General features: G+C 43.0%; 1 protein-coding gene across 2 annotated transcripts; it reads left to right on the plus strand.

The window, feature by feature from the left end:
- The first annotated feature begins 19,060 nt into the window (after nt 1-19,060).
- Nucleotides 19,061-40,165, plus strand: SMAD5 (SMAD family member 5). 2 transcript variants are annotated; one of them, XM_080627156.1, is made up of 8 exons: nt 19,061-19,215; nt 23,715-23,764; nt 28,442-29,015; nt 30,284-30,535; nt 31,632-31,751; nt 32,368-32,589; nt 35,037-35,293; nt 36,217-40,165. In XM_080627156.1, exons 3-8 carry the CDS (start codon nt 28,613-28,615, stop codon nt 36,358-36,360), a joined length of 1,398 nt encoding a protein of 465 aa, XP_080483282.1. In that variant the 5' UTR covers nt 19,061-19,215; nt 23,715-23,764; nt 28,442-28,612; the 3' UTR covers nt 36,361-40,165. The 2 variants fall into 2 exon arrangements, with proteins under 2 accessions (XP_080483282.1, XP_080483281.1); XM_080627155.1 differs by lacking the exon at nt 23,715-23,764.
- Nucleotides 40,166-60,948: the final 20,783 nt, after the last annotated feature.

Genomic DNA, 60,948 nt, shown 5'->3' on the forward strand with positions numbered 1-60,948 from the left:
TGAAGTCTGGTACCTGTCCTTTAAGCACAAGCTGCATGCAGCCAGCAATTTTACCCTGCAGTTCACAGTTATTCCCATAACAAATGCATCAGTAAGAGCTGCTGATTTTATTTTCATCTTTTTAGAAGAGTAATGGATCAATCTAAATATTTTTTCCCCTCTGCTTTTTACTTTAGGGGCAGAAGACAGGGTGTGAAACTTGTCATTGCATGTAAGTAACTTGGTATCTACTGTATAGGCCAGACAGGAGCTGATCCAGTGCATCAGCTGGGAAGCAGAGCTTTGGTTTCACCCTGGGGACAGACATGAGACCACTGATTTCTGGAGGTGGCATCATGCAAGGGGTACAGCCTGTGACTTCTGGCAAGGCACAAGACAGCACAATGTGTCTGGACTTTGACCTGCTTTTAGAGCTGCTGGCATCCTGATGCTGTAGATGCCAAGTGAAATGAAGGACCTTGCTCAGAGCACTCAAACCTGACCAGATTTGCTAAGCAGACCCCTGGACAAGCTCCATCATGCTCCTGATGCTACCATGAGTAGCATCAAAGCGAGCAGCAGAGCAGCTCTGTCCCTTCCCTGTCAGCAGGAACTGACAGGGCTGTGTGTGCAGTGAACTCCTTTCCTCTGCAGGAGGTTAGCCTGAGATGCTGTGGTGGGGCCACCCTTTGTTCCAGGCAGAAAGCTGGTGCAGGACCCACTTCCTGGAGGCAGCGAGGAAGGAAACCCTAAGGAAGGAAGAGTAACAACACTCTGAGTCATGACCTAAGTCTCAGCCTGCCTCCGGGCAGCACGTGTGGTGCTCACCACGAGTGGGGTTCAGGGCAAAGTGACAACAGATGCTCCTGCTTCAACTATTGTGAAGAAACTGCTCTTAGATTTTCAACTTAATGTTCTAGAATGTAATGTCTAGGCTGGTTTTAAAGGTGGACGTCTGAAGGGATATATAATGTCATGGCTTGTTTAAGAAATGTTAGCGATGAGCACATGTTAGTGAATCAGGCAGGTAATAAAAGCTGTACTACCGCTAATGCACCATCCTGGTTTGATGTACCATCAGGGTTGGTGGCTTTGGCCAACACCTGAGAGATTCCAAAAGCAAATCCAAAAGGGAGCCCAGGTAAATAAGGACACTATCAGACTGAAGAGACTTTGCAGGCTTTCTGTGACTTAATTTCATCTTGTGCGTATACAAAATCCCTCAGTCATTGACATTACTTGTTTTAAAGAGCTGAGGAAGAGTCAGGAATGCACAGCAACTTCTGGCTTAAACTGCACTGAGAGGAGCTTTGAGAGGAGGAAAATGCCCTTTCCTCTTCTTCTTTGCTGATGCTCCATCCTTGACATGTACCACAGTCCCTTCCAGTCAGGGCTGCTCGCTGAGGCTACACGACCTTCACATACTTGATATTGTGAAAGGAATTTTGGGTGTTTTCCCAAAACTGAACTAGTCAGCAATGTCTACTAACCAAAGGCTTGGTGCAGTTATTTAGCTGAATGGGGTAATGAGTTCTAATAACATGATAAATCTGGCAAATCTGACATTTTCTGTCTTGGAAACAGGATTTGTTGACAAGAACCTGAAGATTATCAGTAACAGGCTGCCAATGGGGTTTGACACTGGTCTGCCCTTTGCTCTGCCCATGTAAATTCTGACACATTCGGTCTTCAAAGAAATCACAGAAGAAACAAATTTGAGGTGAAATCAATACCTAGGTGAAAAGAATGCAAATACTGAAAAACAAGGGCAGCACAACATCGAACTCCGCTAACTGGAGAACTCCGCTCTCCAGCCTCTGCTTCCTTGAAAAAGTTAGATAACTTAATACAGAGATGTCCTTGTTTGTTGCTTCTCCCCAATCTTTCATGGTCATTTGAAAGTTAAAACAGATCCTCCTCCTCCTCCAGACAGTCTAGCACAGTGACAGCAGCTGGTTACAAAACACGGTTAAGAATGTTTAAACAAAAATATGTAGACTAAAGAAGGAACTATTCATGATGCATCACTCCCCTGACAGGCTCTGAAGTTATTTCACCCTTCAACACAAGTGCTAAAACACAATGGAATCCCTACTGAGTGTTTTCATGCCTACCAGAACATAAAACAAGGGCATAACAAAATGCCCAGTGTGCCCCTGACTATGAGCTTGGATGAGTAAGGAGGCCAAGAGAAAACAGTGGCACTGTGGGAAATATTTGTGGCGAGGGAAAGGAACAATAACCGAAAGTGATAAAAATGGATGGTTCTTGTGCAGCCATGCATCAGCCAGGGAAGTGCATTGTGCCCCTTGCAAGGGAGGAATAGCTGCAAGCAGAGCATCAGGATAGACCGTGAGGTTTTCCTCTCTGTTACCATAAAGAATGGTAAAAGCCAGATTTAAAGAAGCCCAACAGTTGGGAAAGGAGGCTGTTTCTGGGCCTTTTGGTTACAAAAAGGGCCATTGAGCTTAGGAGCAAGCCTATGTGCAAAATACTTGGAATGCACCATTTTAATCTATTCCTTTTTTGCTTCTAATTTAACTGAGAACACGGAAAGGGCATAGATGTAGCACTGCAGCATGCAGAAGTGGGGCACTAAATGGTGCATTAACATAAAGCCAAATTCTGCTGTCGTTAATCAGGCCCTATTCAGGAAGCAAGCAGCGAGGCTTTTGCCTGCATAAAACCTCCATATGACTTGGCCTTTAATATACAAGAATTCATTTAAATTTTACTGAATTCACTGAACTTTATGAACTCAGGGTGGCTGTACAGGTACATATTAACGATGAACAAGCTGTAAATGAGAATTTGCTCCAAAGAAGCTATTAACTCTTACTGCTTTTTTTCCCCCTCTGATTTGCAGCTCAGATTGAAAGCACTTCTGAAGCCTTGAATGTTTTTTTGATGTTTAAATGCAAAGAACCTCAGAAGAATTGTCCTGAATTATTGTCATTTGCAACAAGGAAGTGAACTTTTATGGAGGTCCAAATGCCTTTCTGTACTCAGAAGCAGGGATGGTTTAACTTTGTTCTCCCTTTGCACTGATGTAGCTTCATAACCACCCAACGGGAAGTGATGGTTATAATGTTGTAAAACTGGTGGAAATAACAGGATTATCTTTGACTAACCACGGGGTTTTCTATGTCAAGAATTCAAACAGCTGGAAATCACTGTGCCCTCAGACTTTGTTTTCCTCTTAGAAGAAAGGTCTAAATAATGTATTTGGTTCTTATATGCAGCCTTCTACTCAGTGTAAAGCCTGCGAAAGTAAGTGGAAAGGACAAAAGGCAGGTAGGGGAAGAGCCAGAGGGAGACATCTGCAGACCAAAACCAATGTTTCTTCAAGGTAGGAAAAGGTATTTGTCAGTCAGGTGAAGGTAGGACGTGGAAAATCCATCCTACTCAGCATTATGTTGTCCCTAAATTTTGGAGCCGCCAGCAGCAAGACCAGTATACAGTAATTAGAGAGAAACCCCTGAGTGCTCACTGCAAGCTTCTCATAGTCTCACTCATTATCATCCATCTTTGTTTCCTGCAGCAATAATGGCCTGCAGGAGGGAAGTCCACTCTCCTTCCACCTCTCCAGGCTGGACCAGCTCCCTGGGGTGAGTGATGGTGGGAGCAATGGCTCTGCTTTCTGTTGGGGATATCATCAAAGGTGCATGGGGCAGTTCAGGTGTTGGCAGACAGTGCCCTGGTTGTACCCACAGTCACCTTCCAGCTCTTGCAGCAATGAGCAGCCGGTGGTAGATTTTCAGCTCCCCAGAGTGGCTGTGAATCCCTCAGAACTCCTCAAGACTCTTGGTTTTGAAGGACCAAGTTTCCTGTCTGAAGTTCTCTCAGTATCAGAAATTCCAGTTTTGCTGGGTTTGCTTTTGATCTGGTTCTATGAACACTAACACTGGGAGCACATCCTAAAGATCTGTTATTTCAGATCTTGTAATTGAAGTAGCTGTGACAACATAACACAATCTATTTCCTTTAAAATCGAATGGTGGTAAAACTGCCATTATTTTACTTCAGTTCTCAATTTGCATCAGAAAGATTCTAGCCAATGGTGTAAACTGGTTCTCTGATGAACAGATCAAATGTTAGCAATGCTTGAAAGGGTTTTTTTGAGCCACCTAAGACTTAATAAAACCATAATTTTACTGCTTCAGTGGGGAGAAAGCTGTTAATGAGGGGTACCATGGTAAAGAACACTGCTTTTTGGCTCTGCCTACCAACTGGCTTATTCTGCTTCTAAACAATTGGTCCCACTTATGAGTAGACCGTGGTGTATTTACTAAGTACCATCAAGCATTCCCAGACCTCATAGTTTTGTGTCTGTGAAACACTTGGATATTATGATCTCACCTCATGATACAGAATCTCTCTATTCAAGTTTATACATGACGTGGAAAGTCTCTGAGATGTACTCTGAGGAGTAAAATGAGTGTAATTCCCCAGGAATGAAAGAGACGTGCCAGCGTATATCAAGTGAAGCTATGGCCCACAATGTCTCAAAGACATTTGCTTTTGTCTAGCAAACAAGCAAACAAACATTCTTCATTTCAATGGAAAGCAACATTTATGTCTCTCCTTGCTCATGTACAGAAGGAGATCAAAGATGGCACAATCCCTTCTGACAAGGCAACGTTTCACTACCAGACAATTAATATGATACTATCAGGGAAATGAAAATCCATTCCATACCAAGGTGTTTCCCCTCATGGACTGGAAAACCACTCGGTTTATCATTTTCTGTCTTTAGGCAAAAAGGTAACTCTTATTTGCATGATTGTCAGTTTGTGCTTGAGAGTATGAGATTTACTTAAAAACAAGCTCAGCCAGCTAAATGAAATGCCAATGGCCTTATTATCCTGAGAGAGCAAAGCACTTAAGCCCATGATTAAAATGAAGTTAATTGAATTTAAGCCTGTACTTAAACCATAGCCATAAATGCTTCACTGAATAGCCAGGAGATTATTCTCATGCTTAAGTGTAGCACTAATCAGTATTTTCCTAAACCCAAAGTTTATAGCCTTCTATGAGCAGTTCCAACTATCCCACTAAGAAAACTGGCACCAAAATCAGTGTGATTCCAAGGAATTTGTTTGACAGAATGAAGTTCAAGGTGCTGCTTATACAGTAAATAGGCAGAGTAGGTTTGAAGCAAGAACACAAACATTAAAATCTGAGTGTGATGAGTTATGTATAAGAAAGGCAGGAAAAAGCCTATTTCAAGTTGAATTGTGTGGTTTTCTCAGAAACACATCCCTGGTAATGTAGAACGGAAACATCTCCCTGTTCTATGAATTTAGGGGATAGTGGGAAGTGCAGTGCAACTACAACTGCTCTGTATTTTCACACCCCCTCTGTATCAGGTTGGTCTTTGGAATTCAAAATTGGGGGTTGAATTCAAAATGTCAGCTCTGAAGTTGCCTGCTCTAGTGGAAGGTGTCCCTGCCCATTGCAGGGGGTTGAAACTAGAAGATCTTCAAGGTCCCTTCCAACCCAAATCATACTGTGATTCTGTGGCTGTATTGAGAAAGCCAAAGTGGTACACTAACAATCAGTGTCACAGTTTTTGACCAGAAGAGTTATGTTCCTATGACCAGTTGCATTTATCTGTGTAATTTGTAACTATGTAATGGTATTTTTAGGATGGTGGAGAAGCAGAACTGAGGTATCACACAATTTGGAAAAAATGCAGACCAGAATGGTACTTTAGACAATAAAAAAAGACTGCAGTGAGATATGAGCTTCAGGATGAAAAGCAGCTCTCCTAACATACGTGACGAACATGAGTATGACCCTACTGGGGGGGATCAACCTTCTGCCCAGCTCAAGTGTCTTGCCCAACAGGCAGCAACAGAGGATGCCCGGAGGAAGAATGTAAGTACAAGGCAAACAGTAATGGCACAGAATACTCGCCAACAATTGGCAGCCAAGGGACTTCTGGAGCCACAGGTCAGTGTTTAATGGGTTTTTTCTTTCATGAATAGCTCTGTCACCAGCTTTGGTTTTTGAACTTCTGTAAACTTTTAGTCCCACAATGTTCACTTGGCAGAGATCTGAACCCCTTATAGCACTTTGTGTGAAGAACTACTTTTTTTCTCCTCAAAAGGCCGCAGCTATGCTTCCTTTCACCTCCTCCAGAACTGGAAGACAAAGTCTTCTTTCACCTTCCCTGTTCCACCTGGTCTTTTTGCAGATGTCTGCAATATCCTTTCTGAGCTCTTTCCAGGTGGAAGAGACTACTTAGACATTCCCTGCACAGGACAATTTGATGCTTCAGATCACTCTTTTTTGGCCTTGTCTGTACCTCTGCCAGATGCAGGATTTGTTTATCAGATGGAAACCGAGCCCACTGCCTGGATCCTGAGATGCAGGTGCACCAGGAATTCCGTGTCAGAGTGACCCGCTTTGCTTTGTTTGCCATTCCTTTTGCGGCTATTCCTGACATTCAGTGAACTCCTTGGTGACCAAAAATACATTCAACACCTGCATCAAACTATTATAAATTATTGTTCCTGAGTAATAATGCTCGAGCACATCATCTTGGAAGTGACTTCACTCCCACGTGTGCTGCTTTACTTTTATAGTTATACCAAATTTCATCTCTCTTTTGTTTCCCACTCAGCACGGTGAACTCCTTCTTCCGTTCTTCATATTGAGTCCTCATCTTCACTTTCCTGGCCAACTTTTTTGCCCACAGATCATCTTACTGCCTTTTCCAGCTCATTGAGCGCTACATTGAGCAGCACCAATGTGCAACACACCTGTGAAAATCCACTTCTCTCTACCATGGGAAGTAACCAGATATTTCTTTTGAGTAGCAATACCTTCTCAGGAGACCATTACCTCCTTTCTCCTGGCAGATGATCTTCCCTGAGAAAGGTGGGAAACACTGCCAAGAGTCTTTTAGAAATCCAGGTAGAATATATCAAGCAGAACATTATCTTCCTTACACTGACTGAATCCTTCAAAGGAATCTAGTAGTGATCTGCAGAGCCTGACTCCTTGGACAAGCCATGTTCATCCTTCCCCGCTATATGCTTTATGGGGGGTATCTGAACCTTCCTTTCTGTTGCTGGCTTAAATCTTGCCAGATAGTTGGGGCTCTGGCAAGGGACTCTGGCAAGGGACTCCAGCTTGCAGTGTGAGGGAGACACAAGGTTTCTCAGGAACTAGGGTTTGAGAGGGTTGAGCTGATCATTTAGACACAACCGTCGTCACCAACCCCCATCCCTGACAGTGTTCGAAGCCAGGTTAGATGGGGCTTGGAGCAAGCTGCTCTAGTGGAAGGTGTCCCTGCCCATGGCAGGGGTTGGAACAGGGTGAGCTTTAAGATCCCTTCCAACCCAAGCCATTCTATGGCTCTATGATCTTCAAGAAGATCAATGGCTAGTAATTAGATATAATCATAATATTCTCATTATTTTAGTAAGAACTGCTTTGATTCTTCAAGCATCTAATTGCATGAACTTTATTTTCTGTTTTACATTGTTCTCCTAGGGTGTGCTGCTGTCAGACTGTTCCTGGACTTTGAAACCTCTGTGAGCTCTGTTGTCAACAAGACTAATAGTCTTTTATTGTGTTTAACTCACAGAGCATGAGCATGCAGACTTACAATGTTAGTTTTCATTTCTGCCATCCTTGTATATAACATAGAGTGGTGAAATGCAAATGGAGAAGGCCTGATATGAAGATCATTCATGCTTTATAATTGCATTTTTTACATGAAAAAATGCCATTATCCTAATTACACTGGCCCATTTTGAGGTTTGTGTGTCTGCATGTGAGCACAGACATACCATGTAAACGCCTTAAATGTGTGTGTATATATATTTATATGTGCATACAGATCTATTTATATGTATTAAACATGTGTATACACATTTATATCCATTAAACGCCTTCAGATTGCGAGTATTCTTCCTATGCACAGAGACTTAATGCAAAGAGTCAATACACTGTGATTGTAATAGCTCCCATTTTGCAACCTAGATAAATTATTCACTAAAAGGGATCAGGCAGCTCTGGCAAAGCCGGGATTTACCCCGGGAAAGGGCTTTTGATCTACAGATTGTAGGAAAGGCACAGCACAAAAGATGGCTGCGTTGCACCGGAGCGAGGAGCGTTATTACAGGATGAAGGAAGGAAGCAAAAATAGACCTGACACACAAGTTTTACTGAAAGTTTCTAAAGTGGGAATTTGAATTCTCTGCAGCCGGCTCTGGGTGCGCTGCTGGGTGTGTTACCCGATCCGGAGCTGGGGACCCTCGGCTCCTCCCTGCCGCCAGCATGCGAGGAAGAGAGGAATAGGAATCACTTGGAAGGGAGCTAGGGCAAAAATAAAGGCTCGGAAAATGGAGCTGCAGTAAAGTTGCTGGAAGGTAAAGCCCTGTTCATTTGTTACTGCTTCTTGCTTTGTTTTCTTCTTACGAGCGCCTGCCTGCCACTTGGTTTGTTAAGCTTTGAAGTACGTTTTGCAGCGGGGGGAAGGAGATTTGTGGAGATGGCGTCACTTATAAAAGTTTCCAGATTTTACTGAGCTTCTTGTTTGTTTTCTTCTCTTTTTTTTTAAGGGGGGGGGGGGGGATTGTACTATTCGCAATGCAAGTGGGCGATGTGGCCGAGGTCTAAATATATGCCTGTGGAAACAGAACCCCGCAGATAGTGACACCGATAGCAGAGGCTATTGTTAACTTTTGGGATTCCAATTAAATCCTGCAATGTTAAACATTTATTTAATTACTGGATAGCGAGCAGGAATTCTCCCTGGCTACACTAATGGAGTCGGAATAGTGCAGTAAGGGAGAGCTGTTTCTCCTACCTCCCCCCAAATCTAAATAGCTACAGGCAAGCACAGGCTCGAATAAGAACATTCAAGGACAAAAAAGTTGCAGCTTTGTTTGAGGAGTTGTATTTCAGTGGGGTAAGTGAACTATATTGCATGTATTTTTTCGTATCTCCGGCTCAATCCAAACATAACATTCCAAAGGATAAAATCCGTTACAGAATAAAACCGACTTCGTGACAGCTGAACTTCCATGCGAAGTCTAAAAATGATCTAAAAGCGCCTTGAGAATCCTAAATGTCATTCCCAAGATGTGGTGAATTGTAATTAGGGCTGGGAACTATTTTAGTGACAGTGCCTTACATGGGGCCCATGGAAGCAGCTGAGGCATTTATGAAGTTGGTGGGTTTTCTTCCTTTACATATGAAGGTTTTTAGACAATAACAATGATCCCAATTTATTTCAGATTTGCAAAAATGGAACCAAAACTGAAAATGTGTTGTTTGCCTTTTGATTTCCCTTCCTGTATTTCCTTTTAAAGCATAGGCCATAGGGCAGTGCATAGTGGAAGAAAGCTCATCAACAATAAAATGGTGAATGAAAAATAACTTTATTATTATTACTATGAGAAAAGCCCTTATTTTGTGTTTTGCTCATCTTACTGTCTTCTCCAAAAGGTTTAATTTTTGCTTTAGACAATGATCCGGTTCCCCTTCTCCTAACAAAAAGCAAAGAAAGCAAAATACAATTCCAGTGGAAAAGAGAAGCCAACAGCTTGCAACATGCTGCCCAAAGCCTGCACTACACCATGCCCAAGAGCACTTTAATTTTATAATAGACATTATTATACTTGTATATGCAGATCTTGATACTGTAGAGGAAATTATTAAACCCAACTATTTGGTCATGAGGGTGGAAAAGAAAAAGCTGTGTCCCTAAGTGTGCCACGAAATTTAAATACAGGTTTAAACACAAGGCCCAGCGTCTGTAACTTGGGGACCTGGGCAGGAATACACCCAGAAGGAGAAAGTCAGGTCCTGTCGGTTCTTACATGAGAAAGCTCCAGCGCTTGGCATTGCCATCACTAATTGCTTTGTGTTGTGAAATCCAGAGGTGATAAAGCTGCTGTTAGAAAGTTGGCCTGTGAGTAATTAAGCGTAGGTCTGGCTATTAAAACCTGGTTTGTTACTCATAGGCTACACTCATCTGCTGTGTCTTCTGTTAAGATACAGATAAACTCAGCATCCTTTTCCTTGGTCTAAGCCAAAAGTAACTGCATAATGAATGGTTTTTAGCTATAGGGATTGTTCAGACACATACTGTTGGACGAATTACCTTTATCGTAATAGGTACAATTATTGTAATAGATGGCTTCTATTTCAAATTGTTCCTTTTTCCTTTCATTTATTCCCAGAGGACATGCTGGAGGATGTGTACCTTTCTTCATTTAATGTTTAAAATACTGATTTTACCCAGAAGGAAAAGTTTCCTTTTTCTTTTTTTCCTTAAATTTCTGTTTCAGAGTGTTTCTGTTTATTATATTCAAGCTTGTCCATAGAGTGGGTGTAACCAAGGGCAGAATTTGGCCCATGATGTGAGCTAAATTTTCAGGGCTTCCACTATTTAGAGCTCTGTTGAGCTAAAAATAGTGTTCCTGTGGTTTTGGCCATGAAGCCACAAATGCAAGTTTTCAGTGCACAGTTATTGTGGATGTTGGTCCCAACTATTGCTACAAGCAATGGAATTCCAGCTCATGAGTCTGTCAGCAGATGATTATGTTGAGTCTGAGGCTACAGTCTCACTGTCCTGAAGTGAGAATGATTCCCACCCAAACGTCAGGCACTTTCCAAAGGGACCATGCTGAGAAGGCAACACTTGGGCTGGGGAGTGAAGAGCCCCAGGAAAAATTGGGTCTGTGCAGGTGATAATAGTGGGCATGTTGTGATAGGACAAAGGGAATGGCTTCAACCTGCCAGAGGGGAGATTGAGATGAGCTCTTAGGCAGAAGCTCTTCCCTGTGAGGGTGCTGAGGCGCTGGCACAGGGTGCCCAGAGAAGCTGTGGCTGCCCCATCCCTGGCAGTGTTCAAGGCCAGGTTGGACACAGGGGCTTGGAGCAAGCTGCTCTAGTGGAAGGTGACCCTGCCCATGACAGGGGTTGGAACTGGATGAGCATAAAGGTCCCTTCCAATCCAACCCATTCTCTGATTCTGTAACAACACTGAAGAATACACCCAGGAGGCTTTCCAGAGGTCTTGGTCTGGCTGCTGCAGACAGCTTTTAGGAGGCAGGGGCTATCCTCTGAGCTTAGCAGTGCGACTCAGACTCCAGAAAGTGGTTATATACTGTGAGATCGTGTTCTGGAAATAGTTGGAAATCACTGACTAGAAGAGTGAGAGTACTACAGGCTTTGGTACTGCTGATGTAATGGTGTGGGTAAGTGGGTAATCCAGAAAAATAGCAACACCGGAGGAATATCCAAATGAATTGTGGCATTTACAATTTTTTATCTCTTCCTGTGTGAGAGCAGTGTATTACGTTGTGTTAATCAGCTGGGACATTTATTCCATTCCTCTGGGAAGGTTTCCACCCCCTCTTCCAAGAAGCAGATCCAATTCAGCAGTACGACCAAGCGCTCTCCATAGGTGTCAATGGAAGGGAGTTCACAGCCTGACACCCACTTTATGGCAGTTCTCAGGCAGAGGCTTCTCTTAGTCATTGCTTCTTACACATCTTGCTCTTCCTGCAGAGTCTTTTTTCCCCTTCTTGGAATTTCGTTTTGGTTTTTTATTAATTTTCCAGACATTTATTTCTGGAATTGCATGTCCAGTTTTGCACCCCTCTTTCACTCCCATATCTGTCAAACTGGATACACCAACCCTGAGATAGCCATGTTTTTATTCTCTGGATTATGAGAACTCACAAAACCTTTACATAATGTCTTTGTTTCTAACGTCCTCATAGATCTACCAGTATTCAGTAACACGTTTCATCTCATTTATTCTTCTAGTCTGAGAAGCGTTTGCAGCTTTAGACTCACTGGGAAGTAGAACTTGAGCTTGCCTTTCCCTCCCCTGGCCTACAATTTCATGTTAACATCTCGTACCTGCAGCTTCAGGAGACAAGACTAATTCTTCTCTCCCTCCCTCTGTAGTGGTGTGTGAGTTGAGTCACGCAAGGTACCCAGAAGTGTGGCTGTAACAATAACAGGGTACGTAAGTTATTCTCCTAGCATTCAAAGGCTGTGAGCCTTTGAGCGAGTTCAACTTCACAGGAGCCCGCACCACCAAGGGCCTGGTAGGTAAACACCTTTCATATATTTCCTCCAGACATTAAACTCTTTTTTGTTTTTTTCACTTTTTTACATATCTGATGCAATGCGCCCAACCTTTGTACTGCCTTCTTGTTGTGAGGCAGTCACTTAGCATCTAGCACCTTGTTCTCAGTCTGCTGTAACTCGCAGGGTTGTTTAAGAGAACTAAATGGCCAGAGCCAACGCCACCTCCCTTTCCACTTGCTGAACTCTGCTCAAACTTAACACTGCTTTTCAGCCTCAAAAATAAACGTAAAGGTATGTATAGTATGTTAGCCCCTCCTTAGCCTTTCCCACCCTGAAACTTTTCAACCAGGGATGGCATGTTCCTCTCTTCACTGCCAAAAAAACCCTGAAATTCCTTTCTCAGCCTTTCCCCCTTCCCCCATTTCTTCTCAGCTGACAGCTGTGAGAGTGGAACCATCTTGAGCTATCTGAACCATCTCCCCCAGTCCTGTTCTGAAACTAGATTTGGATTAAATAGTAAGCCATCTTTCACAATGCAGGAGTTTTTTAACATAGGTAGAAAGTGGTTTTGCAAATGGTTCATGTGGGTAAAGGCATGGTAACTGTTTTTATATATACATATATATGCACATATATATATATATAAAACCAGCTTTCCCTCTTCTCCCTCAGCAATTTAGAAAGTTGACAGAGAATGAAGTGGAACAATGCAGTCATTTTAGAAGTCACAGGAAGGCCAAAGTTTCAGAATAAAGCAACTTTCCCCTCCCCCCAAGACTATTTCCTTATAATTCAAACAATTTATTTAATTTTCAAACTCTTAATTTCTACCCAAACAAAAATCTCATGCAGAAATATAGGGATTGTAGTCAAAATCTGGAGAGAAACATCAAAATAATGTAATTTAAGATGCTTGTTGAACCTCATGGTTGCTTTTCAACCATGCAAGACTTGATACAAACTGGTGGTAGTTCTTCTGTTGTTTGTTTTGTACTTTGATCAGGTTGTAAGGTTACAGTAGCTCCAACACACACATCTACAGTAATGTTAGTTTACAAGAAGGCAGTTTTCCATCTTCATTGCTATTAGGTTGTGTGTAAAGGAATGCAAGACGGGTACTTTGGTTGACTTTACAAGACAGAACCAAAAGCATAAGCGCGTGCAGTTGTTGCTGCAAAATCTGAACACACAATTAGTAATTAAACGTTCAGGTAAGTAGATGGTTAGCTTGCCATTTTGCCTTGGACCACCACATCTGCATGTCTATGTGTTAGAAAATCTTGGTTTGCCAATGCTAAAGAGGATTGATGGCTCTGAGAGTTGTAAAATTCATGAATTTATGAAATCACTTGATTTCTGGAAACCATTTAGCATGCTCTGAGTCTCGTTGTTGCAAGTCTTTCATTGAACTTGGTATGTTAGTAGAGTGGACCCAGTGGTGCGTGGCTGTAGAGATTAAAGCAATGGAAACCATGTATGAAGTACACAGTGGTGAAAGTGGTGTTAACGGTGTGACCTTAAGGGTATACAGACTTGAACAACCAGATGACCAATGTCATTTACTTTGTCCTTTGTCTCACTGACTGAGATTACTTGACTTTAGACACTTGAGGTTTGCCCATTAGAGGAAACCTATTTTTTAGCTGGTAGATCATATTTATATTGCCATATTCCAAAACAGTCTGTATACTCTTGCTTAAGAATCACTGCTTTCTGAGTGGAGTTCTGCAAGCAGACACGTCCAACCTGCCTGTTTCTTAAAATTGAGACCATTTGGAAAACTGAGTTTTGGAAAACTTAAGTTTTCCTCATCCTCTCCCATACACTCGTGTGCCCACCTTCAAGCATTCCTCATCATTTGAGCTCTAAAACCTCCACAAGAGGCAGCACATCGGAGCTCGGCGTTGTATATTGCTCTGACAGCATACAACCGTTTTGTAACTTCTCAATAAGAGAACATTTTGTTTTGCAGAGACACGACGGCTGGCACATGAACAACACCTAAAATGCCTGCTGCCAATTTGTTGTTTGTTACTTGGTTTATTAATTAAGTTACACAAAAGATTTGGAAGAAGACCAAGAGTTGGCTTTTTTTTTGTCCCATATTTTGGACTGCCCGGCCAAAGCAGAACAATTGCTGGTGCACAGATACATCGGAGTCCCCAAAGGTTAGCGCTGTTCTGAGACCAAATTACACCAAAGCTTTGCTCCTTCCCCACTGTCATGAACTTTAGTTAGAGATACCCTCTTGGGCTCTTAATTGACCTCTGTATAGATCTGATCAGAGTACACTGGTGCAAAATACTTCTGTTTACCTCAAAAATAACCAAGAGCCACGTAGGTTTGAACCAGAAGAAAATGTCTTCAAAGCTCAGATATATTTGAAATGGAAACTTCCATTTGGTTCATTGGATATCTTTCCCTCTTTCTACAAACTTTACACTGTGAGATTATATTTTGTTTGGATTTTTTTGTTTTGGGGTTTGTTTTTTTTCTTTTTTTTTTTATTTATTATTTTACTTTATTTTTCTCCTTTTTTTTTTTTTTTTTTTTTTTTTTTTTTTTTTATGTTTTACCCTTAATTCACACAAATAAAACCTGGGGTTTCATGTGGCTTCTTTTTTGCTTAATTATATATCTAAATACATATTTATAGCTAAAGTAACTTTTCCATTATATATCCTTGCTTCTAACATTTCTCTCCAACAGGAATTTGCTTGATAGCAAGATACCCTTGGCATGCCCGATGCAATCGGTATGCCAGCCTCTAAACTGCCGCAAGACGGAGTAGTTACATGTCCTACAACAAACATACAAGTTTATGTACAGATGATGATTTTGCCCCATATTCTCTGTTCCTACACACGCTGTAGGAATTCCTGTGGTGGGTGAGACTGGGATTCAGTTTAGGTCAATGCCATATCTGACCCAGGCTCCAATCGGCCTTCTGAAGGCGGCTTTTGCTTTCCCCACCTTCGTGTAGGGAAAGTTTCCTCTTAAAATCACTTTGAGGGCTGAAGCGTTCAATGCTTTCCCCTAATCGTGGATGTTGGCGATGCTCATTTAAAGCTGAACTGCCCAGTGCCATCAGGGTGCAGACCTCAGCACTGATCCCTGGGCCGGTGGCAGCGCTGGGCAGGCACTACACCGCACCGGGCAGCAGGGACGGCTGCAGCTGAGCTCCTGCAGCACCAGCCATTGTGGCATTCAGCCCTCAGCTGCCATTGGGGCCTTCAATAGGCCCCAGCAGAGCCATTTCATGAGGGGTCACTGCGGAACTGCACTGATCCTGAGGTGAATTATTTATCCCTCCCTCTTGGGGTGAGTTCTTTCTTCATCCAGAACCCCCAACACTTCTATTTTCTCTGATTTCACTTGGTTTTGTGGGAACAAGGTGGATCCCCAAAGGCCTTTCCACGCCGCATCCCCTCAATCTATTCCAGAACTCCCTGCTGCCACCCACTTATTTATTCCACTTGGTTTTGCGGATACAATCTGGATCCCCCCAGGCTCCCCACGGCGTCCCCTCAGCCCAGCCCAGCCCTTGGATCAGCCTGTGGATCCCAGCCCCTGCAGCACCGGCCATTGCGGCCTCCACCCCTCGGCTGCCATTGAGGCCTTCAATAGGTCTCCGCAGAGGCATCCTCCTAAGGGGTCACTGTGGAACCATGCTGATCTTGAGGTAAATTTTTTATCCCCCATCTCAGGCAGAGTTATGATTTTCATCTACAACCCCCAATGCTTCTACTTTTTTCCCTATTTCACTCGGTTTTACAGGTAGAAGCTGGATCCCCACAGGCCCCACCTCCACGTCCCCTCAGCCTAGCTGAGCCTTTGGATCTCATCCCCTGCAGCACCGGCCATTGCAGTCTCCACCCCTCGGCTGCCACTGGGGCCTTCAATAGGCTGTGGCAGAGGCGCTTCATAAGGGGTCACAGGGTGACTGCACTGATCTTGAGGTAAACGTTTTATTCCTCCATCTTGAGGTGAGCTATTTTTTCAACAACAGGCCCCGAATGTTTCGCTTTTTTCTCTGTTCCACTTGGTTTTGTGGATACAATCTGTATCCCCACAGGCCCCACTGCTGCATCCCCTCAGCCCAGCCCAGCCCAGCCCCTTTATCAGCTCAGCTGAGCCTGGATCTCAGCCCCTGCAGCGCCGGCCATTGTGGCCTTCACCCCTAGGACTGCTACTGGGGCCTCCAATAGGCCCCAGCAGAGGAACCCTCATGAGGGGTCACTGTGGAACCGCACTGATCTTGAGGTACATTTTTTATCCCTTTGTCTCAGGGTGAGCTGTTTTTTCATCAGCAACCCCCAATGCTTCTATTTTTATTGTTTCACTTGGTTTTATAGTACAAGCTGGATTCCTGCTGCCTCTCCCCACCCCCCCGCCATCCCTGTCCCCATCCCCTCAGCCCAGCCAGCCCTTGGATCCAGGCCCTACAGCACCGGCCATTGCAGCCTCCACCCCCCGGCTGCCATTGAGGCCTTCAATAGGCCCCAGTGGAGGTGTCCTCATGAGAGGTCACTGCAGAACTGCACTGATATTGAGGAAAATTTTTATCCCTGTTTTTACCCCTCCTTCTTGGGGTGAGTTATTTTTTCGTGCAGAACCCCCAACAATGCTATTTTTTTCTCTATTTCACCTTCTTTTGGGGGTATAAGCTGGATGCCCACAGGCCCTGCCAGCAGGCTCCCTCAGCCCAACCCTTGCCATCTCAGCCCCTGAAGCTCCGGCCATTGTGGCCTTCACCCCTAGACTGCTACTGGGGCCTTCAATAGGCCCCAGCACGAGGTATCCTCATGAGATGTCACTGCAGAACTGTGCTAATCTTGAGATAACTTTTTTATCCATTTGTCTCAGGGTTAGTTGTTTTTTCATCAGCAACTCCCAACACTTCAATTTTTTCTCTATTTCACTTTGTTTTGTAGTAGAAGCTGGATTTCTGCTGCCCTCCTCCCCCCTCCCCCCCGCCCTCCAGTCTCTGTCCCCATCCCCTCAGCCCAGCCCTTGGATCAGCTCAGCTGAGCCTTTGGGTCTCAGCCCCTGCAGCACCAGCCATCACAGCCTCCACTCCTCAGCTGCCATTGGAGCCTTCAATAAGGCCCAGCAGAGGCATTTCATAAGCGTTCACTGCAGGACTGTGTTGATTTTGCAGTGAATGTTTTATTCCTCCATCTTGAGGTGAGCTACGTTTCAACAACAGCCCCCAAATGTTTTGCTTTTTTCTTTCGTGGGTAAAAGCTGGATCCCCCCAGGCCTACCCCCCGCACCCCCTCAGCCCAGCCCAGCCCTTTCCACTGTGCCCCCTCAGCCCAGCCCAGCCCTTCGCACAGTGCCCCATTAGCCCAGCCCAACCCTCCCTGCCACATCTGCTTCCTTCCCTCAGCACTGCACATGCACTACACTTCTCACTGCCATCAGAGTTCAGGCCTCAGCCTTATGTCGAGTACTTCCACCTGTGTAGTGAAGCAAGTGAAGAGCAGAGCTGAACATGGTTCAGCCTTCACACACTGCTCTAAGTTATCTTGTCTTCTGTAAGGGAAGCAAGATGTTGCCAGTCCTTCCCTGTAATATGAGGCCTTTGAATGGACAATTGGGTTTATTACTGATTTCAGTGCAAGTGAGCTCCAGCCCTCGTCTGCCAGTGGGGCCTTCAATAGGCCCCAGCAGAGGTGTCTTCATGAGGGGTCACTGTGGAACCACACTGATCTTGAGGCAAATTCTTCATCCCTTTTTTTACCCCTCCTTCTTGGGGTGAGTTATTTTTTCCATGTAGAACCCCCAACAACGCTATTTTTTCTCTATTTCACTTTCTTTTGTGGGTATAAACTGGATCCCCACAGGCCCCCCCCCCACTGCGTCCCTCTCCCCAGCCCTTGGATCTCAGCCCCTGCAGCACCGGCCATTGGGGCCTTCAATAGGGGTCACTGTGGGACCGTGCTGATATTGCAGTAAATATTTTGTCTCTCCATTTTGAGGTGACCTGTTTTTTCATCAACAAACCCCAATGAGTCTGTTTTTAACATTTCGTTTTGCGGGTACAAGCTGGATCCCCGCAGGCCCCCTCACCATGTCCCCTCAGCCCAGTTCTTGGATCTCAGCCCCTGCAGTACTCGTCATTGTGGCCTTCACCTTTTGACTGCCACTGGAACCTTCAATAGGGCACAGCAGAGGCATCCTCATGCAGGGTCACTGTGAGACCTCCCTGAGGTTATTTTTTTATCCCTCAGTCTCAGAGCGAGTTATTTTTTCGCCATCAACCCCCAGCTTTTCCATTTTTTCTCTAATTTCACTTGGTTTTGCGGGTACAAGCTGGATCCCCGCAGGCCCTTCCTGCTGCCTCCCCTCAACCCTGCCCTGGCATCTCAGCTCCTGCAGCACCAGTCGTCATGGCCTTCACCCCTCAGCTGCCATTAGAGCCTTCAACAGGCCACAGCAGAGGTATCCTCATGAACGGTCACTGCAGAACTGCACGGATCTCGAGGTAATTTTTTTTATCCCTCTGTTCAGGGTCAGTTGTTTTTTCATAAACAGTCCCTGACACACCTATATTTTCTCTAGTTCACTTTCTTTTGCGGGTACAAGCTGGATCCCCGCAGTCTCAAACACTGCGTCTCCTCAGCCCTTTTATCATCTCAGCCGAGGCTCTGGATCTTAGCTCCTGCAGCACCGGCCACCGCGGCCTTCACCCCTCGGCTGCCACTCGTGCCTTCAATAAGCCCCGGCAGACGCGTTTCATAAGGGGTCACTGTGAGACCGCGCTGATCTTCAGGTCAACTTTTTATCCCTCCGTCTCGGGATAACGTACTTTTTAGACAACAACCCCCGAACCGTTCTCTTTTTCTCTATTTCACTTTGTTTTGCGGGCATACACTCGATCTCCTCCCGCCCTTCCCGCCGCGCCTGCGTTCTCCTGCCTGCAGCGCGCATGCGCGGGAAGCGCAGGCTCCCGCCCGTGCGTTGGCCCCGCCCCTCACGCACATCCGGGTCCCGGCGCTGGCCCCGCCGGCGCCGCCGCGCCGCTGTCCCCCTCCGCGGGCTCTCAATAAAGTTTTGTTGGTGAGCGGGCGGGCGGCAGGGGCCCAGCCCCTGCCTGCAGCCTCACGGACGGACACTCGCGCTGGGTCGCCGCGGTGGAGCACGGCTGCTTCTGCTCCGTTTCGGGTGGGTCCGGGCTGGGGGGCTGCGGTTAGCGTTCCCGGGGCGGGGGAACGGGCCTTTCCGAAACTCACAGGGGGGCCGAGGCCTCCGCCGGCGGCGCGGGACTTTGGGCCGACCCGGGCCGGGCTGAGGGGAAGCGTGGGGCGGTGTGTGGAGGAAGGAGCAGCCGCAGGAGGGAAAGGGGAGCGCAGGATCGCGCTGCTGGGCTGTTAAAACACGCTCCGTGCTGATAAAAATAAGTCTGTGCACGTAACTGTAAGAGCGAACTGTTGCAACGCTAATGAGAGGCTCGGTGGTTTTTGTTTCTCTTTTTTATTTATTATTTATTTAAGACGAGGAGCTCGCTCCCGGCTGGAGCAAGGCCTTGGCCCAAGAAAAAGGGAGAGGAACAATTCCACGTTTCGGATCCCTTGGGAAAGAGAGGCTCTTTCCCGCGGAGGCGATGGTGGGGAACCTACACTTGTCCACCTCGGCCTTCCCTTGCGTGCAGCCAGCCCTGACAGCTGCCTGACAACAGATGGGCCGCCCGAGTGATTTAGAATGGCAATTTTTGTTTTCTGCGGGTTGTAAACTTAATAGAGGAAATATGGTCTTGCGGTTAAAAACACAAGACTGGGAATCAAGTGATCTGGGTGCTTGTTCCACTTGGGTAGCTTCTGGTGGGACTTGAAGCTCGTTGAATGAAGGTATTTCTCAGTAAAACAGGGAGGAACTGATTTTACAGTAGTTGTTGAATAGATTATTGGATAGGTTCAGTAATAGTTGTTGTTTTGGTGGGATCTGTGAGGATTTAGGGATTTTACTCCGTGAATGAGTTGAGCTTTCACAAAATCTCCGAGAAATAACTGTCAATATTTGCATCAGCCTCTAAGTTTTGCCTTGTCGGGGGAAATCAGTCGGTATGTGATGGTTTTAGATGAAATCTCTTGCTGGTTTTTATGTCTTTGTTAATTTCAGTTGATTTACCTTCCATGGGTGGCTTTATAATACTGAAACCTGAAATTAACATTGTTGTATATCTCAGTTATGAAAGTTCTGCACAGAATGCCTGGCTGACATTTCAAGGAATCATAGAATTATGTTGAACAGAAAGGGGGGGGAAAAAAGGGTGGAAACACAGTGTTGCAGTCATGTGCCCATGCTCATCAAGAGTAATGTAATACTTTATGAAGTTGGCAGCTGGTGGTAGTGGAAGTTAATAGCAGCAGCAAATAACTTAATTGAAGATGTTTCATAATTAGAGTGTTGTAACTTTTGAGAGTGCTCTGTGTGTAGAGTGCTGTTGGATTTAATGTCTTAATCCCTACCGTTTGATAGTGGTTTACTCTTACCACTGATATTAAAATTGCACACTTGGCCTTGAAATTGCCGTTCAGCGCTTAATAGCTCTTACTTCTGCAAATAAAACTAAACTTCTACAAACCATGTGCTTACCGGGGTATCTCCCTTTGTGAAAGCTTTCTTTTCCTTTCCATTGTGGAGAAAATACATTTGAGGGAGGAATTTTCCTAGTTTTGCTATAAAACATTCCTAGTGGAAGCCCAAGATGAACAGTCCTGATGGGGATGAGAAGTGGGAAAGGAGGAAGAGAAGCTTCCTCTGCATTTCTTTCTCTGGATGGCAAAAGATCACAACAAAAGGGCGTACTGCTATGATGCTGTATACAGCTGTGGTGGGTGTATTTTGTCTGAGATTTGGAATTTTAACCTCTGATGGAACCTGAAGGAACTGGAACTGTGGACTTTATACTCTTGGGTCTGGTTATGAAGTCCAGTTTTTAATCTTGCACCTTCAGTGGATGATCTCCTGGGCAGACTTTTCATGATGATAGAGTATTATCTGAGCTGGAAGAAGCTCTGTCTCAAGGTGGAGTGCACGCACTCTATTACGCAAATTTTGGGGTTTATTTGAGTGATTTAAGCAACTTAAATTGTGATCTTTAGTATTCCAGAGGATGTTTTTAATTTTAGTAAAATGTCCTCTGTATTTTCTTTATAGTTCTGTAAAGAAAACTCAAAAGAGCTCCTTTGTTTCTCTTGGCTGAAGTACATACCTGCAGAAATATCGCTGTAGCAATTCTGTGCAAGTCCCCATATCTTCCTTCACTGCCAGTTGAGCTGCTTTTTTGTTAGGTTTGTTTTTTAAATAAAAATAGAAGTTTCTGCTAATGTCTATGATAGATTTGCCAAAATTAATGTGTTAATATTTCTTCCTCAAAGATCTTTCAATGATTTTTAATAGCAACAGGTAAGGGAGTTCATGCTAAGAATCAAAAAATTCATTCTTGTGTGAGCTGAGAGCACATCAGATAGTTCATAGCTTACATTGATAAACAGCACATTAAAAGCAAGTTGAACAGTAATTTAAGACTTCTGCACTTATCGTTAGTCTTGGTGCAAGTTCCTGCCCTGTTTTCTGGAAGCCTTTTTAGCTGTGTTCCTGTGACCACGTAGAAAGGTTTGGCTGGCACTAGAGTGCGCTTGACCAGTGTGGGTTGGCAAGGTGCAGCCTGCCGCCTGCCAAGTCTGTATCCCTGCTGACCTACCACCAAGGTTGAGCCTGCCAGGACTGTCATCCCCAACAGAGGATCTTTGTCAGGATCGCTGCTACCGATACACCAACTATGAAGTAGTGTCTCTGAATTCTGGGTCAGTGCATGTCACAAACTGACAAATTTAGAATACTTTACCATTCATTCATTCTGTGCAAAGGGTGTGTGGGGGGAGGGCTGGTTGAATTACTATTGTCAGTGTTCCCTCCAATCCTGTAGCTTTTGTAAACTTGTCACAGTCTTAATGCAATTCAGATGGAGTGGAAGCGTGTATATACACACACACATACATCTGTATTTTTCTTCCCCTCTTTTAAAGCTTCATGAAATTTTAAAGTCCCTTTCAGGTTATGTTTTTTTGTTGCTAATTCACATTTTAATTAGGATCTTGTTATTTAATGAAGGTCTTGCATAGGAGCATCAACATTTTTGGAAGGCTTTGTTCAATTTTTTTAACATATTTTAGGGGTTGTGAAAAATATAAGATACTTTATTTTCCCAGTTTTTTCTCCAGGTGTAGTACCAAGGTAATTTCTAATCACCTCCTTGCTTGTCTGTGTCCACAGAATAAGCTTTTTTTTCATGTTGCTAGCTTGTAGTTATCTGCTGTGATTAGAGTAGATCTTAAGTAACCTTAAAAACATGGGGCAGTTTCAGGACTGACTTTCAGATGTGCTGATTACTGTTGGTAATGGCATTTTTCAGCATAATGCTTCTGTTGGAAAGTGCCAATTAGCAGAAATAGAAGTGTGAGAAAATGCACAGATCTGACAAAACACTTAAGGGAGAGGGATTTTGGTTCAGAGATGGAATTTGTAGGTTTTGAGAACTTCTACAAAAGCTAATTGCTCAGTAATTAGAGTAGCTGCAGACACCAGGGCCATGGGAGCGGTGGATTTTTGTGTTCTAAGCAGATGCCTTAAGAAATAGATATTAACTTTGTTTAGGCGTGGGAAGTTTTCTGTGTGTCTCCCCTGTATCAAAGTTAAGCTCAAGTTTTGCCATGATGCAGACCAAATTCAGACCTTTCTGTTCTTTGGTTACACTTGGCATCAGTTGGGAGTGAGGGTGCTTTTGAAATGCAGTACAGCTCTATTAGTGAACTCCTGACTGGACCTCTTTTGTGATACAAATCATGATCACTTGTATTATTTCTTAACAATAATTATTGAGAAGACTTTAAGAAAAATGAGAAGCATGGCTTTTGCTATCTGGCTTTTATGATTCCACTTCTATGTACGATGTATTACTGCTTGTGCTTGGCCTCAGAGTTTTTATGATGTTTCCTTTAAGAGAGTGCTAGTTAAATACTTCTCAGTTGACAGAGCTAAATGCTTCAGTTTTATTTTCTTTTTAAGCTGTGTTAGATGATGTACAGATGTGGAAATGGAAAGAACAAGTATTGTGTGAGAAAGCCATGTCTGAAGTTGTCAGTGCATTTTTGTGTTTGGAGAACAGTTCATGGTTAGTAAAAGTTTTGAAGATACCAGACAATTCCTTTCTGTTCTTGTTTACACGTAGTATTAGTTAGAATATATTGCCTTACAAGGCATGTTTCAAGCAAAGAAATCTAGTGCTGGTATAAAAGCATTTATGGGTTTTGGTGAACTGGATGTGCGTTTGGATATGCAAGCTCAGTTCTGATGAAAACACCACGAGTTTCTTTTTGATACCATTTATAAAATCTCCTTTCATCTTCTACTTACCGTTAAGGGGAGGAGAGGAAAAAATTAGTTATATCACTGGTGATCTGCTTCATGGCTAAGGTGTTGCACAGAATAATTGAAGAAAACCCCTTTCTGTTGAAGGGCTATGAAGTGGTATGAGATATGTAGGCCTTTTGTGTTTATGACCCGAGTTTTTAACCATTGTGTAGCCTTGGGATTTATCTTATCTTTGATGTATATGGGAAAATTGTGGAGCTAACATTTCTTCTATATTTGTCCTCAAGGAAAGGCTGTAATGCATACCATTGCATGGGACTGTGTGCTGGGCTACAAGGTAAGAAGACATAGACTTTGGAAAACTATAATAAAACCCAAGTGTAATTCCTGCCAAGAAGTTTGGAGGGAAAGAAGGACCTTCATAAAACCAGATGAAATTGATGTGTGAGGTTGTAGTTTTAGACAATTTTGAAGAAAATACTGATGGTTGGATATAGCATAATATGCTGTACTATCCTGTAATTGAGTTAGAGTGTTCTGTGTGAATATATAATATATTAATGTGTGTATGAAGGCAAAATACTTGAGCATTTCTAAGTTGGAAGAGGCAATAAACACAATTTTAACTGCAGATCTGCAGCAGCTCTAATGAGCTACCAATTGTGTAGCTGGTTATAAGTGGTGGTTTGTTTCTATTCTGAAATTGAGTCTCAGAGCAGCTTCTAACCATGAGCACTGAGGTTCCTTAGTTCAGACTGGGTATGGTGCTACAGGAAGCTGTCTTAATTTGCAAAAAAGTAAATTACGCAGAAGGAGAATAGTGCTTGTGCATTCGCAATACAGGGTTAGTATTGGCAGTAGGGAAAGATGAGGACTGTCTAGTTGTTACCCATTTTATTCTTACCCTTGTAAAAAAAAAATCATCTCTTGCCATGCTGCTGGGGTGATGGGCTGCTTGGTTTAATGATACTTTAGATTTTGCAGGTGGGAAGTTAGTTTGGAATCGATGGCAGAACATGTTACATAAAGAAGTGCAGCTCATTAAAATAAATACACTACATTTAACTTTATATTGATCTATTCTGCTGTGACTCTTGCTCAGACCTTTTTAGCCAGGAGATTCCCTTATAGTGAATCAGATTTATCTGCCAAACTTGTTGGTTTGATATAGTATGCTAAGAAAATCTCAGGAGAGGAAACAAAAAGTAGTTGTGTTGCTTAGTGTTGTGATGGTAGATGAAAGGTAGTCTTTTTCCTCCCGTCTTCCCAACTGAAAAGTAACTTGTAAGTTCTGCTGTTAGCCCAGTTTATTTATGGGTAGCTGGCTTGATGAGGTATTAAGAGGGGGTCAAACAATGGATCTGTTCACACAACCAGTTTCCTTCCATTTGCTGCAGTCATTAACAAGAACTTTAAACGTATAAATAATGCATGCCCCAAAGTCCAATTTTGATACAGCATTTACTTCGTTTTATGCTCACCCATTAAAAACCCCCTCTTGCTACCCCTTGCAATGCATTACACTTACTCTTTATAGTGTTTGTAACTATTACTTTATTTTAAATGTAATAACATGTTTTCCAGCTGATGTTCTCTTGTAGCTCAGCTGAAATGTTATTTAATAAAAGCAGGTAGTGTGTAAGAGGTCCTCTGCCTCTTAAGGAAAGTTAAGAAAGTTTTTTTCCCCCCATGAAAGCTGTTGCCAGCTGGGTCTAGAGGTGCAATAATACATGTAATTTGTGAAACACTATGAATGAAAATGTGACTCTCAAGCATTTGTTTCTGTGCTCAAGTCTTGATGATGCGCTGTGGTACTGCAATCACAGCTCATAAGGTGCACTTTTAAAGCCTCAGAAGAAATTGATTGTAAATATAGATGATGTGGTGATGCTGTTCCTATCAGATGCATGATTACTGAGAAACCTTTCAAAAATCAGATGCTGAAATGATGCTAAATACAAGTAAGTGTTCTAAATGTGGATTGTGCTGCTCATTCAGATATTTTATCATGAAAATGTTTGATTTCTACATAAATACCTGAACCTGCTGCTCTGTGGCCTTAAATAGCTCCAAAGAAAAAGCAAAAGCTGTAAACCTTTAGTATTTTTTGCCTTCCAGAATGAACTTCTGAGAAGCTTTTAGTGAGATTTAATTCAGTGTCGTTTGTACTTCTCAAAGTCTATTAGTAGTTTGTTTCAGGGTTTCTTTTTTGCCCTTGCTTTTTTTGAGCAGGTAGAAATACATTTCAGCAGAAGAGTCTTGAAAGCATCATGGGTGGCCAGAATGGATTTGCAGTAAATGCCATTTTCAACTTCAGCAGTCCCATTTTTCAGTGGTTATAGCGCAAACATGTATGTGGAAAACTAGGTTTGGTTTTGTTGATAGGTATTCAGATGAATGTGAAGGTTTTCGAGTTATGTTATTTACTGCAAGCAGGTTATTTCTGAAATCATCACTTATAGGACAGTTATTTGTCAAAATTCTCTTGACACTTGCCCTACAAATCCTAGTTCCAACTGTTCCAACTTCCTTTGCCTTTAGTTAGGGTTGTTTATTCTATGAGCATACTTGTGGATAAAGGATGTTGAAATGATACACAAGCAGGAAAATTTCGTTCCTATTTGCTGCATGTTACTGTTGTGTTAAATAAAAAATAAACAAATAGATGTGATCATAGAATCATAGATCTGCAAACTTGATTGCTTAATATAGATGGGGCAGCTGTAATGGAAAATAGATCAGGGTGACGACAGTCAAGAGGCGTTTCTTAGAATCTCATCAGAGCTCAGCAACTATAGAAATTTCTGGTGTGTCTTCTGCCTTGGTGATGCTGAAGGTTCTTTGAAAGCATAGCTGAGAACCAAAAATAGAACTTTTGAATTGTCTTCTTTCTGGTTTGAGATTCTAGGTGGGATCATTTCCTTTCTTAGGGGTGTGAGCAGTAGCTGATATCTTACAGCTATTGAATGTGCAGAAGGCTTGGGAAGCAACTTAATGTGACTATAAACAGCTTTTACTTTTTAGAACAGTAAACTTTTATCCTCAGTAAAAGAATAAATTTAGTCTGCATTCTTGGCCAAGTTTATCTCCCTTTATGTGTTTCCTGTTACTTTGAAGGGTGCAAAGGTTCTCATGTGTAATAGTTCTGGGGAACTAAATGATACTTAAAGTGCAGACGTGTCCTTATTTCTTGTGATACATAATTGGTTGTGGGTTCTTTTCTTCTTTTCTTTTTCTTCAGTCGCTTCTTCTGAGGCTTTACTGAAGCAGTGGGAGACTTGTATTCCCTTAATTTCCTTTTGTTCATTTTGCTTTTTATGAGAATTTAGGAAGAAAGATCTTCAAACAGTTTTGGTTTGGTTTTGGTTTTCCCAGTTTTTTTGCATATTACAGAAACAAAGCTGAATAATCAAAGAATTACCAATGGGATTAAGCTACTGTCTGAAAGAAATGGTTTTTTTCCTGTAAAGGGTGTTCATAAGTTTTTGAACGTACACTCTTCATTGTAGCCAAGTGTCCTTGGGTTTGTTCCCTGCTTTCCTCACCTTCCACCTCCCTAGTAGAAAATTTAGGATGATTACATATGCAACATGATAAATGCTTTGTCTAGGGATGTTTGCTGTATCTTTGGCTGCTGATGCTTGACGCATGGTTATGTTAGAGAAAAGTACCTGTCCATGTGTCTGAGCAAGCGTGTAAATGTGCCTAGACGCTAAGAGAAACCTTATCAGATAACTTTTAGTTAATCAGAGATGGGAGGCAAAAAGATCCTGATGATCAAAGGTAGGAATCTAAGAGAACCAGTACAGAGGAACTTAAATCTTTCTGCTCCCCAACACACACCTTTCTCTTATGTGCAGATTTGGCGTCTTGGGCTATGTTAGGTGTTCTGATTCACCATGGTTTATCAAAAGTTGAGAGACAGTGTTGTTTGGCAGTCTCTGTAGCAAGAAAGGAAGCATCTTTTGTTATTGACATCCTTTCTCTTAGCTCTGCTCTTGCTTTTTGCCAGCTGCTCATTGTCTATACTTGCTTATTTAGTATTCACAAGGGATTTTACAAGTTCTTATCAGTGCGTTGCCACAGCACATCATTTCCTCTTGTCATCGGTACTCCTTAAGTTGGTGGGGGGAGGATTTGCATTAGAGCTGGTGAGCGGTAGAAAACATCACCATTCATGAGCGCTGCTTGCGTTGCAGTGTTGTTCTGCTCCTCTCCAAGGCAGTTTGTAGTAAAGGTCACAGCATTTACTCCACCATGCCTCCCCCTTCTTTTTCTGGGGAAAACACTTTTTTTGTGCCAAAGGCTAAATATATCCAGCGCTTCAAATACTCTTCTGAAAAGATACAAGGAAGTGCAGCATAAAAATAGCCACAGCTGAAAAGGTTGATCACCTTTGAGTGGCTGGAGCAAGGTTGCTTTGGGGGTATTACTGGGTTTTTCTTCCAGTTGTTTTTGTTTTCTGTGTAGTTACCTGCAGCTTCTTCCTTATTTTTTTTTCTTAATACTCTTCCAAAAACGTAGGGTGCTGAATTAGAGCTCAAGAGCAAGCAGATGCTTTCGTGTTTTCTCCTTTTGGGAAATAAAGACCTGTTTGAGAAGCTGAGTGCTTCAGTGCAGTACTGGCTGTGAAACTATTGGTTCCATTGTGCCTCTTCCCTGTTTCTTCATTGTGAGTTTAGGTCTTCTGGTGAAGCTCCATGACAGGGATGTAATACCAGTTTTAAAGCATATTCCCCAAGCCTGTTTTCTGAAGGAAAATCGTGGATTTAAAGAATACTGTTAACAGCAACCGTGCTGTCCTTTTGGTCCCTTGACTGTCCTTTCCCCCCTGAACTGGGGACTCTGATCACATTTAGCTTTGATGTGAGGTTCTTGTACTTAAGAGGTTATTCTGAAACAAATCAGATGCCATGGCTGGATTGAAACAGGGATTCTTTTTGATATCTGCCTTTTTGGTTTACCACATTCTTTACTTGTTTACTAATTACTTGTTAACTTATCTCTTTAATAGGAGGAATTGATCATTATTTTTGATGCAAAGACTTCATCACTGACATCTATATGTTCATTTGTCGGCCTCCTAGAACTAGTGCAGCTCATCAGTGGCAATAACTGACATTTCTTTGGAAACAAAAAAACCCAACAGACAAAACCCAACAGACCTTTTGAAGACTTGTGTCAAATGACGTCAATGGCCAGTTTGTTCTCCTTTACTAGCCCAGCTGTAAAGCGTCTGTTGGGCTGGAAACAAGGAGATGAAGAGGAAAAATGGGCAGAAAAAGCTGTTGATGCTTTGGTTAAAAAGCTGAAGAAGAAAAAAGGTGCTATGGAAGAACTGGAGAAAGCCTTGAGCAGTCCAGGACAGCCCAGCAAGTGCGTTACTATCCCCCGCTCTTTAGATGGACGACTTCAAGTTTCTCACAGAAAGGGCCTTCCCCATGTCATTTACTGTCGTGTTTGGCGTTGGCCTGATCTACAAAGTCATCACGAGCTGAAGCCATTGGATATTTGTGAATTTCCTTTTGGATCTAAACAGAAGGAAGTCTGCATCAATCCATACCACTATAAGAGAGTGGAGAGCCCAGGTATGTTTGAACATGGCTGTCTTGAAAACTGGACAATATCTCCAGGAACCACTTACTCCAGGAACCTCCTTCTCCAGTGCCGTATAACAACTACATTTGGTGTATGAGGGAGTTTGGAAGAGGAACAATGTTCAAACTGTACCTTTCTGGTGGGGTCTGGGGGAGGTGTGTTGTCCATTCTGTACTAGCTGGTTTTAATTTGTGGTAAATCACACTTTTCCAACAGATCTGTTAAGCCCATTAACCTTAAACTTAGTGGCAAAGTTCTCAATTGTAATAAAATAGAAAGCAGTGATCAAAATACTTTGGTTTCTGTGACAAACTTGTTTAAAACCCTCAGTCTTTGCGAGGGGGTTTGTAACCTTCTTTCAGGAGCTTAGTATTTCATCACTGAGTGACATGAATTGAGGAGATAGAATTTTTATTCTAAGATACAGATTTGATAAAGTCAAGTGGAACTTGAGTTCCCAGCAGCAGGCAGCAGAGCTGAACAGAACCAAGAGTGATGATCAGTTAGAGCAAGATACCAGATTTGTGTCAGGTAGCAAGTCTGCTGTTAAGGCACATTGCCAAGGGAGAAGGTGAGGAGAACTGTGATTACGATTGGGAGAGGTGAAGTATGTTGCTCTGGAAAGTACAATGAAAAGTTGCTTCTGTTGTTCCACGAAATGGTTGTAACTCTACTTGCAACCTGCTGTAGTGCTCAGGTGCTCTGCTGTAGCACTTGAATTCCAGGCTCCAGCACTCTTGAATTTAAAAGTTAAAACTCCAGCTTAGCAAGAGTTATATTGTAGTATAGAATTTTTTTTGTCTTCAGTAAGAAAGGACTATGTGTAACTATGTAGTTAGAAATACAGTCTGTATTACTATAGCCTATTTCAACTCACTTGGTAATTTACACATACAGTGAGGGTAGGAAGAAAATTAACTCTACCCCAGCCAAAACCAGGACAGCTTAGCACCTCTAAATCAGTACTTTGGTATGTGCCACATGTAGACTGTTTTTTATTTTCTTCAAAAATAAAGGTCGAGTTGCATGAAGTAAGTGTAGTTTTGCTCTGATTTTGCAAGATTAAAGTGTGAGTCTTCCATGAAGCATAATGTAAAAAGGTAAAGGAGAAAGGATGGGGTAAAGGCATCACTGGTGGATTCCCTACTCCTCTTTCCAGCCCTCCTCTTTCCATGGTGAGCAGAAGAGCATGTTACTTGTATCTCTCCCATCAGTGTTTTTAATCTAAGTTTATCTATTTTTTGTGTTTTGTTTTCAGTTCTACCTCCAGTATTAGTGCCTAGACATAGCGAATTCAATCCACAGCACAGTCTACTAGTCCAGTTCAGGAACCTAAGCCACAACGAACCACACATGCCACACAATGCGACATTTCCAGACTCTTTCCAGCAACCCAACAGCACTCCATTTTCCATTTCACCAAACAGTCCCTATCCACCTTCTCCAGCCAGCAGCACTTACCCGAGCTCCCCAGCTAGCTCTGGACCATCCAGTCCATTTCAGCTACCGGGTAAGTACAGCCTAAATGTCAACTTAATAAAATAATTTAAATGTCACATGCTGCTGTGACTTACTACCTCACGAATTTGTGATACTTGCAGTAAATTGCTTTTCCATTTGCTTTTTTAGAGGGGTTTCTTGCTAGTTTTGTCACTGATCAGAATTAGTTGTTCTAGTTGTACTGTCATGGATGGTCAGTTATTTTGCACAGCTTCCATGTAGAATAACTGATACATACTTCAGAAGAATATTTACTAATGAAAAGGAAGCAGATGTAAGAGGCTGAGCAAGAAGTTTATTGATGTCTGTCTTTGAACAAAGACACGTGGTATTTAACTGGGAAAAAGTAGCAGATTTTTGATAGGAACTTAATCTATTTGGGTAAAAATAAGGAAAAACCAATAAATGATAAGGCAAAGAAGCCTTAATGAGTCTGGTTATTGGTGTGGTTTATAAAGCCAAGAAGTTGATAGGTGAAAGAATTTCTTTTCCAGTAGCTCAGTGGCCTCATCTTTGTTCTTTCTCATTGCCCAGTGCCACAAAATAAGTGTCCATTCAGTGGGGTATCCCTCTTGGATAAGTACTGGGATCACTGGGATGGACGCATTAATGGTATCCGGAGAGAATTTCTGAAATAGAGGATAATAATATGTTGGTACGCTGGCTGCTGTGCTGAATGGAAGAATGCAGAGATCTGCACTTTTGTAATGAACTCTGCCTACAGAAGCTGCAAAACCATAACTGGTTTAGGCCTTTGTTATGCTGCGGCAAATAAAGTTATTTCTTCTAGTACTTTCTTTTTGAACAGGGAGAAGAGGGTAGGCAGGAAAGCTAATGTTTGTGTGACAGGAGGTAGGAACTGTAGTCATCTTGCTCAGCTGCAGGAGTGCAGTTCTTAAAAACGCAGGAAGAAGAATCCAACCGTTGAAGGAGTTTACAATAAAGGCAGCTGGCTGGGTTGTCTTCAAGTTACTTTGAAAATGAGTCCAAATGTTTTAAGGTGTCTTGTTCAAGAGTACTTTTGTGTATTTACAACTGTAGCATGAATAAATAAATATTCTAAATTGTTGAGGTTTATTTGGGTTTATTTTTTTTCATGTTTGCAGCTGATACTCCACCTCCTGCGTATATGCCCCCTGATGATCAAATGGGGCAGGATAATTCGCAGTCTATGGACACAAGCAATTCAATGATCCCTCAAATCATGCCAAATATATCTACCAGAGGTAAGTTTGCAGAGTGTGATGTAAAATTAACATGGTTTGGCTTATGACCAGATCGAGTGAGTAACTTCAGATGGCACAATGAACTTTGTTGATAAGTGGAAGCAGTCCTCCAAGGCAAGCTGGGGCTGTAAGAGAAAGGGTTGAGAAATAAAGCTTGCCTTGCTTATTTGCATCTCTTGCTTTTAAAGCCTCAGGTGCATCATGTGGCTTACAACAAGTTGAACTTTATTCATTTCTCAGAATAATTTTTTCTGCTACCTTTGCCTGCTGCTGGAATTCTATATGCACAAAAGCTCTGAAAATAGTCCCAAAATTGTAACAGTTCTTTTAAAAGTGGAGAGAAGAATCATGTTTCACCTGATACCACAGTCATCTGTATTTTTTTTGTGTAGGCTTTTGTTTAATAACAGGCTTAAAATAGGAAAATATTATAAATTCAGTGAACTGGTTAAAATGCCTAAAAGTAAAATTCATTGAGATGCAAATCAGGACAGTTCTTGCCCATCATAACTATTGACTGAGCATTTACTTACCTGTTGGTATACTGGAACGTCTGCTTTACGGTTTGAGATTTAATATTTTAACCCTTATGTAAATCCATTTTGCTTATTTTCAGATGTTCAGCCTGTTGCCTATGAAGAACCCAAACACTGGTGTTCCATCGTGTATTACGAGCTAAATAATCGTGTTGGGGAGGCTTTTCATGCGTCTTCTACAAGTGTCTTAGTAGATGGGTTTACAGATCCCTCCAATAACAAAAACAGGTTCTGCTTAGGTTTGCTCTCGAATGTTAATCGCAACTCGACAATTGAGAACACTCGACGACACATTGGAAAAGGTAAAGCTTGGTTGTGTTATGCGTGATTATGAAGTGAAGTCTGTTTTTATTTGAACTTCTGTATACTGCATCAATGGTTATTCTCAGATAAGAATAGTAGAAGTCATCTGTGATACGTTATCTGCCCCTCTGGTATCAGAACACAATTTACTTAAGCATGATTTGGGTCTAATTAGAAATTGAAGACATTTTTCTTTGGCACTAATTTAAAAGATTAAATACTACCTCTTTCTTACCATACTATATTGTCATAGAGGCTTGCTTGTTATGGCTGATGTAGTTTCATGTTTCAGCAAGAAATATTGCAGGACTTCTGTGTTACATTTTCTCCCTAAATCAGATTCTTCATACTACTTCACAGTGTATCACAGATAGATTTCTTTCTTTTGTTGTACATGCATGATACTACGCTGCTGTCTACAGTATGTTCAAGTATCTTGCATGAGTTGTCAGCAGGACTTTGAAGTGCTAATGCAAAACTGCAAGGGCTCATTTGTCTGAGTGGATCCATGGGGTGTGTTTGTGTGTGGGAGGGATTCCTGGAGACAGCAGGTTTTGCAAGATCTTCTAGTTTTCCCATACTGTTTGGCTGATAGCACGCACAGATGCACGGTTTTCATCTTTGATGGAATGTGCTTGGATTATCTTAAAAGGTAGCACTACTTTTCTGAATATCTCCTCTTTTTGTAACCGAGTCCTGAGAAGAGAACCCTGTTTCTATTACACACATTTAGAGGCCTTTTTAATGCCAGAGATCATTCAGTGCAGTTGGTGTTGAATTTTGTTTGATAAAAGTCACTGTTGCTTGTAATGTATCTTCTGTCTTCAGGACCCATCCTGTTCCTTAATGGTCTTTTAGTTAGAAACAACTATAAATATGGCAAGATGTTGCTTGGCTCTGCAATGCTGTTGTCCAAGAAAATTTAATAATATGAAGGGGAACGTCTGATTTCTTGGTTATGGGTGGTTTGTCAGGTTCTTGTGTTTTGGCTAATGCCTTTTGATGGCGCTGGCAGGGAAATCTAGGGCATCTCCCTAAGGTCAGAAATGTAACAAGGGTCCAGGATCATGTTGTAGAGTAGTATTGGCTGCAATGAGCTTTTATATGTCTATGTATCTATTACTAATTATTAAAATAAATTTGCTTTACGGTAAAAGTTCCGAGATCTAGTTTAGATCTTAGGCTAAAGCTCCTTCCTGTGAGGGTGGTGAGGCGCTGGCACAGGATACCCAGAGAAGCTGTGGCTGCCCATGCCTGGCATTGTTCAAGGCCAGGTTGGACGGGACTTGGAACAACTTCGTCTAGTGGAAGACCTTTCCCCGATTGGAACCCTTTCAAGGTCCCTTCCAACCCAAACCATTCTATGATTCTGTTTTTTGGATTAAAATACTGTTTGTTTATGGCTTTTGGAAGGTCATGGTTTTTTTGTCTCCTTACAACTACCCAATCCTGCTTGATAAGTTTTTTTTCCCTGCAGAAGTATTCCATTGCAAGTGTGATATTAAGCATAAGCCAGTGCACAATTGGAAGTACCTGTGTTCTTCTCATAGTGTTACATTAGCCTACTCCCCTTTTTAGAAATCTCTTGGAAGGTCTTTACTCAAAAGATTGTTAGTTAGCAAGTGGTAGTCCCTGTCTTTTTAAATATATAGGGTTGTGTGCTGAAAAGGCTTTCTTGCCCACTCCAGATTTTCTGACAGCTCTTTAGGGTGGTTGAAGCCAATGGTTCCTCTGCGTAACCTTCATCCTACCTTAGTCCCAGGCAGATCTAGCAATGTTCACAACAGTTGCTGCTGTCTGAAAGATTATCTTGCATCTGCTGACTTGCTGCAGCCTCATCTGGCAAACTGCAGGATGGTCTGCAGTGATGTATAGGCTTCAGTACATGATGAAAGGGAAGCATTTATGTTACATGTCTGAATCCAGGCAGATGTGAAAATCTAAGGACTTTGATTATCAGATCTGTAAAGTCTGATGGTGTTAAAGTTCTGCAGCTAATTGGATTACCTCTTTTACTTCACAAAAATAAACTGAATGTCAGAGCATGGATGGACTTTTTCATTCATGTCTGTCATTGCCCCTTCTCTAGGACACTTTTATTTCTGTTGGAATTGCCATAGGCAGAAACCATCAGTTTTATAAAACTGGAGTTTTAAAACCCACAGAAGTTCTCTAGGAAAATAGCTTGAAATAACTGTTGTGTGGCAGTAGTTTTTCCATTCTGTTCTGTAATTGGTGAGAGAAGGACATCTAGTGGCTGGTGTACAATGAACCCTGCTGTGTTTTGAATTGAGAAAGTATGTTATAGTGTGGACAAAAGAGCTTACTGAAAAGCTCCTCAAACAGGAAATGTATTTTGTTGTCTCTGATTTTGAGGGAGCTGTATTAAATACTATATTTTTGGAAGAAAAAGTAATTTGAAACGTTTTTATCTTTTGTTTTGCAGGAGTTCATCTCTACTATGTTGGTGGGGAAGTCTATGCTGAGTGTTTAAGTGATAGCAGCATATTTGTACAGAGCAGGAACTGCAACTACCACCATGGCTTTCATCCAACGACTGTATGCAAGATTCCCAGTGGATGCAGTCTGAAAATCTTCAACAATCAGGAGTTTGCTCAGCTTTTAGCTCAGTCTGTCAACCATGGATTTGAAGCAGTGTATGAGCTCACCAAAATGTGCACCATTCGCATGAGCTTTGTAAAGGTAAACAGGGTATTGATATCTGTTGTGGATTTGGGTTTTCAACAGCAATTTCATTAGCACTGTAACAAGGTAGCAAAGCTATTCTGACCTGATGTGGTTCTTTTCAGTGATAACTATGTTGAAAGTAGTTAATTTGAGGGGAGGGAAATTGGTGCAAGAAAGAGAAAGCACACAGTGCTTTGGATTTTGGCTATCTAGCTAATTCACTGTTCAGGACAGGCATTTCATTGTGGTTGCTATAATTTTATTAAAGGAGATTTGAGCTCATGCTCTGAATTTGAAAGAACAAAGTGAATTACAAGACCACTAAAAGAACGTCAGTAAAGAGGAGCCTAAGAGATTGCAGAAAGAGATGCAGCTCTTCAAAGAGATGATATTAAGTTTTAAATAATTGGTGTGGGGTAAAAAGACATGATTTGAATTCATGAAGTCAGACTATGCTGTTACTCTCAGTGGTGTTTTCTCAACATGTTTAATCAAGATGCTGTCCAATTCAGAGTTAGCACAAAGTCTAGACTTGGGCCTTCCAGGGTTTCTTTTTGCATCTTGTCCAAAAGATACCTTGTTCTGTCAGTTATGATAAATATTGCTCAATTTGAGAGTATAGAGGTTAGGGAGCAGGAGGGAGAAACAGAAAAGATGTGGCCATAGCCAGGAGTCCTTGGGTCAGCAGTGAGCTCCAAGAGGAGCTCCTGCAGTCACTTCATGGCTGTAGCAGATACGACTTCATTCAGGCTTCCAGGTGCAGCTTCCCTCCCCCTCCTGCCCAGCCCTGGGTTTTTTCCTTTAGATAAGATGTGTTGCTAGATCATGAGTTACCTTCAGATAAGTATCTTAGAACATGGTTTCCTGCTGCTTGTTAGTACAGTTATTTTGAAAGCATGTCCTTAACTTGATCAGTAACATGTTGTTCATTTTTACAGGGCTGGGGAGCTGAATATCACCGACAAGATGTGACAAGCACCCCATGCTGGATAGAAATTCACCTTCATGGGCCCCTCCAGTGGCTGGATAAAGTACTTACACAAATGGGTTCTCCCCTTAATCCCATCTCATCTGTTTCATAGTGCTGAAATTCTGTCTTCAGCCTTATTTTTAGCGAACTTATTCTAATTCTAGCGAAACTTCCAGTGTGGATACTGTGAGCTATATGGAGAATGGATCTTACGGTTTAACTTCTCTTTTTTTTTTAAAGCCCTTTGTGACCAATTCCATTGTGTATAGCTAATCAGTTTTACATTTCAATTTGCTGTTGTGATGCTTAAGTGACAGTTGAGCCCTAAGGGTAACAAGTCTATTGAAAAGATTCAGAACACTTTTCCCCTCCCTCCCCTAGAACTTGCAGGCGTATGTCTTAACTGGAAAATGCTTTTTGTCCTGAAGGGACAAGAATTATGAAGACTGACTTCAGCAAATAAATACATATCATAGTTTGGGATTTTTTTTACTGTTTGAACATGTGCAGCTCCAGCTTGCAAGCTGTAGTTTTAGCATAGTTGCTTAACATCTTAAGGTTGACATCTGTCATAAACAAATTCAGACTGTATCATGGCTAATTTGCCTCAGATTAAGCAATGTGACTTTTTTTTTTAAGTGTACACATGAAATATACTTTTTACAAATCTTGGAGTGGTGTAAAAAACACTTTTATCGTCTATTGGAAAATGCTGTCATAAACACACTTTATATTAATGCAGAATAGCAGTTCTTAGCCTTTTTCCCACTTTAGTTTTGTAATCTCTCTTTTAACCACTGTTTTCATTAGTAATCAATACAAGGTAAACATCTTGCACGTTTCTGGAGTAATAATCTTTGTTTTGCTTTGATTTACACTCATGCCATTTGGATTTGGTTGCCAAGGCTATTTCTTTCTAGGTACCCTTCTCTATTTTAACATAAACACTACTATTTGTAAATGGCAGTGCTTACTACTTTTTGGAAGGAATTAAGTTTTTTTTGTTCTCTTTTTGGTGTTCTAGCTGTTTATTTTACCTGTCTGGAATTGATCTGTGTTAGGCCTTTTTAATCTCTCCGTAGACATTACGCAGTATTAGTGATTACACTGTATTTAATTCACTTTCAGTATGAGTTTGAGTCTCTCCGAAGACTGAGTGGCTTAGCAGATTAGTAACTGATTGCAGAAGCTTTTACTTCCAGATCATGTGATTTAATACAGACCTGTTGGTAATGACCAAAAGTAATCACTTAATGTGTAGCCTACATGAAACAGTGGTCTTGATCCTGTCCCTAATGGCAGGTGTTCAGTCAGAAGACTTGTAACTATAGTTGGCAGCTTTATGGGATGGAAGGACTGCATTAATATGACAATGAAATTTCTCTCTCACATGTAAGGAATCCTCTTGCCTGTGCTGTTGTATTATTCAGAGAATTTAAACACTGTACTAAACACTAAAGAAATCAGTTAAACAACATATACATATTTTTCCCCTTTAATAAAAAAGGAGGCTGAAAGAAATACTCTAAGAGAATTAAAGTGAATTATATACAAAATCTCTTTGCATGCAGAAAAAGTCCCATTGTATTTTTTACCTTCTTGTCCTCCTTTTTCTCTTTCCTGATCAGCTCTTCAGAAAAGGGTTCAGTGTTTGGGGGAGAGGCTGAAAACTCTAAAATGCAAATACTCATTCAAAGATGTGTTGCAGTTAATTGCTGCAATCATGAGACATTGATTGCTTACACAAGTTCTGGTGTCTTCTATTGAATGACATGGAAATCATGCATCATATGGTACCTAAGTAACAAGTGATCTTAAAGAAATGAAATTGTTTACATATCATTAAAATGTTTCTTATAAAATGCCTTAAAGGAATAAACTGTAACACTTCTGCAGAACCCTGATGTTCTCTTGTACAGGAATTTCTGTATTTGGTGGTGTATTTTTTATGGGTTTAGTGTTTTTTAAGCAGTTTTTCAAGTGTGTTCAAAACCGAACAACTGAATGATCAGGAGAAGGGAAAGAACTTGATTTGCTCTTCACTTTTGGGGTTTTCTCTTTCATTCTTCAGAGCTGCAACCTAGAGATGGTTCTTTTGATCAAGTAAGATGTGACGTCAGTTGGCCACAGGATCAGGCTTTTCTTCTGTCAAGTTGCTGAATATGTATATTTGACACTGCAGGATTTCTTTTTCTTGACTAGCTTTTATAATGTCGTGGCACATTGGATTAAGGAAAGATCTCAGTTGTAGGTACAAGGGTTTACTTTATCCAAAATGTTTTTCACTTGACTTCATCTCTGTCCACTTGCGTGTTTAGATGTGACCAATGAAATGACTCAAGAATGGCTGCTGAAGTGGGTGTTCATGCGCCAGAGATGGTGCTTAGTGCTAGTATTGTGGTTAGATTGGCTACCCATGCACTGAACCATAATTTCTGCAATAATATCCAGTTAACCCACTTCTGATGCTGTCATTAAGTACTACAGTACTCTGGCATTTGTCTGCTTGTGTACATATTCTTGAACTCTAATATATGCAGTGCTGGGAATATCCTTGTGACTGCTGATTTTGCCAGGGTAGGCTTGCAGGAGTAGACCCAGTAAGATTTGTATATGTTCTACTTCTCCGTAGGACTTTTTGAGAGCTTTCTAGTTAGCAAATGTGTGCTGCTGGTTCCTGGTGTTCCTGATCATGTTTAGGTCAACTGTGCTGCTGATATAAAATTCCTCTATCGGTGCATGGATGGATTGGATGGAGAATTGTTTGGCCCTAATGATGGTTTAAGCATAGTGATATCAGAAAGCGCTGCTTCTGTTGCAGCATACTTGTGTGTAAGTCACTTCTTAATCTAGATGGAGGGATGGAGAAACTGAATCAGCCAGTAGTGTGCTGGTAGTGGAGGATGGAGCCTTTCCAGTGTAGCCCAGCTGAGACTGATGTTACTCTTCAGTGAAAACTGTTTTGGCTTTTGTAGCGTAAGTATTTTCTTCTTTTGAGCATCTTTCTACTTTGCACCAACCATGGCATTAACAGCTTTGGCAATACCAGCAAAAGTCTATCACAGGCTGATACTGAAGTTCTTTCTGGGTTTACTTTTATAGTCACCTAAGATAGTAGCTTAGATATTCCTCGTTAGAGGACTTCAGTCTTGCTGGCAGTCAGTCCAGTGCCTTGCGTAAGTGTTGCGTTCATTTAATTGCATTAGGCATGAAGTAGTTGTACATGAAGGGATGACATTGGGTTAGAGTATCTATAGGACCAAAATAAAACTTTCTAGTATGACTGACTGAGAGACAAATCTAACAGAACAATCTGTTAGTCAAAAGAGTAATGAACCAGCCCATGTATTATCATTTGGTATAGAATTGGTTTTGCTTGAAGCTATGATTTTTTTTCCTCTCCCCACAATACCACAGTGTGAAAGTTCTCAATTCTTGGGCAGATTCTCCTGCAGTGTAAGGCTAGAGAACACAAAAACTGTGTTGGGCTTTCTCCCTACTTTAAAACACAAACTTTTCTTCAGGTTATTGTTTTAGTTGCCCCAAAGTGTTGCTGGTGATGGTTTTTAAGACAAAAACACCAACACAAATGTTTTACTTTGAAAGACAAACGTGAGTTAAAGTTTTTATAGTTGTGTTTTAGGAAGGTGTCCCATTCTGAATTCAAATCGATAGACCAAACCATCAGATTACAACATAATGTTGCTTTATTGTGCTGCTCCATAAACCTGCTTCTGTGTTTGTTGCAAGCATAACCTTTATGCTTTTTGTTTACATTGTAGGAAACACAGTTCTAGCCATGAGTTGTTTTTTCATTTAACTCTAAACATCTTTTTATCTTATTAATTTTAAATGATTAGGTTTTGCTATGTTACGTTTTTAAAGATATTTTTTGCATACTGCTGCTCATATTTCAATAAAACAAAAAACCCCACAGATTTTCCTCATTTCCTTTCTCTGTAACTCCGTATGTCCAAAATACTTGTTTCCAAGGGCTGATTTATGACTTCTTGTAACTCACTGCTGGTGCCTTACAGCCTTGTCCTTGTACAGATGTGATCTTGTATCTACAGGATTTTGATAATGCAAAGCTGCATGCAAAAGTGTATCAACAGCACATTGTGTAGGGGGTGGTTGGGCTTTTGTCTGAGTATTTTTTACCCATGTGGCTGACCTTAACGTTTTTGAACAGCCATCATCGTGTCTGCCTGAGTAGAGCTTTAAACTCATGGCCTCTAACCTGATAGCCTTGTCATTGAAATGAAGGTCTTTGCATGTCCTCACACTGTTCCAGTAAAATGGGAATTCAGGAGAAGTTTCTTTGCTGTTCTTTTACTCTCTCTTAGCTTTAAGATTGAGCCATAGAAGACTCGTCTTTTGTTTACCAAGATACTATAGAAATACAGGTTGAAATAGCAATTGATAGAGTGCATAAATTAAAGAAATCTTTCTTTTTTGGGTAGTACAAAAATAATGAATCCCAATCCCACAGGGATACCCACTTAAGTAGATAATCTCTTAAAGTCCCTTCCAATTTCAGCCATTCTGTGAACACTACAGAAAGGACAAACGATTTGCTCAGTATAATTCTGAAATGAAAGTGTTCCTAGTGCTTCATTTTTCATGTGTTGCCTGCTTTTGGCTTTAACCTGGCCAGCAGGCTGCCACAGTGCAGTGATACTCTGAAGTTCTCTCATCTCGACAATAATAGGGGTGTTTTCCTCTGAATGTGCAACTGCAGTATACTAAGGAGGATCCAATCACTCAGGTAGTAATTTATTTTATATATATCCTGATACTATTTTGATGGTTTTACTTCCAAAATGATTGCCGTGTAAAGCTCCCAGATTTGCTTTGACAGTACTACCTATATGACGGTTTAACTTGTAACACCCTAATGAAGCTTTGCAGTAGCTTTTTGACTTTCCAGAAACTTCATATGGAATTATTAAAGAGCTTTTGTTAACCTTTCTGGGAATTTAGATGTGTAGTAACAATTGGTAAATACATCTCTCTGAGTAGCCAAAGGGACTTGTGAAGTTGTTCATTTATGGGTTTTTTTAGACGGGGAAATAAAAGGTTTGGTCAAAACCTCTTCACCCCAATCCAACCCTCATTGTGTGTGATATGAGTCAGAGGCTACTTCTATTCACTGCTAGGTAAAAAGCAAATATCTCACTGGCATTTAAAGTAGTGAAACGTTGGGTATCTGTGTCCTGTGCCAAGAGAAATTGGCCTTTCTTGTTCCACAGTGATCCCTGCCTGATTGTAGCAAGGACCATGCCTTCTCTGACACCATCCCAAGGAATCCTACTCATCTAGATAAACTTCCATAGAAATTCCTTAGGAAAACTTGGGAAGTGACTTTTGCTGTAGATACTATAGTCGGAGGATACTGGTGATTGGATTGTAGACAGTGCACTAAATCAGGCTTTTCCAAATAGCTTTCCTGAACTAAGCACTTCATTGTGGAAATGCTGATTCCCATTTGACTTGCCAACTACAGTATTTGGGCCTGTATTTTCCAGACACTGCTAACATAAAAAATGGACTACACTCAGTGATGATACTGGCTCTAGTTTCCTTTGGAATCTTAAGCAATGTTAATCTTCTGATTTAGGATGCAGGGCAGGCTGGCATCTGCTGTGTGTGCTGAGGCATGTGTAAAAGGTCCCAGAGTACCTGTGAATTGTCAGCCACTCAGTTAAATGTAAATGGGTTTAGATGTTGCATCATCTTAATGCTCAATTAGCCTTGACTTGTGCTGATCAGCCTTTCCTAGCACCTTGGGTTGGTAACCTTGAACTGCAATAATCATTCCCCTTAGTTTTGGCTATCTGGGTGTAATCTTTGAAGTAAAGAATTGTCATCCTCTGTGATTTTGTCATACAGGCACAGCAGAGGTGGTTGCCTGTAGCTTTGCAGTGTGAATTCTCACTCCAACCTCTTGCAAATGTAATAGTGAATCAGAAGAAAGGTGCATGCTGGAAAGCTGCTTACTTAGACTGAAAAGTGAAGCCTGCACAAGCTGTAGAGTAGGGGTTTGAGACCTGTACAAGCTGTTTAGCATCTCTCCCCAGGCTTCCCGTGGGAACAGCAGAAGTCACAGGATGTGCCAGCCGGTCGTTGCAGGTAGGCTAAACCACACCATCTGGCTTTTTGGGGTTTGCCCCGTTTCTGTATTTAGGGTTATTTTCCTCTAAAACCGTCCTGTGGAATCTTCAGAGTCCAGCACAGTTAATGGGATGCCCAGGGAGGTTGTGAATGCTCCATCCTTGGCGGTGTTCAGGGCCAGGTTGGATGAGGCCTTTGGTGCCATGGTTTAGTGTGAGGTGTCCCTGCCCATGGCAGGGAGGTTGGAACTGGATGATCTTAAGGTCCTTTCCAACCCGAACTATTCTATGATTCTATGACTTGACCTCTAGACACCAATTAAGCAGCCTCTGACTGATCATAGAATCATAGAATACAAGGGTCATCTGGTCCAACCTTTCTAGGCAAAACATGACCTATACTGCATGTCCCAGCACCGTGTCCGGCTGAATTGTAACAGTGTCCAGTGTTGGGGAATCCACCACTTCCCTGGGGAGATTATTCCAATGGCTGATTGTCCTTACTGGGAAAAATTCCCTTTGTGTCCCGTCGGAATCTTTCCAGGTGTAACTTGTGCCCATCACCCCTGTTTTCCATGTGACTGCTTCTGAAAAGGGAGTCTCTGTCTTCTTTGCAGCCAGCCTTTAAATACTGGGAGTTGGGGATAGGATAAGGTCTCCCCTGAGCCTTTTTGTCTCTAGGCTGATGGAGTTCTAGTATACATCACTTTAAACCAGGGAGCAAACCTTAATACAAGACTACACAAACACATAGAATTGCTATGATGGGTGCTTCGATGCTTTGCTATTTCCAGGCTGTTTGCATCAAATTCTTTTTAAATATACTATTAAGTGTCTTATAGGTGCTGGGGTGTGCTCTACAAATAAATCTGTGCGCACCATTTTTGAGCTCTGGATGAGCGCAAACCCAAGGGAAAGCCCAATTTGGGATTCTCTCTTTATCTTCCTGATCTGTGCCTCTGAAGGTAAGTCCGAGGCTGCAGTTTCATCAGCTGGTAAATGTGGTTGTAGGGCGTCCAGTTAAAAACCAATGTTGCAGCCACTGACAACATACAGCATTGAAATATGTAACAATATATTTTGTGTATAACTATATTTTGTATATAACAAAAGAAGTCAGTCTAAAAGTTAATTCAAGAGCTATGGAGGCAGATCTGTCCCAGCAGGGGAATGTTGCCAGGCAAGATCTATTTTTTGGGGTTGATATTTGAAAGATGATCTTTATAGAAGGAGTTCTCCTTAAGTTTCCAGTAAGAAATCAGAGGCAAATATGGTATGTTAAACCTGGCAGTGCAAGCTTAGGATGCATGATCATGCAGGGCAGCTTTGCTTTCTGCTTTGCCATGCAGACCCATTACCAACATAAGGCACCCCAAAGAGGCATGAAATATTTAACTTTTGGGATTTATCCTTTGCCTTTTGCCTTGCTGTGTGGTTTGATAGACCTGTGAGTCCTAGAGGAGTCCCTCAGTTGTGATGGCTGTGCAGCATGGGGTGTGGAAAAAGCTCAGCTCCTGGTTATTGCTTGAGGGAAAGGGAAACGCAGGAGGGTGAACACCCATAGAAAGCCCACCTATGGGTAGGAAATGCAAGAAGGAAGATGGGTCCTGCTGGGTCTCCAAAATGTTAACCCAGTGTTCAGGCGGAGCGATGGGATGAGTGAGCTTCCAATTCTGGGATGCTCTTGCAGAGGAGCATCGCACTGGCAGCTCCTTGGTTATTCAGTGCCGGTGCTGTGCGAACTCCCTGTGGGCAGCTGGTTCAAACCCATCGGTGGACTAAGAGATTAAAGCCAACACACTAAACTGTAACAATAACCCATGGGAAGGGGTAGCATGGATATGAAAGGTCTTACTGCTTCCAGGTGGAAGTGGGGAGTTGTTTCACTGGCCCAGAGGGAGAAGAGTTAAAACCCTATTTAACACACAGGTCCTAATGCAGCAAAGCACATGGCTGTGTATTTAAGTATACGGATGCTCTCCAAAGCGTTACGGGAGCTACTCGTCTTTTGACAGCAAAGCATGCAATCAACAGCTGCTCTGAGCTGGGGCCATCCTGCTTCTCACAGCGCTGTGTCCCACAGTTCTGGTGTTTCACTTGTCCATGTTTTAGTACATCAATCTCCAGTCTGCTTGAAGCCATTCAGAGGAGGCTGCTGCAGGACTGCAGGTGCCGAGAGGCTTTTTTGGAAGGCATTGCTCTAAAGCCCCAGTGAATGGTGTATTGATGCCAGGGGCAGGAGTGTGACTGGCAGAAGGTGAACGGAAGGGACGGAGTATGCATTTGGGACCCTGTGTGTGCCGTGCAGCTAATAAACCAGTTACAGCAAGTGAATGAATGCACATCGCTGTGCCTGTGGTTGGGGAAGTAGATTCTATGATCAGCTTGAATTTTGGTTCTGGTAAAAGAACATGTATCAGCTGTTTTCTATACATAAAGTTTCATACAATTGTTAAAAAGTCCTTAATAGAGCATTAGCATTTCCTCTGCAAATAGAAATGATTCTGGCTATCAATAAGAGCAACACAGGGCATGCACGAAAGCTTTCCCGAGAAATCAGCTAGCACTCTAAGTGTGAGAGGTTCTTCTGGGCTATTATCCCGACTATCAGGCTGTGGAGAAAAATCAGATTATCCCTGGGTTGTTCTTGGACCTTCGTTTAAATTAAAGGGTGCAATGCAACACGTGCTTGATCAGGTTCTGAGGCTTTTGCCAGCAGGACTTCTTAGAGCAAACTCATTAAGGCTGGTGGCTGAAAGCAAGCTGTCGTTACTTCACAATAAATCAGAAATGCCTGATTTGATAAAACTTGATTTATTCAAAGAGGGCTGAGAGAAACACACGGGAATTTACTCTTGCTTTCTACATTAGAATAATTGCTTGGAATCACACTGCTTAAATTTGGTTCAGAGGAGACCAAAATTGGCCACCTATCAAGGATTTAAATACTTCAGCCTGTTGTTGAGTAGTTGAACTTACTTGAGCAGAATAAAACACGGTAACCAAGACAATGACATGGAAGTGTTATCAACTGTGCCATTTTGGTGTAAAAAAAGCTTGCAAACAGGCTCCTGTATATGCACGCTTTGTCTGTATGTGTGTAATTGCATTGTAAAATCTCAGTTGGGTTAGATCAGTTATGTACATACACACAGCACCTCGGCTATACTCTGCATGTTAAGAACACATTTAGGGGTGCAGCAGCTGTGACACAATTTGAACCCCATTCCTCTGATGGATGATCCACTAGCAAAAATAGGGTGCTGGACTCTGGATTTTGGGAGAGCTGCATGTTGGGCCACTGGGCTTTAAAGAAAAGCCCTTTGCTCATTGTGGAGAAAGACAAGTGGGAATTGTGCTGTAACTGCAAGATTGCTAGGAACCAGCAGCTGTGGCCTAGCATCTCAGCTAGCAGGGTTAAGCAGAAGCTTTTAGAACAAAGTGGGATAGCTAATAATGTAAACCAGTGGGGTTTTCTGGCAATCAGTGTTGAATCAAGCTGCTACTGTATTGAGAAAGCATGCTTCTAATCGTGCTAGGTTTATATAAAGAGCAAGGAGTGGGGGTGTATTGTGCATTAAAGCAACTATTCCTGTAAAACTGTTTATGGCTTGCAGAAGTTACCTACTTTGTACTGAACTGGGAGCACTCTGCTCTCCTCTTTCCTTAGTTTACATGCTATTAATGGTATTTATTTTCTCTCTTTCCTTCTCCCCATCCTGATTATTTTGGTTTCATGCCCTGGCAAATCATTTCCTGTGTAGCTTAAGGAAGTTGAAGACAAATTCCTTCAAGTATTTAGTGGTTCACGTAACCGGTAACTTCAACCCTGATCGATGACGCAGTAAAACACCAAAGAATCCCCAATCTTAACAGAATCACAATCAGAAGACTAAATAAGTATTTTTCCCTTCCTCCTCCTGCCTGGCAGGGCTCCCACTGCATTACAGCAGCAGTGGAGAAAAATGGGTCTGGAAAGTAAACTCATACCCTCAGCATGGAACCGTTAGGTGCATATACTGTGGGTTTTTTACATTTGATGCTATGGTTTCATAAACACGGGTAACAAGCTCCACCAGATGCCCAAATCAGAGATGGTTGTTAATGCAAATATCCTTGTATGGACACTGAATGGGTGGATGATGACATTTGCATACATACAGAGCTTAATCTGGAATCACTGGGTGATTTTGTAGCACAAAACTGCATGAATTAGCTAAAGCATTCTATCGACTTCATGACAGAGCTTTTTATTTACACCTATTCCCATTTGCACACAGCATATTTCTCAGCAGTCTTTTCCTGCGATGCCGCCTATTACTCTAAAGAGGGTCACATCCATCCAGCAACACATGGAGATAATGCCTTATTGCACAGGGGCTCTGGTGCCTGCTACCGATGTAACCCATCGTTGCTCTCTAGTGTCAGACAGCTTGTGTCCTCCACGGGCTCTTGGCTTCTCTGAGTGATCTGTCATAAGGAAGAGTAGCAAAGAAAGAGTTTTTCAGCTGGCAGTTAATGAAGAGCACAATGAATGTCACAGTCAAGAACAGAAAGAAAAACAGGATGATGTAAGTCACCAGGTCTGGCTTATTTATTTCCCCTTCTTTTAACACCCGGGCTGTGGACATGTAGAGAGCGGAGGAGCTCACGGGTCTCGGCGTGCTGCTCAGGTAGGGCGTGTTGGTCTGAATGATGAGGTGAGCTTCAGTGGCACTGGTTGAGTTTAGCAATGCACTATACATGTTCTTGCTTAAATATCCTCCACGGTAGAAGTAAAGCAGGAGAGCAAACGCGGTCAGTCTTTGGCATGGGAAAGAAATCGTGTTCCTGCTTGTGAAAGGCTGAAAACCTGCTGCATTTTGTCTAAAAGCAAATGAATTCACTTGCGTGGCTCAGGGACCCTCTTTTAAATCTTCTTGGCTCATATTTACAGCATTCACCCACAAATAGGAATCACAAAACAATACAGGTACCTCGTGTCCTGGCCCTTGTTCCCCTAGCGCACCTCTCTTGGGGAAGCACACTGAATCATCTGCTGGTCAGCCGGGATGGGCTGGGAGCACCGGGAATGTGCTGGGAGCCCCGTGCATGGGAAAAGGCTGTCCCTATCCCAGCCCTGGTGCTGGCAGCGGGGCAGCGAGGAGCCAAGGGTCTGGCTGGCAGCACTCACTGTCCATCAAGGGGAGTCACGATGGGATTCCAGCTGATTTTCCAAAGTGGGATGCTCACAAATCCGGGGTTAAACGGCATCCGCGGGGAGATGCAGCGGCTGCTTTGAGATCCTGCTGGATTTGCCGTCGCGGCTCTCTGCCTCGGGAGGCTCCGTGCTGTTGAAATCCCGGTGCTGTGAAGCATTAGTTGACTTTCTTTAATCCCAGCTAACGGCGAGCTGTGGAGCCAACGTTAAAGCAGCTGAGCTTCCTGCTTGAGCTTTCCAGGCATTCCTTTCTATTGCTTGGAGAGAAATAAATGTAAAAGAAGATAAATCAACCAACGTCCCTTTGTTTAGAGAAGAAACACCAAAAAAAGCCTCCCTGGGGATGGAGGGGAGGGTCAGTGCGTTGGAAACCTCCCCTCTGCCCTCGGCTCGAGCTGCGAGGTGGGACTGTGCAGGGCTCTGTCGAACATCACTTTCCTCCCCTGACAGGGTCTCCACCGCAGCATCACTTGCTACCGTGGGAAGGGGAGAGCTGTGCACGGCGGTGCCGATGGCTCTGCAGCCCGTGGTGCGTCTGACAGTGACACGATGCTAGAAAGGAAGAGATCTCCTGATAAATCCCTGTGAGTGCCTCAGGCTCTGGGTAGAGGTTTTGAGCTGGGGGAGGGCAGCAGAGAATGGGACAAAAAGGAAGAAAATTGCCTCGAAAGCTGCCTGTCTCCCTCAGACCTTTGTTGTAATCAGAAAACGTCTCTTTTCTTCATTTCCCTCCCTTCTGGTTGGTCCCCAGCACCCTCTCCAGCCTGACAATTAACGTTAATTCTCTTTTCCCATCAAATTGCTTTTATGCTGCTATTAGCTGCTGGCCGCTCGCCAGCTCTCGCACTCCCCTGCATCGGATAAGCGCTGTTCGTCCTCCGATTTTAACACATTGCACTTGGAAAAGGGGACAGGGGACAAAGCCGGGGGGTTAAAAGAGGGGGGAAGAGAGGAGAGCTTGACAAGCAGGCAGGGGAAAGGGTAAAACACCTTCTGCAGTCACAGGGTGCTGATCCAAGCAACCGCTAAAGCCGCTTATGATGAGCGATTGCAGGCGGCGGTCCCGGGTGGTTGAGTGTTTCACTTAGCGTAATAAATGTTCCTGCTGGGAGAATGGGAATGAGGAGAGGAGAAATCTCCTGGTCAGTTAGATTTAAATGAAGTGTCTGCTACAGGCCTTGGTCAGCGTGTTCCTCACCTCCTGCCAAGCTCCAGGCGCTCCAGTTAAACCCCTTGTGTGCCCGGTGTGCTCAGGTGGTTGAAGGCTGTCACATCCCTGCTCACATCCTTATGCATCAGGGAAGCCGCTGCCTGTGCCTTTACCTCTGCGCCTTTTGAATTCACAAGTTTTGAAGGTTTTCCTGGTGCTTTGTTCCCCTCCATCCGTTTTCAGCAAATGTGAGCTGCTCTCCGCAGTGCCTTGGGGAGCCTTTCCTTGCCTGCACCTTATAACCCTCCTCCTAGGGACACGTCCCCTGCCCACAGAGCAGTTACACCTATTTACTCTGTGTGGGTTCAAAGAACAGGACACAGAGGCAGGCAACCAGCACAGGGCTTGGAAAAGTCAACAGAGTCACCAAGCTAATACAGTTCACAACTGTGTTACCTGCTGTGTCTCTTGGAAATCAGGGTTTTGAGCAGCACACATGGCTGGCTGCAGGGCTGGACCATCCCATCTTCAGCGCTCTCCTCGCTGATCTGTGTTTGAGTTTAACCAAACTTTGCATCTTCAGTTATTTACTTTATTGTTTCTATTAGTCTATAGGAAAAACAGGAAGGCACTGGGGGGTGCCGAGTGCTACAAATAGCCTGGACAGTCTTAATGCCTTACATATTTCAGCTAAAAGTTTGTTATAAACAGCTTCTCTGGAAATGTCACCAACTCAGCAAGAGGGGGGGATACTACAGAAGATGCACATGGATGATGTAGCTGTGGGTGTATTTCCCCCTGCACAAAGTGTGGGTTTGGGCAGCGCTGTGGTGCTTTGCTTGATGGCTCGGAGTCAAACTGGGTAGAGGTGGGGAAGGAAGGGCTCTGCCAGGGCTCTTGGTGGCTGTGTGCTCATCCTCTACCTCCCTCCATCCGTCAAGCCCATAGGGATGTACCCCTGAGCCATTGGAGGTGTCCCTGGAGGCAGATGGGACACTTGCATCAATGGGACAGTCGCTGAGGTAAATCCTCCGGGTGTTTTCCAAGCACCCTTTGTGCTCACAGGCTTGGGAGTGCGCAGAATTCCCCCTGCTTTTTGGCCGGCTGAAGCTGATACAGAGTGGATGAGAAGCCCAGGGACGAATCAGGTGTATTTTCTGCAGCACTGTATCCAGGCTTAATCTTTAAAAAGCTAAATTGCCATAAATAATACCTGAATTGCAAAAAGAAGAGCTGATCCTTTCCCTTTGTTCTCTTTAATTTGGGAAAGCATTTAAAGTTCCTGGTGATTTTTCCTCATTAACTTATTTAGTAGTTTTGTTCATGTTTCTTGTTTTCTTCTTTTATTCCCCAAGGTTTCCAGCATTTAATGACTTGTTTTGTAAGGTTTTATTTAACGTGCCCTGGCAATGATGCTGCAAGGACAAACACAGAGCCTCTGACACTGGCAGGAGCTTAACAATAATAAACCCTTGAGTGCTGCAACTTCCTGGTGTGTTTGGCAGGTGAGTCAGCACCAACTGGCCCTGGTGGCATCACAGGGCTGGAGAGGGTCTCTGCACCCTGTGCCAGCGCCTCAGCACCCTCACAGGGAAGAGCTTCTGCCTAAGAGCTCATCTCAGTCTCCCCTCGGGCAGGTTAAAGCCATTCCCCTTGGCCTGTCCCTACAGGCCCTTGTCCCAAGCCCCTCTCCAGGTTTCCTGCAGCCCCTTTAGGCACTGGAGCTGCTCTAAGGTCTCCCCTTCAGGAGCCTTCTCTTCTCCAGGCTGCCCCAGCCCAGCTCTCTCAGCCTGGCTCCAGAGCAGAGCTGCTCCAGCCCTCGCAGCATCTCCGTGGCCTCCTCTGGACTCTCTCCAACAGCTCCAGTCTCTTGTGTTGTTGCCCCAGGGCTGGATCAGGACTGCAGGGGGGGTCTCACAAAGAAGGAGCCTGCAACCCTCAGCCCCTCTCCACTGCTGCTCCCCGGGCTGGCAGGGTGATTGCATTTGCTTTAATGATCCTCCAGCCAAGCTACCACCAAACATGGCACAAATCTTAGGGGTGAGAACCACTTGGAGTTCAGCCGCGCTGTGAAAGTCTGAAGCTTCCCCCATTTCCAGCCTGGTAAATAATGCATGCTCTCTCACTTGTGTGCTTACACAACCCCTACGGTGATAAATATCAATGGAAGGAAGTGAAAGTGGAAAGGAACGTTATCTTTCTCAGTAATGCAACCATTTACAATCTGTGTTACGATCCTCCTGCTCTTAGGAGTGAGCAGCAGTCGGAGGGGATGTTTCTATTAGCAGAGCAGAATGCAACAAATCACGGGCTGTAACTTTCCAGTGACGCATAAAAGCAGCCTTAAAACCATATAAAGGAAAGAAAATAAAAATAATATACAGAGATCACTTCCTTTCTTTAATCACCCCAAAGGAAAGTGCTTGAGAAGCAGATATTAAGGACCTCTGTTTTTCCAGGGGCATAAAACTAAGCACTAGGCACCTCATCTGGGGATCTTGCCTTTGGTACTTAAGTATGGGGCTGAATGCCTGAAGAAATTGGCCCAAGTGCTGAAAGGTCTTGAAAATACTTTGCTTCAGAGCTTGTGTATATCCAGTGAGTTAAAACTAACTTCTAACACTGGGTCTGCCAGGGCACGTTTGCACCAGCTGAAGCAGAAGCATTTAGAACGTTTCTGCATAAGCCTGAAAACCAGGAGCTTGAGTGCATTCGGTCAGGGCTGCATCCGGATCCTTTGCTGGTCTTTGGGTTGTGAGGAGCTTCATCAGAGGATGGGGATAAGCATCCTGCACCTCCTGCCGTTCAGGTAAGCTTTGTCACTGCTCAAGGGGATGTCGGGATATAACTCTGGCTGTTTGGGAAAGGAGGGAGCAGCCCAACCTTCCATCACCAGTCCAGCATCCTGCAGCAGCTCGGCTGCACCCGTAGTGAAAGGTTTTGTTTCTGTGTGTGGTAGGTGTGTGGATTCCCTGTGTCCTGACTGAAACTCTCATTTTCCTTCTGCAATGGCTCAGTGTGCACAGAAGGGAAAGCACAACCCGAGTTTTGTGCAGCCGGGGTGGGTTGGTGTGCATCCAGTGGTGCTGCAGGGGATGCAGCATCAGTACAGCCACATGTAGAAGATGAGCGGGAGGATGCTTTGGAAGTAAAAGCAAAAGGTGTAATTGTAGAGAAAGGTTGTCTCTGGTACCTCCTTTACCCTTAAACTGATTTCTAGCCACAAGCGCTGCTCTGTGAGCTGAGTTGGGTGCAAAAGGGGCTGCAGATGCTGCTCTGGGCAGGACAAAGTCTTCTCCCAGCTCATCAGGAGTGTGTCAGCCTGTGTATGCCCAAGGCTGCTGCTCTGGGGCTGCCCAGACGTGTTTGGCTTGTGACTGTCTCACTCCTGTCTCTGCAGCACAACGATGCTCCCTGGGGCTGGCTCCTGCTGCAGCCTGTTGCTACCCAGGAACAGGTATGTGCATTAACAGTGCTACAGTGCCTGTATTCCCAGCTTTTAATCCCAGTTATTGGGGGTTGAATTTTAGTTAAGAGAAGAAGAGAGGAAGTGTAAAAATTCACTGTGAGGTTGTAGTTTTGAATGTGTTTTGGTGCTAGCAACCCTTTACCAACCTGCAATATGAATAGAGGGCAATGTCTGTCCCATCCTGAATATACTCTCTGGGGATCAGAAGCGGAGCTGAGGAGGCTGTGGGGAGAACAGTGCTTGTCATCTCTCTCCTATTCATGCCTCTTCCTAAAGGGAATAAAATGAGTCTTTCTGTAGGCTGCTGCACAAAACACTTCCCACCTGTATATATAACCCTCCTCCTGCCTGTTCCACTGGTATGCTGTAAAGCTTCATGTTTAATCATAACATTAACTTCGTGGTAGGGAATTCAGATCAGGAGGGACTGGGGCGTCCCCATCATCATTTGATGAAAGTGTTGAACTCTCAGCTGAAACATCCTCTGGCATTGCCCTGCTTCTCCCTACCTTAATTTTGCCAGCATTAGGGGTTTGGGATGAGGCTGAGATCGCTCGGGAAGCTTCCCAGATCGTCACAGGGCTCTTTTATTAGCTGAGCCTGTCTTTGTTCATGGCTTCTTGCTCATACAACTCACCTGTCTGGTGTCAGACTTTTCTTGCAGGCAGCGGGGCATGCTCTGTCCGTGATGGGAAGCTGTGGCTGTGTCTGTCAGACGGCAGATGACAGGTTGGGCAGACAGGGTTCCTCTTTCTTCTCTGGTTATTGATTCTGGCTTTGGTTTTGTAAGGTCAGTATCGACTGTAACTTTTGAGGGGAGCCAACACTGAGTAGTGAGGGTGAGTTATTGAACCTAGGTGATCCCCATGGCTTACATGTGGGGTTTATCTTACCCACCAGGGTACCCCTGCCTCCCTGCACACACGGATAACTCTGTGATCAGGTTCTGTGCAGCAAGCTGTCTATGTTGCAGCCCTTTTCCTGGCTTGAAAAGCACACTTAATAATAGTTCTTTACCCTGTGTGGCTTTGGAGGATTAATTACTGAAGGTGCTAAGTGCTCTGGTGCGGTAAAAAGAACTAAAGAACCACCTAAAACAGGGTGGAAGAGGGAACTGAACCCTGGGGGTGATGGAGCTGAAATCCTTGTAGGTAATGACAGTCTCTAGAAGGTTAAACCTTTATCCCATTGCTCCCACACAGCATTCCTGCCCCTGCCGTGCAATCCTCACCTCCGAGCAGCATTGGGGGTTGCTCTGTGTGTGCTTCCCTGCTTCTGTAAGTTAATAAAGCAAATGTGTTGCTCAAGGTGGGTTATTTATTACTGGTCTCGGTGTGAGCTCAGCCTGCTTGCAGCATTAGCAGTGATGATGTTAACAGAGCTGGATGCTTGGTGCCCCTCGGTGATGGCAACAGCAGCTCAGGTTAGAGAGTGAGCAGCACATCACCCTTCTCAGGCTGGGCATAGACCTCAGAGGTTTAGATAAACTTTGTTTTGGGAAGTACCAGACTCTCAGTGTGCCTGGCTACTGCTTTAAGGCATGGTTCCACCTATAGCTGTAACAGAAATGAAAGGAATATGGAGCACAGTGTTTCTGAGCAGGCCAGCGAATTGGAGTTTAATTGTGTGGGCGCTGCTTGATAAAGGACAAACAGTTTCATGATTTCTGATTTGCCATTCAAAACATCCTGACTCAACAAATCACTTTGCTCATTGCTTTTATCTCAAAGGTCCTTCTGGTGTCGAGATAGAAACCTGTAAAACACATGGAGCATCTCTGGGAGCGGTGGCCTGCATGTGGCTGGGAATGGTCAATCCTCAGCAGAGCCCAGGCTTCCATCACCTGAACTCTCATGTCCCACACAGAAGTGAGTTATCTATAGGATGGCAGAACAAAAGGATTTGTTTCAATTTTTTTGGCTTAAATCCTTAAAAACCCAACCTTTCCTTTCTTTTTATGCTCTCCTAAACCACCTGCGGATGTCCAAGGAAAAGGTAAAGTTGTAGTTCTATTCCTATAGTTTTAATTCCTATGGCACAGCTGATCTGAAAGATTTGCACTGTTCACTGAACACAATTGCCCAGAAAGGGGAGAAAAAGGCTCAGAGATCAGTACATCAGGTTTCTGTGTCTGTTATTCCTTATTCTGTGGTGGGGTCTGGATCTTGGAGAAGGATTTGATATATATTATCAATGCTCTATATTTAGGCTGCCTTTAATTACATAAGTGACTACACAATGTCTCAAACCTGGAGCAGACCCAGGCTTGAATCAGATGAAATCAGTCGATTTTTCTCATGTTCCAGATTCCTAAGGCTCCCCATAAACCCTCTCCTTGTTCCTGCGGGAGGTTGCTGCTCAGGCCTTTATGGAAAGCCAGGTTTGCTTTAGGTGATTTGTGTGCTTGTATAAGCCAGAAGAAAGAGGAAAGCCAGGCAGAGATGGGAAAGGAGATCTGCGAGCAGCAAGCCCAGCCGGCAGCGTCTGCTGGAGGGGAAACCACTCTTACTCATCTCCTTGGTTCTCCTGTTAGCATAGCTTAACCTTGTAAGTCCTCTCCACCCCCTTCATTAAATGATGGCTTGGTGTCTTTGGCTCTCATTGCTTAAGACTGTAATTATTATTAGTCAAGGCAAGGTAGCTGCCCATGGTTGCCAAATGGGATGGGAATGCACCATGCTGGAACAGCCTGTGCTTCAGGAAGCCTTGGAGAGCTGACCTCATCATCATAGGGTTGTGGCTTGCCTTAGGCATGTAGCACCCTGGTGCCCACTGGCTGCCACTGGGGGAAGACATGAAACACCCTCAGCAAAGACGGGCTGAGACTTGTGCTTGCTGAATATGCTTGGAGAGAAAATCTATCAGCATGTGATGGGTTATTTTAATAAGTTAAAATCCTATTGCTTCTGGAACATCACAGAGCAAACAAATTGGTTTAAATTTCCTTGCCATAACTTCATGAAAGTAAATTTGAAAAGCACAAAAGGCAGGATCAGGATAACAATATCATCTTCACATCTGTAACAGTGCTCATAAAAGGAAAACTGCATGAAATACAAAGCAAACAGGAATACTTTCAACCTCAGCCCCTTGAAATACCTGCAATGCCCCCCACTTAGCAAAATAAGACATCACCTGCCTTTTCAATGTGCAGAGAAAAGTGGTGTTATCAAGTGCTGTTTCTTTTTGAGGTGATGCAAGAAGATGTTGTTACTTTGTCGTGTTCCTTGCCCAGATAAAGGCAAATACATTCCCATTGCATTTTAATTAGTTCCCAGCCCATGCTGGTTGGAGGAATACAGTATGGTATTGTCATTAAAATTCATGCTTTATAATCAGTACAGTTTGTACAGTTTGAACTGCAAGCAAAAGGATGTTTAACTCTGGTTAATAGTGGAGTTATCTAACCCTTGGCATCATTCAACCTGCTGTTACAGTTTTAAGTAGAGAGAAAGGTTGAAAGGTTGTGATCATCAAGAGAAAGAAAATTACATTGGGATCAGAAAGAGAAAGGTTGTGATCTTCCTCAAAGGCTATATCAGGCCTGCCATTAATTATGAATGCTCATTAATTATAACAGATCATCTGCCATAAATCTCTGTAACTGAACTTTCGAACTGAGCTTCAGGAGGGCAATTTTGACAAATATAGGAGGGACTGTCCCATGTAAAATGCTGGGGCTTTATCTCTTGTGGCATCCCTCTTTAAAGCCAAGCAAACTGACTGATGAAGGTAAGAAACGCATCCTTTAGGAGATCAAAGTCATAAAATTCTCTCAATTCCCTTTGAGACAAAACTGCGAATTGCGATTGGAGGAAAGAGATTTTTCCCTGTAATTTTTTTGTTGCATTTTAAAACTCTCTAATTGTTCCCCAAGACAGTTTCCTTTGTATTGTGCTGTAAACTGATTTGCTGAACTGTCAGGAACCCAAGGAAAAATCTCTAGGACAAAACCTATCATCTATTCTTAACAACCAAAGGAACACCCTATTTCTCCTTAATAAAACCCAGCACAGGCTGTTTGGTTTAATGGAGAGCTCTGCTGGCGTTAGAGTACACAAAATCCATGTTCATAGAAAGAGGGGGATAAATCTTGGTATTTTGGTTTAGCATTTATATCTCTTGTCTTCAAGCTGAGGTGCTTCTGCCTTCTCTTTTTGTGGTTCAGGACCTTTTGCTGAATGTTTCTAGGGGTAAATTTCAGCTGAATTTCATAAAATCATCTTTCCCAAGGGTATTTTTGTGTCCCCATCCATTTTGGGGGAATCCTGGCGAATAGGGATGTCCAGAGACATTTGCCTGTTGGACCTCAGGAGGGCCTTGCGTGCGCAGGCGGTGATAACTGCATGGTTGCAATACAAAGAGATTTGGTTCTTTTTATCTAGCTTTAACCTGAGTTTTTAACTCTTTCAGTGCCAGGTTAATCCTAGAGCTGCTGTCATTGCTTTGCCCTGCATTGCATTTAGCTGCAGTATCACAGATCTATGTGTTGTCTGCCCTGTAGCCTGCAGGTGCACATCTATTCAATTACTGAAAGACTCCCATAGAATTAGTTTTCCCTTTGATATTTTAGAAGCATCTCATAAGGTGAAAATGTTGCATTGGTATTTTTTAATGGTTATTTAGAGAAGAAACTGTTTGGACATGCTTGAAAATACCACCGGGCACCTATTTGCATGTGTAGGTGCCTAAATAGCTGTGAAAACCGACCATCTGGTGGTTTTGTCTCTGGACTCGGAGTCTCGGGAAATATGTAGGCTACTGAAAAGAAGAGGATTTAAGCCCATATGTTGCTTTCGGTGATCTGCTCAACTCTTAATGTCTCCCCAATGTGTGGAGGAAGAATCTACAAAAGACTAAAACGTTTGTAGTGCCTGCATGTGTTTTACAAATAATGTCATGGAAGATTAGCAGGAAAAGAGTCTTTTCTACAAGTATTCTGCCCTTCACTTCTAACATCCCTCTTCTTCTAACATCCAAGAATTGCTTACCTGGTGTCTAAATGGCATTGCCAATTACTGCAAAGTCAATGAATTCCTGAAATCCTTTTGAGCTGCCTCAAACTGCTTCTCTTCCTTAAAGATTTTTATTCTTCCATCCTTTTCTAATAGAACTTCAGATTTGATCTTTTAATTTATGTGAAACTCCTGGGCTGGCTATAAGAGAAGATGTTCCCTCAGCATGCTGGAGTACAACCCATTCTGATGATGGAGATCAGTGCTGCTTTATGCATGCCTTTATCTGGTGCAAAAGACAGAAGGATTAATCCCTGGCTGCAGGATATTTGTTGGTCTGTGCATGGTGTCACTGCTGCAAAGAGATATGAAGTCAATTAATTCACAGCAGGAGACCGTATTTTGCCAGATTTGGGAGGAGGATCTCACTAAGATCTGGGTAACTCCCAGTGCTGGCATGTCGGGGTTTTTATGTTGGGTCACCAGAATGAATAGACCCTGAGGAACAGTGGCAAAAAATCCCTCCTAAACTGTTCCAGCTTCTACAGGAGAAAGCCTGGGACAGGGATTGAGTAAGATTATTGTGAATTTCAATGCTGATTCTTTAAATACAGGACAATGTATTGATTCTGAACCTCTTACGTGACCGTTTTCCTGCAGTGTTGGCAGGATTTAATGCCAAAATTAATCAGACACTCACTGATGCCAGGCCAATTCCCTGACATGCACATTGTTAGTCAGGTAGAAATCCAAATGTTCACCCACTCTCTAAATCAGTTTATTTCTCTCTGCCACCGTCAAAATCCCATGGCACATCTTGTGGGATCATGTGGGAGAATATCAGATAATCTCTCCTTTTCACTCCGATATAAAAAAACCTCCATGATTCTCAGCTGTATAATCATTTCCTATAAAATAAATTACTTTATCTGTCTTAATACTGTCACTCTTCTGTTCTTCAGTGATCTCCTTCTTCCATCTGTGTGCATAGCTGTAATCTTTTCTACACCTACTCTATGTACTCTCAAGTGTCAAAATCTCGCCTCAATCATTTGTGTCATTAGTCTCTTGTTCCTGATGGGATAGCGGGCAAAACATCACAGTTCCTCAGGCCTCTTGGGATCGTTTCTGGGCTCATTTTGCTCTCAGGAATAAGGGATCACTGAGTTTTATATTTTGTCACCTGAAACTTTCTGCTTATTACTCTGGAAGGGACTGGGTATTTTTATGGCTTGGCGTGTATCTTGTTTCCACCATGACTGCTGCTGCAGCAAAGCGTAATTTCAAGAGATATCCACATTACCCAGATCCCGGGAACGTTGACTTGCTCTTTCTTATTGAGTAATTCTGTGTGACTCACGCTTTGTTCTCTGATATAATTTTTTACACTCATTTGCAGAATAGTGTTCACACAATTGAGCTTACTTACTCAAATCACCATCTTTTGTAGCGAGACAGAGCAATCACTTCCCTCTTTCACAAAGCCATTGCAGGAACAATGAGCTGACCCATAAACGAGGACCATCTTGTTTTCCTGAAAATACAGACTACACTGGGCGAAATGAAATTACTCCAGGATAAAAGAAACCCTCTTGGAAGCTATGCATCTTCATAGTTTAATGTGACAATGTGCCTCTCCTGCTGAGCCGTGACCTACTTTGCTCACAAAATGCTCTCATTACCTTCCCCCAGTTGTGAGACTGTCGTAGCCTCAGGAATTCTTCACCTCGAGACCCGAAGTGTCAATCACTAACGAGGGATCCTGCAATGGTTTCCTTGTGGATCAGTGCATCAAGCACTGCCTTGCTTATCATGTCTCATGTAAATCCCACCTCTTCTCCTACAGTTGCTGTTTGTTTTACTTCTTCTCTCTGCTCCAGATTCCAGACTGCCCCCAGCATCCTCCCCTCAAGTTCAGAGCTGGGTAAGTTTTGCTGTATAGTGAGAGATTTGGATACTTTTTTTGGACTGATTTTTATATCAGCTCAATTAAAATGTTTTGCTCTGATAGTTCAAAACATTTCTCTCCCTCCCCCTCTTCTTTCCTTCCGTTATGATTGAAAAGGAATCCTTTTCCTCTACCCAATATATTCTGTGCATCACAAACAGGAGACAAGAGATTAAGTGACAACAGCCGTGGGAATGACCTACAACATATGGGACATTTGGTAATTATCCAGTTTATATGATGTAAGACAGAAAATCACACAACTCTGCTAAAACATGTAAATAGAGGGAAGGAAAATGATGGCAAATGACTGCTCCCAAAGAGAAAGATCCTTAACTGTATGTTCCTATTCTTTTGGCTTTTCAACAAATGCCTAAAATCCGCTTATTGAATTCAAGTTGTGACATAGCAAAGGCTTGGCTTGGAAAGGTGCTTCTTTAGTGTGAGGTGTCCCTGCCCATGGCAGGGGGGTTGGAACTGGATGATCTTAGGGTCCTTTCCAACCGTAACTATTCTATGATAAAAGAAGAGATGTTTGCAGCATGAATACCCACAGCTAAGAATGATTTGCAACCATGGGACTGCAGGGACTGGCTGTAAAAGGAAGCCTGTGCAGGTCTAAGTCTGCTTCCATTGGAGCCAGGGGAATGAAGACAGAAGGGTGAGCTGTGGACTTTCCAAACTCCTCCTGCTCTCAATGTGTGGTGGTTTATGTCCAAATGAGGCAGGCATTTATACTTCCAGAGGGGTGAAGTCATCAGAGTACAGAAAATTTACAGCAAGGAGATCTGTAAAGTTCCATACAGAATAGATCTCTTAGTAGAGAAAAATCAGGACGTTCTGTCCTACCAACAATGAATATTGCATTGGATACTGCAATGAATATTGCGTTGGACAACGTAATGAATATTGTGTTGAACAATGCATGGGATGGGGTGAGTCTACAGAAGACCCAAAATGAAGCTGTTTCCACTGTCACCATTTTGGTTGGAGTTTCTTTTTAGAAAAGAACCTGATGGTTGCTGACCTGTCTTGAAGATCTGCTCTGTATCCCACGTGCAAACTCTTGTCTTAGTTAAACATCACAGCCCTCACTTGTAAAGACTTGAGTCTGTCCATCAGGTTGTACATTTGCAACTCACAATTGAGGGGACTGATCGCAGCACTCTCATCCGCGGGGGTATTTTGCTCCTTGGGAGGACAGCTCAGCAGAGCTGTAAGGAACCTCTGCCCTGGCTCTATGGGGGGCATTGGTACCTGCCTTGGTGCTAGGAGAAACGGCTGAAATTGGTAGACTTTCCATTCCTGTGATTTCTATATAGAAAATTACTTATGTTGTTGAACCTAGTAATTCATTGGAAAACCAGCCTGCACGCATAGTGGTTTAAGCACCCTGAATTAATATACAAACTCCCTCTGGGGGCTGGTTCAGTGTGTAATTTCTTCCCTGAATTTGGAACTTCAAGTTACATTAAAGAGTCTTAGCACACATTTATCAGCTTGAAATTTGGATATTATATTGTTGGGAAGTAGAACTATTGTATAATAATATATACCACTATTTTTTAAGATGTGGGTCTTCATAATTGAAGATAATGTGTGCGGAAGTGGCACAGTGAAAGTCAAGGTATTTATAGACCGTTAACAATACAGCCCAAATGATCAGTCCTGGCGTATTCTGTTGCAGTAAGGTAGAGCCTCCCATATTTGAAATGATTCGAAGTCACCCTTTGCAATAATTCTCAAACTCTTTACTTAGTAGTTATGAATTCATTTTGTGTTATGCTTTGCCTGCTTATGCTACTGCTTTATTTGGATTTACAGAACTCATCCTTGCATATAGCAAGAAGCTGCCTGCACTGTAT

Source organism: Psittacula echo (assembly GCF_963264785.1).
Source record: "Psittacula echo genome assembly, chromosome: 11".
Lineage (NCBI taxonomy): Eukaryota > Metazoa > Chordata > Aves > Psittaciformes > Psittacidae > Psittacula > Psittacula echo.

Excerpts from the sequence above, each read along its gene's own strand:
- SMAD5 (XM_080627156.1), top strand. The coding sequence starts at position 28,613 with ATGACGTCAATGGCCAGTTTGTTCTCCTTTACTAGCCCAGCTGTAAAG. Across the intron at positions 31,752-32,367 it reads GCCAAATATATCTACCAGAG|ATGTTCAGCCTGTTGCCTAT; the intron begins GTAAGTTTGCAG and ends GCTTATTTTCAG. Across the intron at positions 35,294-36,216 it reads TTCGCATGAGCTTTGTAAAG|GGCTGGGGAGCTGAATATCA; the intron begins GTAAACAGGGTA and ends TCATTTTTACAG.